This window comes from Bos indicus, chromosome 6, assembly GCF_029378745.1.
Source record: "Bos indicus isolate NIAB-ARS_2022 breed Sahiwal x Tharparkar chromosome 6, NIAB-ARS_B.indTharparkar_mat_pri_1.0, whole genome shotgun sequence".
Classification (NCBI taxonomy): Eukaryota; Metazoa; Chordata; class Mammalia; order Artiodactyla; family Bovidae; genus Bos; species Bos indicus.
In genome coordinates this window covers 20,975,111-21,047,199 of record NC_091765.1, presented here as the reverse complement: position 1 = coordinate 21,047,199, position 72,089 = coordinate 20,975,111, and the positions used below count along the sequence as shown (strand labels likewise).

The 72,089-nt window shown below is 39.5% G+C and overlaps 1 long non-coding RNA gene across 1 annotated transcript; it reads left to right on the top strand.

Annotated features, from left to right (window-relative positions):
• The first annotated feature begins 12,331 nt into the window (after positions 1-12,331).
• LOC139183596 (uncharacterized) lies at positions 12,332-71,313 on the top strand. The gene is made up of 3 exons (XR_011567093.1): positions 12,332-12,439; positions 61,766-61,902; positions 69,945-71,313. It is a non-coding gene; the product is annotated as an uncharacterized lncRNA (long non-coding RNA).
• The last annotated feature ends 776 nt before the right edge of the window (positions 71,314-72,089 follow it).

Genomic DNA, 72,089 nt, shown 5'->3' with positions numbered 1-72,089 from the left:
TCAGATATTCCACTAGTGTCATCCTTCTTAAAATTCAAATTAAATAACCAATTTCCAAAGCATAAAATTCCAAACGCACCTTCTTTCCCTTCAAAAGCATCTTTCTTCTTCAGATGTCATTAATTCTGCTAAAGACATGAGCATTCTCATTTCCCCTCTATGTTTGAAGACTCAGTTCTTCCACTTGCGCTGTCCATCCATCCACTTGCACTGTCCATCCACATATGGACAATTCCATCATTTTTCCAACCTTCCTGGGCCTATATTGCACCTTTCACACTCCCTAAATCACCTTATAAGGCTTCCCTGGTGGCTCAGTTGGTTAAGAATCCACCTGTAATGCAGGAGACGTGGGTTCAGTCCCCGGGTGGTGAAGATCTCCTGGAGAAGGGAATGGCAACCCACTCCAGTATTCTTGCCTGGAGAATCCCACGAACAGAGGTGCCTGATGGGCTATGGTCCTTGAGTCACAAAAGAGTCAGACATGACTTAGCAACTAAACTACAACAAAAATCACCTTACAAAGTCTCTTTGCATATTATAATTCTGAAGGAAAATTTGGTTGTTACATTTTGATAAATGTTCTTTTAGAGTTTACTTATTGACTACCAAATACAGTTCAGAGTCAATCTTGGTCTCTGTGTCAGGGCCACCTCTCTAGGTGTGTGGGGTGCTGGGCAAATAGTTTTTTGCAGAGCCCCTATCTGTATAAATGATTTTTATTAAAAATGCACTAAGAATCTATATACCTGTGTGCAGTACAGTGATTTATGGATGAAAATTTTAAATCATAAATAGAGAAGATGGGTTTACATATTTATTTATTAACCACTCTGCAGAGGTAAAGATTCTTCAGGGTCTATCTTTTTTAGTTTAGATTCTGGTAATCATCTTGTCATTATCCTCTGGTGGTGGCACAAACTTCTCGTAAGCCTGTTAATCCTAACAGGATTAAGTCTCCATTTCTTATTTTCACTCCTTACATTACAGAAATTGTTGCCAGTTCCTGACCTAATCTGAGTTCAAAAATAATTATGCCTTTTGTATTTTTTCCCACTGAGAGGAAAAAAAAGCAGCATCGCTGTTAAGACAATGCCAAGGCTCTTGGGCCTTGTTTGTATTGATACAATATAGATCATCTCACCTCTAAATCATCTACAGACTGCTGGTTACATCACCAACAATGCTTCCTCAGCCTCTGAGCTGCCCATGAATACGGCTTTCCAGTGACTGTCTCAAAGGTGGTTACTGTGCTCTGTGAGGATGGTCACAATGCAACTCTTACCAAGAGTTTGCAAGAAAATGTGAACTGCAATTCATTTTCTGGTCATGTTAAATTTGCTGTTTGGAGTTTTATCACATCAATGTAGAATGACAAGTCTTTCATCCATTTCTAAAATTCTTGAGGTTATTTCTAGCATGTGTTCTTTTCAATGCTGACCGCATCTCTGCTGCCTGTACACCACCACCATGAAGGAAAACAGGAGAGGGGCTTATGAGCAAAGTGAAAAGAATGTCCCTTTTATGTAAGGAAAGTGCATCCTTGGCCTAGCGTGGCTGTGACCAGCCTCAGAGAGCGTGATGTCAGCTCACTAACTGGAGACAAGTAAGGATGTGATTCAGAAAGTCTTAACAGCCTTGATTGACATTCACATTCTTAGAAACAGAACTTTAGATCTTCATCCTGCAATTAGGACAAACTAATCCCCAAAGAAAATATCTTGCTGAATACCTGTAGATTATCTAAATAAATGAAATTTAAAGGATAAGATGGAATTTGGTCTTTCATTCTTAGCTTCCATAATTCATCAAAGAACTATTTAGCCTGCTGTTATTTTCCCAAAGAGATGAACCAACAGATACGGTAGTGACAAATTATAGTGAAATTCCTTTTACCCATCTCTTTGAAGTAGATATACACTGACTTCTATAGTTGTCTATTACCCACGACTACATAGACGTCCACTTAAATGAAAACCAAAACAGTCATCTGGTTTCACCTTCCAGACTGCGAGACTCATTAGCGATTGGGAAGGCAGCTGCTGATGTTCTCTGTCAAGCTGACCTGTTTAACGACCTAAAATCTATTAGGATAATCTTATCTACCAGGATTACATGTGACATAGTATGGTTATGGAAGGTGTCTGGAAAGATGTCAGATGGAGCCTGCATTTAAAGAAAGCTGATTGTTTTCCCTCGGTCCTTAACACCCATTCTGAACTATGTGAGGAGGAATACTGTATATTTAAACGCATCTGTTGTACAACTGCTGAGTTCAGAGCACTCTCGCAAGGGGTGGGTAATCACACAGATGGTGTGCTTCATGACCAGAACCACTTGCTGTTAGATGCCACATTCACAGAGAACATGTAAATACTTGGCACCAATCTGGGAGTTTTCAGAGGTGTTATATTCATTTAGAGAGTTACAGCTTTGGTGGTGACAGCTTCTCATTTTGGGCTAGCAGGATTAATTCTTCCCTTTTTACTCGACAGTCCAAAAGTTGCCATAATTTCCTGATCTAACTTGAGTTGGAAAAGAGTCGTGTATTCTTATTTTCCTATTTCCCCCCTTATTTAAAGAGTATTACTCTACCAATAAGAATGTGATGCACAGGGGCCAGATGAAGGGAGAATACTGGCCTGGGGTGTCACAGTGAAGCTTTCACATCTATATTTGTTTTCCTTCCCACATTTAAGTAAATACCACTAGCAGTCAATGGTATTGTTTATTTTCCCTTACTCCAAACTTATTATAAACAGCACCAGGTTTTTCAATGTATATTTTCTACAAACATTCACTTGCCCAAACACCCATCTATGAAACACATTATTGATTGACGGCTCACTGAGTGTAAAATATAATTGTTCCCTAGGTTATTCTCCTGAGATCTAGGTCTTGTTTTCAAAGTAAGAAAGTTCGGGGGGGCATACAGACAAGAAGGGCTAGAAAAGACAAGGGGTGAGGGCTCTGCAAGGAGGGGAGGAAGGTAAAAAGGAGCACGGTCAGTGCATTGATCAGAACAATTGGTCAGAACTGTCAGAACAGTCAGGATAAGATGTGACAAGATAGAGGGCATGTTCAGGCATTCTGCACAGAAGCATGTACCTGAGCATGCAATTCATGTGGCCAGACCATACTGCAGATCTAAGCATGGCTACTGAAAAGAGTAACATAGGGCTAGACACTAGGGGAAATGCGATGACACAGTAGCTCCCCTAAAGGAGTCCACCATCCAGACGAGAATATACACCAATTAACAGAAAAAACTGTCAACATGAAAACAACTGTTAAATAAATGAATGACTATAACATAAGACTCCAACTTCAAAGACATACTTTATACTTGCAACATCATACTAAAAACTCCGTTAAAATAGAATATGTCTAGAAAGACAATGTTTTTAAAACAAACAAAAAGCAATAATATGCTAAAGAAAATTAATAAGAGGCTAGCTTAGAAAACCAAAGGGAATATAAAGAGAAAAATAGTGGAAGCCAGGAAAAAAGTTTGCATTAGAAACAAAATTATTTTGTTTTTTTCCAAGAGTCATTTAAATTTTTTTCTGTTTATATATTTTCTGTAGAAAAGTTAGAAAATTAAAGCAAAACAAAACATACTGCTAATCACTGCAGATGGTGACTGCAACCATGAAATTAAAAGATGCTTGATCTTTGAAAGAAAAGCTATGATCAACATAGACAGCATATTAAAAAGCAGAGACATTACTTTGCTGACAAAGGTCCATCTAGTCAAGGCTATGGTTTTTCCAGTAGTTATGTACGGATGTGAGAGGTGGACTCTAAAGAAAGCTGAGTGCTGAGGAATTGATGCTTTTGAACTGTGGTGTTGGAGAAGACTCTTGAGAGTCCATTGGACTGCAAGGAGATCCAACCAGTCAATCTTAAAGAAAATCAATCCTGAATATTCATTGTAAGGACTGATGCTGAAGCTGAAACTCCAATACTTTGGCCATCTGATGCAAAGAACTAACTCATTGGAAAAGACCCTGATGCTTGGAAAGATTGAAGGCAGAAGGAGAAGGGGATGACAGAGGATGAGATGGTTAGATGGCATAATCAACTCAATGGATGTGAGTTTGAGCAAGCTCTGGGAGTTGGTGATATACAGGGAAGCCTGGTGTGCTACAGTCCACGGGGTTGCAAAGTTGGACACGACTGAGTGACTGAACTGAAACTGAATTCTGACATCTAGCGAGAAACAATTACCCATGCACAAGGACTATGATCCCCTTGTACACATCTTAAGACATTTATGCCTTTAAATAAAAATGAGTGACTATGCTTCAGTAATATATTTTCTTTCCTAATTAGCATATTATAGAGAAGGAAATTATCAAGAAAATGAAATGTATTGAAAAGTATTAGAAGTAACTCTTATCTGATTTAATACAACTTTCTGAAATATCTAAGGAAATAGGGAACTTCCAGAAATAACTCATTCCTTGTTACTTCTCATAAAAAATTTTGAGACACATTTTTTATTCAATTAACAGTGACTTCAAGCAATAAAGTTGGACTTAGTGGCTGAACAACACCAACAAAGCAGTAAAAACATTCAGTGAACTCTTGAGGAGGCTGGGGGTCGGCAGCCCAGCACATGTGCAGTAGCTCAGTGGCATCATCAGAGGTCCTGGCTCTCTTTCTCTGGCCCCCACACCCGGCCTCAATATGTTGATCTGCTCCTTCCAAGCCCCAGAATGACTGTCACAACTTCTCTTGGTGTTCCCATGTGTGCATGCTAAGCCATTTCAGTCATTTCTGACTCTGCAACCCTGCGGACTGTGGCCTGCCAGGCTCCTCTGTCCAGGAGATTCTCCAGGCAAGAATACTGGAGTGGGTTGCCATGCCCTCCTCCAGGGGATCTTCCCGACCCAGGAATCGAACTCATGTCTGTTTTGTCTCATGTATTGGCAGATGGGTTCTCTACCACTAGTACCATCTGGGAAGCCTGGTGTTCCTATGGTGAAAGGAAAAAAGGGTGTGCAGCACTAGCTTTGTCTGTCCCTTGGATGAGAAAAGCAAAGGTTTTTGAAAAGTCCCTCCCCACTTCACTCAACAGGAATCCCCTGCATCTCATTGATCAGAACTGGGCCAAATGTCTGGGAAATTAAAGAATATTATTATTAAGGTTGAATTGAATCACTAATGAGTCAATGCTTAGAGCTGAATGAGTGGAGATGCCAAACAAATTTGAGGTTCTGTTAGCAAAGAAGGAAGGAACAAAGGAAATCACCCAACCAACTTGCCAGCTATCCATCATAATAAGAACCATGGAACTGATTCATGAAACCCACCTAACAACTTCCCAGGCATCCATCAAATACTTCCCATCAAATAGGAAAGGTCACGCTCCACCTCTCGCCCAACTAAAGCACACACTAGTATCTCTGCTCCCTGATACTTCACTTTGTGGTCCTCACAGGCAGGAACGCACAGCAACACACAGCCCTGCTTCTAGCCACACCATCACTATTTGCTGCTCCATATGGTTCTCTTTGTTGTCATTGTATAGCTACTAAGTCATGTCCGAATCTTTGTGACCCCATGAACTGTAGCCTGCCAGGCTCCTCTGTCCACGGGATTTCTCAGGCAAGAATACTGGAGCAGGTTGCCATTTCCTTCTCCAGGGGATCTTCCCGACCCAGGGATCTAATTCACATCTCCTGCACTTCAGGCAGTTTCTTTATCCCTGAACCACAAGGGAAACCCTATACAATTCCATTAGGGCTTCTTTTATCCTTCAGAGCAGGCAGCCCATGAGCCAAATCTTGCCTGCTGTGCATTTTTGTCAAGCTTCATTAGAACATAGACATGCTTATTTATTTATATATTGTCTATAGCTGCTTTCACATCTGTAGGACAGAGACTATATGTCCTTTATTGCCAAAAATAATTTTACTGTTTGGCCCTTTAAAAAGAAAAGTTTGTCAACCCCTGGTCCACACATCTGTAAATTTCTCAATGGCAAAATTATACCCTGCATTTCTCTTATAACTGCATGAGCACAACCCTGGAGAGATAGGAAGTCTCCAAGAAATACCTTCTGATTGATGGAAATGAAAATCAAAGGATTGATAGCTAAGAAATTCTGGCATAGTAAATGACATGTAGTTAGTACTTTATTTTTACTGAACAAATCCAGGAACTAAGTAATTGATTAATTAAAGCAAAATTAAAGCAAAAATTAAAGATTAATTAAAGCAAAATTGTGTGGCCTCCGGATCCTGATCATCTGTATTCAAATGCTGTATGTCCTAGACAATAAACAACCCTCTCTGTGCCTCAGTTTCCCCTTGCATAAAATAGAAAAACAGGACTTAATAAACTGTAAAGTGCTCAGAACGATACCTGGTACATGATACACACTGAAAAACTATTAGCTATTAGTAACTGAGAAAAAATCCTTTTAAACATTGTGTATTTTTTTTTCCTTTCTTAGCTACTTATCTTTAAACTTATTCTGTAAAAAGACACAACTGCATCAAGAGAAATTTCCACCTTTTCCTGGTTATACTAACCCACCTCTGAACCAAGAGGAGATTGCAGAGAAATCCCAGGAAGTAATTGCCAGTAGCAGGGTCAGAGAAGAAAGTAGCACGCACTGTGGGGGAGGGGAGCGGTCAAAAAATCAAGCGTGTCGACACAACACGATTGAACTCTGTTTTCACTGATTAGAAGCATCAGCGCCATGGACATGAGGTGAATGGCCGGAGAGGGCTTGCATCGAACTGTCAGCTAATGAAGTGGTGAGAAATTAGCAAGCCTTGTGATTTACACACTAATTCTCCCTAATGCCACCTGGGGGCTTCCTGCAGGCAGTCGGGGGCGGGGGCGCGGGGTGGAGTGGAAAATGGTGCAGCCATGCCGCCCGCAGCCAGCCTGCACCACTATTCTCTCTTTGCCAGGCAACACAGCAGCCCAGCTTGCTCCCATTCACTGTGCAGCAAGCACTTGGCCGACTTCCCTCACAGCCTGGGCAAGCCTCAGCTATAGCAGCAAAATGAAGACAATGAAAGGAATTTTAAAAGGCTTCCACCTTTTTGCACTTTCTGTATGCTCCCTCTCTAACAATCGGCTGGCTCAGCGGGCAACCTTCTACCTTTTCTGCAACCCTACCGGCTCCCTCTCACAAGAATGAGCCAGTGGAAATGGGCATCGTAATCAGAGCTCTCTGTGAAACACAACTGAGAAATAAGATTGGTGAGACGGTGCACTCAGGAGCTGTTATCACTGCACTTATCATCATTACTTAAAAGAGCTTTTCTGGTAAATCTTCAGTCTGTATTTCTCTAACAAGAATGCAGTTCTGTCCAGTAGCCTGCTCCCTGGACTCTGTTATGAAAGAAGTAACAGTTCTCACCCCAAAAACACATGCGGGGGGAAGCAGGGAAGGACCATCTCAGTCTGCTGGCATCTTTCAGGCAAGAGGCCAAGTCGGAACTAAGGAAACAGTGTATGATTGTGTATAGCACTGCCTCCCATGTTATCATCATATATTTCCTTGGATGGCCTCTGGACTGTCAAATGAAGAACGCTGAGTTTCAGCTCCCCCCTGGTAAGGCAGGGCTGGCTTTAAGACCATTAGGAAGGCGGAGAATGCTACAGTCTTCTCTGTTTCTCTAGGGTCACAGTGTAATTGTGTGGTGGGAGGAACGGGGCCCTGGAGATGGCGGAACAGTCACTTCTCATTACCTCCCACTTGGTTCGTTACATCTGTAGACAGCGATTGCCCATGTGTGGATACTTCCATTACACAGAAAGAGGTAATGTGCTGTAGACCTCGAACAGCTTTCAAAGAGGGAGAAAGAGGTTTGTTCCAGGCACAAACCTATCTTGTTTCCAGGGGCCAGGCCAAAGGAATGGAAAGCGGCATAAGGAATAGATGAGTGGTGATCAATACAGGAGAACCAGGCCCCACACATACTTAAACCCAGTGAGATGTTTATATGTGTGCCTGCCACTGGTATATAACCCATCACACAAGGGACAGCACCCTCACTTACTAACCTATTAAATTGGACCTTAACAAGCAGATCCACTCATTCAGGAGTACTGTATGTAGGCTATTCTGTGTGTCCTCTCTGAACTAGCACTTATCCTATGCGCCCTCTCACTCACGTGCACACACACACACAAATACAAAACACCTCTTCCATTTGCAAGGGTGAGTCCTGAGAACCATGAAATCCAGATATACTATTGCATGCTTTTTTCTCAAGGGATTAAAAACATTTACATTATAAACCAAGGGGACTTAACCAGAAAGAAAACAGAATTATAGAGAATTACAGACTCTTAGAACCAAAAGTGAATTTTAGATATTATTCCAAACAGTAATGCACAGACTTTTTATTTAAAGAAAAACCTCTCCCCTAAGATTCAATAAGAGGTGCTTAAAAAGAAATGCCCATGATGGAGTCAAACTGTATACTACATACCATATCCTACCATTGGCAATTTTCAGTGATGTCAGCTTATTAAACATTCTGAGAATTCCTGTTACCAAAAATAATCCATTTTATTTAATGTTACCCTAATTTATTAATTCAAGGAATGCTTTTTTTTTAACTGAAATGTTTTCAACATCTTATAGAACAATTACACTACAGTGGAGGAAATCCCTTTATACTACAGTTTGATCATTTTCCATAAATTTCTGTATATTTGCAATTTTCAAAGTGTAGCATGCATTCAAATCACCTGGGGATCTGACCCATGGCGATTTTTCAGTACCCAGATAAGGCTCAGGAACCTGAATAGATACCAAGCAACCCTAATACAGAGGGCCTCATACCACACTTTGAGAAATTCCAGTCATACATGTGCTTTCTGCCTGAGTTTACCAGGGATTAAACTACACATTGTTAACAAAAAAGGCTTGACAGTCATTAGGTTGGATGTCTGTGCTTTGATTCTGAAAGTTGCAAAAGCTTTCTGAATGTGAAAGTGAGTGTTTGTTTCTCTAAATTCATCACAGTTGATGGTCCAGTCACCTCTACACTTGGCTGTAATGCTTTGTCATATTCACTCTTTTTCAACTCCTTGCCCACTCATTTGCTTCACTATTCGGTTCTATTCATTTATTCACTCAACACTTTTTTTTTTTACAAAGCATCCTGTGTGTTGGGGTGCTGGATGAAACACTAGGGATATCAGTGAACAAAAGAGACGAAAACCCTTACCCTTGTTGGCAGACCTGGACATCCTAGCAAGAGGAAGACCGATAATAAAACAACCTAACATAGTAAATGACATAGTCGATAAGAGTTAACAGCTAAGTAGGGTTATGAAAGAAACAGAGCAGACTAAGGGAAGATCAAGAGTATGTGTGGGCAGGGGGCCGGGGAAAGGGCTGCAAGTTTTTAAAAGGGCAGTGGGAACGACTTTATGAAAAGTGACATTTGGGGAAAATCTTGAAATAAAAGAGGTGGCCTTGTACATACGTAGAATGAGAGTCCAAGCCTGGAGAACAGCCAGTGCAAAGCGAGCTGTCCCCTGTAAGAGAAGGTGTAAAAGGAGGGGTTCTGGAAGAGGCAGCAAAGAAGAGGGAATGGGTAACACAGCCAGAGAGGCAGCCAAGGCCAGACCGTCCAGGTCAGGGCTTTGACTTTCCCTCGGAGGAAATGGGAAGCCATGGCATAATGCATTTTGAGCACAGAAATGAGATTATCTGACTTATGTTTTTAAAGATTCTGAATTTGACAAAATGCATTCACCACTGATTAGGTTCCTACTTGACATGCCAGGCACTTGAGCTGGGGCCCAGCATGTAAAAATGAACAGACAGTCCTCAGAACACTCAGAGTCACTGGGCTTCTGGTACAGCTTGCTGTAGGTCATTTTGAATGTACTTAAAAGCCATTCTCCTTGCCCCTTGCTTAACCAAGTCCCTGCCCAGCTGTTACATCGTGACCCCAGCACCTGCATGCTCCCCTGCTGTGGGGCTGGAATGGGGAGACCTTGGTCAGAACAGTCAGGAGCTTCTGGTGTCCAGTTCAGCCCTGAACACACTGTGTGGGCTCTGGCAAGACATGAATCCCTTTTTTCCTGGCTTTTCCATCTGTTTATACGATTTTCTGCAGAAGTATATTTGTGAGGCCTGATGGGATAACCGGCTCTGAGAGCTTTCGGGTGTAATGGAAAACTGACAATTTTAATTTTCCCTCAAATTATCATACTCTAAAATAAATAGAGAGTCGAGTAGATTCTCCAGCTATTCATCCTGGCAGCTATGCCTCAGCTGAAGACAGTCTACAAGTTGGCAGACCAGAGCGAACAGAAATTTATCTTGGTTCCTGGAGAAAAAAACCTGCTAGTTTCAACAACTGAAATTCTGAGAGAGGGTTTTCTGGAGAGGAGCCATTTGCAGCAACAATATATTTGAGAATATTAACTTATTCGTCTCTTGCTGACTTTCCTGTTGAGGAAGGATGCAAAAGGTGGTTGCATTGAACTTCAGCCTCAAATGCGATTCTAGACGATCAGACCTGGCTTGCTCACCTCACTTGTCCATCATCAAAAGATACGTCAGAGACAAAACCTCCATTCTGAGCAAATGGAGAACAAACTGACAGATTTCAAGGACACTGGTGCAACAAACCACAAAAATGATGATCATGGCTATGTTTGCCTTCAGGATGCATATGCAGCCTTCATGAACAGCAACGCCTTTTTATCAAATGCTTATGATGCAGTGGCACCCAAATCAGGGAAATTCAGGGATTTGGCAGGCGGGAAAAGAGAAATGCAATACAATGCCACTTCAGACTGCAGTCTGCTGGAGCTAGGCTACTCCAGGCATTTTCCTTTTGTCCTCATTTAATGGTTCCTCTAAATACAATGTCTCAGTATCAGCCAAGGCAGCAAAATTTACAACATACTAATTAATAGCAAGATGCTTAGGTCAGCAATCCTGTCTCTGAGTATGTAATTATGTGTTTGGAGCTTTGTTTTTTTTCTCTTGCCTTCCTCTGTCAGATTTTACTAGTGGAGTCAGGGAGTATTAAGAACACATAAAATTTTAGGTGGCTGGAGCATGATTAATTTTACTTAAACAATGAGGGATGAGCTATGCCACTTACCTTCCACCACATGACTAGACAGTTCTATCCGCTGTCAGCTCAAAACAAATCATACCGGGATTGAGGATTACAACTCACAACGAGTAACTATAGTCGTAAACCTGCTTCTCGCCCTTCCTGACTGACTGATTTTTGTGACAGTAAAAGTAGTCCTTTTTCTCTAACCAGAGAGTCTTGAACTTCAGATTATAAGCAAAACACGTTGCTGCACCTGCTCTGCCAATCCCCAGCCCTGGGTCACTTCTACCACTAACTCTCCACTCCCGCTTCCAGACAGCTGGGCAGGGAAAGAAAAATCCCATAATTCTATTTACTGGCACAGCAACAAATCTATGATCCCCAGCAGTGGCTGGGCCCCCAGTGCTACTGGCAGTCCTGGTATTTGTCCCGAGTCAGCTCCGTTTCAGATTTCCCTACAGCTGTTCTAACCTTTCAACACGCTCAGAGATCCCCTCATTCTAAGTAGATGCCCTTGTCCATGCATCAAAAACAAAGCAGAAGCCCTCTCTTTCCCCTCTGCCTGCAGCCTGCCTGACATCCACAGGGGTGCCCATCTTTTCCCTCCCTTCCTCCTAAATCAGAGAAGAGTCATCTTTCCTCATCCTCCAAGTTAGCACTTCTATAAGACATTGGACACATCTCAGCCATCTTGTGGGGACCTCATAACATCAGTCATTTCCCCTCACATGTTGGTGTCTTTGATCCATCGCTCCGTGTTCTCTGGCTTCTACCCTTCGGTCTACAAATTTGCTCAACTTCTTTCCTTATCACCATGCATAAGCTTGCATGCATGCAAACACACCTACAATTCTTTAATCATTTCAGCCTCTTACTCGTGCTGCAAATTGCCTTGTACGGCAATTAGTTGTTTACATGACAGTTTTCAACTGGTCCAGCAGTTTTTAATTGTTACTGTGTCAGATCCCTTCAAGAATCTGATTAAAGCAATGGGTCTCTTCCCTGATGACATGCATAAAACTAAATACACACGCACACACACACACAAACTTCTACATAAAATTCCATCTTGTTCAGGGACCTCTTAGAGGAGATAGTTCTATGCTCATCAACACTCCCAGTTCCACTCCTCTTCTGGGGACGCTGGAGAATTACACTTCTTTGTGATTTGAGGTTAGTGTCTTTGACCAATGAAATGAGAGTGGAAGTGATGTGTGTGGAAGCCTTAAGAGCCTATACTCGATGTGCAATGCTTTCTCTTTTGACTCTGCCACTGTAAGTGCTGCGCTCCAGATAGTGACTGCTCTGTCAGCTTGGGTCTTGGAGGGAGAAGGAGGCAGACCAGCGCTCTGGCCAACCTGCAGCGGGCAGACTGAGTGAGTGAGAAATCCATCTGGTTAATTAGAGTGGCTGACAGAGGGGATGGTTAGTTACTTGGCATAACCTAGACTCTCCTGCTTGATCTCAGGGAATTCTCCATTAGATACAAGATCATCTAAGTCAGATCCTTTCTAGGGGACTTTTAGCTACCCTCCTTCCTGCATAGTTCTAGGCTTTCAGTTCTCTCTCCCTAGAAGGCTCTTTTCCTAGTCCTTCCTATGACTTCTCATCCTTCAGACCACAGTATACATGTTACCTTCTGAGGGAGATTCTTCTTGGCCCTTCTTCTCCCCTCTGCCTCCTGTTACTGTCTCCACGTTACCCATTTCTGTCTTTCACAGAGTGTGTCACAGCCCATAATAATTTATTTCCTGTCTCTCAAGTTCTGAATTCACAGTATTTGTATTCTTGCTATCAACAGCAGTTCATAAATAACTGATATCATACTTCAACCCCATGTGAACTTAAGAAAAAGAAGTACCTTCTAAAAAATGAGCTGCTTTCATTTCTTTAATATGATAAAAATAGAACCATGAGTGGTCTATAAAAGGCGCTCTTATGTTTTTCTAAACTATGTTAATAGAAGAAGAGAGCTCTAACTAAAAATGTCGGTCAGACATCCAAACGCTTGGATGTGCACCCAGAACAAACCACTGACCCTTGGTATTCACCCAGTCATGAGAGAGAGGTCAGCCTGACATTTTGGGGTTTTTTTCAGATAGTTATGGGTCAACAGCACTAACAACCTTTGATCCCAACCCAGTTAAATAGTAGATTTTGTTATTCAGTGACATACTTTTTGTTTTGTTTTTCTTTTGCTGTGTATATGCAACAAATGGTCTTACTTCAGACGAACATTAAGAATTAGTCCTGAAATGCCAGAAAATGTTAAGCAGCTAACCCTTTGTTATGCATCTAGGAATATAAGTATAATAACTTGTCACAAAGTAAATAATTCATACTTGTTCAATGAATGAATGTATACAATTAGTAGTATAAAATAACCAAATATTTCACTTTTACTGTATATAACTCATACTGCAAAAGACAACTATTCTAATTTTAAAAACCAAAGTTTCAGCCTTACTGTTTCATCTCCACACAAAACATGTTTATTGTTCAAATATTTTAGGAATATATAGCTTAAAATGTGAAATTTCCTGTTTTCACTGGCTTTATAAGTTGTATTAAACACTCCTGACACTTGACAAGAGATTCAGAAGCCGTGATGCCAGCATATAATACAGCAGACTCTGAAAACATTCTCTAAAATTTAGACCTCTTCAGATACTCAATTTCATAAGTACAAAAGTTTTGGGAACATCTGAATTAATTGTTAGACCAGCATACATTTTAGTCTTGATGAGAACAACCAAGAAAAATGTTGGTTTGGAAACAAAAATAATCTTGGTTTAGTTTTTTCATAAACTGTTTCAGGTTTGTTTGGGGAGGGAGGGGTTCTTTAGATTTCCTATGTGGCAGTTTGAGTTTCAAAATACTATCTCTTAAAATGCGAAGTATACCCTGCTACCCTAACTCTTATGTAGCATGTATAATAGTTATCTGACAGCTACATTTTTCTACTAATATTTTACCAAGATCCACATGTGCAATTTAAAAATAATATGGATTTTTCAAGATGTGACCGCATATTTCTTTTTCCTTTTTAAATTGTTTCCTCTCAATTAACACATTTTAAAATGAGATTATCATCTGCCATTCTGTTTTAAGAGCATGTGGGTAATCTGATGAGACTTAATGTCTTTAAAATGGGGCATGCATCACCCATGTAGGTGCACACATTTGTACACATATAAAGAGATATATTTTTAGTGTTTCATATAAGACAGGCCATTTCTTCATTCCTCATCATTACAACACAACCTTCAGAAAAAGCATAAATACTTCTTTTCTATACTACTAAGGCATTTCAACCAAACACCTAAGTTGCACAGAAATAGTTGCTATAGAAAAGCAAAGGAGATAAATAATACTCAATTATGCTATCAAAAACTGCAACTGAAGTAAGGCAGTATCAAGGTTTATGTTTAAGAATGCTGACTGTATTTATTCTTGACTTTATGTATACTCCAAATTGAATGTGCTGAGTCCCAAATTGGAAGGTTCTTTACTGCTAAAAATAGTACATCTTAATGAAAATATTTTAGCTGGCATTCCAGATTAGGAAATCAGTACAAGCCAAGAAAGTTTCCTTTGTACAAAATAGTAAAATTTAATGAATAATGGATTCAAGTGATGCCAATTACTTGCCTTCATTTCACACAAAATTTCTTTATGAAATGAAAGAAAGTGAGATTTACCTACACAAGACTTGCAGACACCTTGGCTCTCAAGAATAAATGCTTCTTCAGGTTTCTACATGTCTTTCATTTATTTTGCTAAGGAGCTTATTTTGAATAGTGCTCTATGACAGCATTTAGGAGTTTCTATTAAGTTTATTAAAGAAAAAAATTATATTAACTATCTCCTAAAAAACATTTGGCTCCATTTTTGGCTTGTTTAGAGATTACACTTTAAATACAAAATTACTAACAAGGCATCTGGTAAATGTGAAGGTGGCTATTAAACTTTTGTAGCCTTTGATCTTGCTAATTAAGTTTTATAAAGACTTTAGAGAGAGAACAGTTTGTCAGTCAACTTACTTAGATATTATAGCTTTAGGAAAAAGTTATTTTAGCATATTGGTACACCCTATGTTCTAAAACTGAAAAAAAAAACACTATTTTTAAAAATATGACACTGATATACCCATATTATACAATTTAACTCCAGTTGACTATATAATCAACTTAAGAGAAATAAGAGGGAGGGAAAGGGAGAAACCCTCTCTTGGGAATTATAAGAATTAGTAACCTCCCTACACATTCCTCTCTGAAAATACATATTGATCCTTATGATTTCTAGAGACCTTCTACTTTATCATGCTTTAAAAATTATATCTGAATCAGCATCTTAATGAGATGCCCTTTTCTGGTTCATTTTGGAAGAGTGAAGGAGTGTGGGCTGTGGTACCGGGTAGGCAAAAACAAAGCCAAGCTCCAACAGGTACTGTGGACTTTGGTCATGATCTAACATCTTCAGTCTGCATTTTCATCCATAAAATCATAAGACACTTATCCTAAAATGGTATGAATTTTACATCAATTCTCCTTTCAAATTATCTTCATGAAGTTCACCAATACGCTTAGCTTTAAAAGTTAATATTTAGCTCTTATCATATTTAATACCTTTGTAGTATTTGACTCTTAACCATTTCATCACTCTTCCCAGAAACCAAATGAGAAAACAGTTTGATCTATCCCTTTCTGCCATTTTCTCCCTTCCTTATTGTTCATTATCACTCTTGTCTGATAGACTATTCTCTCTATATTGTTAATTAAATGACTTCTGTGCTCTTCTCCCGCTGAACTATCTTCCCAACAAATTCTATCCACCATTACTCTTTCCCCTGTGCCTCATTTTCAGACCTCTGTCCCAAGCTCTTTGTCCCCAGATTGCTTCTGCCTGTCAGACAACTTCACTGGATTGTCCTAGGAGTACCATCCAAACTTCCATCCACTTCAAGCCAAGATAAGAAGCTAGACCTCTCTTTCCCCTTTATTCTGCTCTCACAGTCCCCTGGTCTAAAAAGCATTGATTCTACCATTAAACTATGCTACTACTACTACTAAGTCACTTCAGTCGTGTCCGACTCTGTGCGACCCCAGAGATGGGAGCCCACTAGGCTCCGCCGTCCCTGGGATTCTCCAGGCAAGAACACTGGAGTGGGTTACCATTTCCTTCTCCAATGCATGAAAGTGAAAAGTGAAAGTGAAGTCGCTCAGTCGTGTCTGACTCCTAGCGACCCCATGGACTGCAGCGCACCAGGCTCCTCCGTCCATGGGATTTTCCAGGTAAGAGTACTGGAGTGGGGTGCCATTGCCTTCTCCGATTAAACTATACTACTGCTTCTTATTCTTTCTGTCACCACTATAGTAATCAAGGCCACAAGTTTAGATTAATAGAATGGCCTCTGCATTATTCACAGTAGTCTAAACATTGCAACAAAGAATATTTGTAATAAAGAATATTTGTAACAAGTATTATAACAAAAGTCTCAGTGGTTTAGCACAGTACAGAACTTTTTCTTTCTTTCTCATGTTACAATCCAGTGCAAATGGCTGGACAGGATCTGGTCCATTCAGGTGACTAGGTTTCTTCCATCTAGCAGCCACACCACCTCCTAGAGGAATTCCCCACCAGACCACCCCCACCCCGCCCCGACCCCCCTGTAATTGGCAAATAACTGAGAGAAGAGAAGGTAGAATTCAGTTATGGGATTAGCCTAAATACAGTGGTGGAGCACAGATGTAAAAAATACAGTTAAAACTCCCATTTCAAAATGGGTAGGTAATACTAGGAGATGCATAGTGTTCATTAGCACATGACAATTCTGAAACCCTACTTGGCAGGCCTTATGAAGTCTCCTACCATGGAGAGAGAGTGAGTTACTTGATTAAACTTTAATTCTGCTCTCTGAAAATAATTTCTTCATTGGTCCTTAGCTTTTCAATTCAGTTCAGTTCAATCACTCAGTCGTGTCCGACTCTTTGCGACCCCATGAATTGCAGCATGCCAGGCCTCCCTGTCCATCACCAACTCCCGGAGTTCACCCAAACTCACATCCATCAAATTGGTGATGCCATCCAGCCATCTCATCCTCTGTCGTCCCCTTCTCCTCCTGCCCCCAATCCCTCCCAGCATCAGAGTCTTTTCCAATGAGTCAACTCTTTGCATGAGGTGGCCAAAATAATGGAGTTTCAGCTTTAGCATCAGTCCTTCCAAGGAACACCCAGGACTGATCTCCTTTAGAATGGACTGGTTGGATCTCTTTGCAGTCCAAGGGACTCTCAAGAGTCTTCTCCAACACCACAGTTCAAAAGCATCAATTCTTTGGCACTCAGCTTTCTTCACAGTCCAACTCTCACATCCATACATGACCACTGGAAAAACCATAGCCTTGACTAGACGGACCTTTGTTGGCAAAGTAATGTCTCTGCTTTTGAACATGCTATCTAGGTTGGTCATAACTTTCCTTCCAAGGAGTAAGCGTCTTTTAATTTCATGGCTGCAATCACCATCTGCAGTGATTTTGGAGCCCCCCAAAATAAAGTTTGACACTGTTTCCAGTGTTTCCCCATCTATTTCCCATGAAGTGATGGGATCAGATGCCATGATCTTCGTCTTCTGAATGTTGAGCTTTAAGCCAACTTTTTCACTCTCCTCTTTCACTTTCATCAAGAGGCTTTTTAGTTCCTCTTTACTTTCTGCCATAAGGGTGGTGTCATCTGCATATCTGAAGTTATTGATATTTCTCCCAGCAATCTTGATTGCAGCTTGTGCTTCTTCCAGCCCAGCGTTTCTCATGATGTACTCTGCATATAAGTTAAATAAGCAGGGTGACAATATATATATATATATATATATATATATATATATATATATACAGCCTTGATGTACTCCTTTTCCTTAGCTTTTAGGAGTTCTTATTGTCTATTTCTTCCCTTTGGACACAACTGAAAAGAATGTTCTCAAAGTTTGAAAGCCAAAAGGTGATTTTACAGCTCCAAGAGTTTTTAGTCTGATATTCAACACTTCTTGACAATACAAGTTCTTCAAAATCTTGATAGGTTTCTGTTGTATTTGCTTCCATCTATATACTCAGGTTTAATTCTCTTCTCTCGCCCTCTGTCCTTAACTGCAGCTATTTTGACTATTTCTTCCTGCAAGGACACACCCTTATTCTAACCTCTTCCATGGAAGTAAATCATGTTGTCCAACTAAGTAGTTCTACTGGCCTTTTGTGGCTCCATTTGGGATCTGGAAGCAATTGACTTATCAACCATTTTTCACTGCAAGTCTTTGGACTCCGTCATTTTCTGTTCAGCTTGATAACTGGCCAGTTCTTTCTGGGTTCATGCCTTTTATGAAACACCTTACCAAAGGCAGCCAATAATAGCTATCATACACTAACACAGAGTGTTTCTTTAAAGCACATCTCCTAAAGCAGAGGTTTCAAAGTGTGCTCTGCCCAACCCTAAGAATGCCAGAGACCCCTTTTAGTGGATCCACTGTCAAAAATATTTTAATAATACTAAGAGGTTATTTTCTTTTTTCACTGTGTTGACATTCCCACAGATACTACCAAAGCAACCACATGTAAAGCTGTTGATATTTAACACAAATCAAAACAATGTCATCAAACTGTATCATTGTATTATATCATTGATTGAACATTGTATCTTATCTTTTCCTATGTACTCAGTTGACTTTTTAAAAAGCCAGTTTCACTTAAAAATGCACTTGAAACAGTAAAAATTATTCACTTTATTAAATCTCAATCCTGGAGAACAAGTCCTAAATATTCTGTGAGACCAGAAGGAAAACACACACACACACACACACACACACACACACGACTTCTGCTGCATACCTGAATTCAATGGTTGTCTTGAGGAAAAGCAGTGTGCGATTGTTTGAGTTGCAAACTGAACTATCTCTTTTTTTGTGGAACACTATTTTCACTTGAGAGAACAAGTGGTAAACAAACTATGGTTATTCAGACTCGGGTATTTGACAGTCATTTTCTTGAAAATAAATGAAGTGAGCCTGTCACTTCACTTGGAGGCAAACAAGCTGACAATATTTCTTGACAATGATAAAACTTCAGTTTTCAAGCGAAAATTAGAATTTTGGAAAACTCGTACCATCACCATGAGCTTGACAACTTCCGAGTTCTTAAAGACTTTTCTGATATTAGCAAATATGATTTTTAAAATACGATATAATGAAGTATACCAGTGATGTAACTCAAGGAAACAATGTTTTCTAAGTAACCAATGTAAGATATTTTTAAAACATATGTAGGTAAATGACTCCTTTAAAGTGCAATCAAACCAAGCAATTTTAATGTTATAAGCATGTGAAAAGTTCATTGATATGATTTCAAGATTCCACCTTGCAATCAACTTTTAACAAATTATCACCTATTGAATTACTAGGTGGTATCCAAGAATATCTACAACTATCTGAAAAGGTTATTAAAATATTCCTTTAAAAGAAGGAGGTTGGTCTTCTAACAAGAAATAGATATATATCTCTGTGAGGTCAGGTTTTCTTTATATACTTCAGTTAAAATGACGTATTACAATAGAGTGAAGAAACAAATGAGAATCTAGCTGTCTTCTGTTAAGCTAGACAGTACAGAGTTTTGTGAAAAAGAAAATGCCATTCTTTTTGATAAATTTTTTGGAAGCACAGTTATCATAAAAATATTGCTTATATTAACATAATGGGTTTATGACTGTTTTTGATTCATTAGTGTTTTTTAACTTCAGTTTTAAGATGGTAATTCTTGCTATATATAACCCACAAGCAAAAGTTTTGGGGATCCTCAAAAGTTTTTTAAAGGGTGAAGAAGTGTTGAGAAGAAAACGTTTGAGAATCTTGGTCCTAGAGAAGGGATCATACAGCCCACAGGTCAAATCCAGCTACTTGCCTGTTATGTAAATAAAGTTTTATTGGCACACAGCCACACCCATGTACTTCCATGTTGTCATGGCTGCTTTTACGCTATAATTGCAGAGTTGAATATTTATGAGAGAGATGATATTGCTCCCCAAATCCCAAAACATTTACTAGTTTGCGTTCATGGAAAAAGTGTGCTGACCCCTGTTCCAGAGGTTTGGTTCTCAAGCCTGGGTGCACATTAGAATCACCCGGAAAACAGTTAAAATAATACCAGTATCCTTTTCCTTCCCCCAACATATACACATTGAGCAATTAAATCAGAACCTCTGGGAGCAGGTCCAAGCATGGATATTTTTATTAAATCCTCCAACTGACTCTACTATATAGGCAAGGGTAAGAATCACTATCCTAAAGTTTTATGATTTTTAGGCATAAATCTTGCCTTTCAAGTTATTCCAAACATCAGATTATCCCAGATGTTTCCCCTTCAGAACATGAGTTACTATATTTCAAGCCCCTATTACTAGGGCCCTCGCTGACCAAGCACGGAGTCAGTGCCACGTTTGAAGCCGTCACAGGTTTGAAGCCGTCACAGAAGCACCCCATTGTTACAAATTTGAAATGGTGCACATTTCAGTATTAGTCAGGATAGGCTACCTTAGCAACCACTTCTCACTTTCAGAGGCTAATATAACAGAGGTTTTCTTTATCATGCAAATCATGGTGCAAGGTGTCTGACGGGGAGGCTCTCTGCTCTACAAAGGAACCCAACTGCTTCTAGCTAGACATTCTACCACCCCTCGGGGCCTCAGAGAGCAGACTGGATCCCTCTTCATCCAGCCAACAGACAAGAGAAAAGAAACAGCATGGAGGATTGAGTAGGAGGTGTTTTATGATCAGGCCTGGAGGAGGTCGACATAACTCCATTGGTCAGAACTTAATCATTTTTAAGTGCAAAAGAAGGTGCTAAATGTAGCCTACCTTTCTGCCAAAGAGGAAAAGTGAAATAGCTTAGTGAACTATCTTTATCCCTGTCACAACCTTCCTCCTAACTGGTATCCTGTATCAAGCCCTGTACCATGAAGGGCCTTAATGCCCCTTGTCATAGGCAGAATAACAGCTTCCCAGGTACGTCCACATCCTCGTCTCCAGAACCTGTGAATGTGTCACGTTACACGGCAACAGGGACTTCTGCAAATGTGATTAAGGCTAAGGATCTTGACATGGGAGTCTCTTGGATTATCCAAAGCGGGTTCAATATAATCACATGGACCCTTAAAAATGGAGAACCTTTCTGAATGGAAGTCAGACAGATAGGAAGGTGGAGGAAGGGTCCAAGAAAGGCAATGTGTTTGAAGGAAGGGGGCCATGAGCCAAGAATGCAGGCAGCTTCTAGAAGCTGAAAGAGCAAGGAAATGGATTCTCCTCCAGAAAGGAACACAGCCCTGCCAAACCCTTGATACTAGCCAAGTGAGACAGGTGTCAGACCTCTGACCCAAAGAACTGTAAAATAATACATTTGTGTAGTTTTAAGCCACTAAGTTTGCAGTAATATTTTACAGTAGTAATAGAAAATAAATGCACACTTCACTTCTACGTTCTTACTGCTATCGGTGACAGCCCCAACATTTAAATCTTAATTGTTGCTCCTTTTCTTTAAAATCTTTACTGGCTCCTCATTCATTCACTTAATACACACGAAACAATTACAATGTGTCAGGCACCCTCCCCGTCACCAAGACTGCTGCCCTGAATAAGACAGACGCACTTCCTGCTTTGATGCTTAGCAGTACAGGGACTATGACATGACTCTCCCATGTCATTCAATGTCTGCACAGTCTAATGCTAAACAGCCTACATACCATCTCTTGACATTTCTCTCTGCCAGAAAGAGAAAAAAAAAAGGCTTTGGAAAAAAAAACGTTAGTTGCCCAGTCGTGTCCAACTCTTTACGACCCCATGGGCCACAGCTCGCCAGGCTCCTCTGTCCAGGGGATTTTCCAGGCAAGAACACTGGAGTCGGTTGCCATTTCCTTCTCCAGGGGATCTTCCCAACCTAGGGATCAAACCCAGGTCTTTCACGTTGTAGGGAGACTCTTTACAGTCTGAGCCACCAGGGAAGCTCATCTCTTGACATTTCTCTCTGCCATAAAAAAAAAAAAAGCGGGGGGGGGGGGGGGGGGGGGGGCCTTAGGAGTGCTGATAAAATGTCATCAGATTTCTAAGATGCCTGTTTTAAGAACATCACTGGCCACAGTAGAAAACTGTTCTGCCCTCCCTATTCTTTGTTCATCTGGAAAACTCCCACTTCTCCCCTAAAAGTGATCTCAAATATTATTCCAGAAAATAAGGTCACTCCCAGGCTCCCTCCTCTTTTTACTGTGGAGTATATATATCCAAACTAGTAGTTGTTACAATGAATTGCAACTGTCCCTTCTCTGCCCCAATTATGGCTTTCAACAAATTCAAAGCGAAGTTCCTAGTAAACTTGCTTTTAAATAAATGCTGAGAATTCTCTTTCATGCATTCATTCATTCATTCTCTCAAAATAAATTCATCAAAACACACTTCACCAGAATTTGAATTAAGTTTTCTGCAGGAAAATTGACAGCACAATAAAAATCCCAAAATAAGAAAAACAGACCAGCCTCTAAACTGTTTGCCATATCTTTTCCAGCATAGACCTCTTATTCTTTCCAAAGAGCATCCTTGTTGGAGTAACAAAATGGACAGCAACTCTGAGAAGCCCGCATAATGACATACTTGAATATGGCTACCACAAAACTAGGATTCTGCATGTACCTCTGTTAGTAAATTTCTGCAATTTGCTAAACATGCGTGAAGGTATACAGTACCCATAAACTTCAACATATACCTACAACACATAACACACAGTGTATTAAATTATATGAATAATTTTATTTGGATGGATTTATTTCACCTGCCTACAAGAACTAGAGAAAAAAGATCAGTCTTTTTATAAGCATTTCAAATGTTTATAAAATACGTGTTAAATATACATTGTGAAACTATTTTTTTGTAATTTATTGTTACATTTTTCTTGAAAAAGAGAGCCACTAGTCTGTTTCACGCACTGACACATTTTCCTGGTATAGTCAAGCACTCCATGCAAGATTCATATTCTAATTAACTAAGTAGACAAGAATTTTTCTTATCAATTACTAATTTCCCTGCATCTGGATATTTTATGTTCACAACAGTGAACATTAACATATTTTACTTGGTAATATATCTGTAATATATAAATGGTGATCTGCTAAATAATTTACTAGTTATAGAGAATATTTTGATAAATTATTACTGTCACTATTATGGAACCATCATGCAAAGGCACATGTTAATACATTTTCAAGCAATTCTTGAACAACTATTTTGTACCTACTATGCACAGGGTGCAGAGATCAGTCAGAAACATGTGTAGAATAATTATCAGTTGTTGGCTAGAGTAAAATTTATTCCAACCATAGGAACATAATTTTCAAGAGACAAATCGTAGCTGTCAGCACATGAAGTTTTCCTGAACATTTCCACTTTTATTAAGAACTCTCACCTAGCATCCAGCAGACATTGGATTCCTACTAGCATGGTGGTTTAGCTTTCCTGCTCACAGAATATTAATGGTCATAAACTCTTTCTTATTCCCACCTCCCAATACATTAGCAATTTTCCAATGGGCATTGATTCTGTGCGATGGAGTCTAATGTGATAACCACAGTGGTAGAGTAGCCAGGGAATTATCCCCCTAGGAGGATAGGAGTTTTTTCTACCTCTAAGTCAATGATCATTAAAACCAACCAACACGTTAAGTTTAACAAATCACAAAGGCTATGGGGAGCTACAAATTGCAATAGTGAAGTTACAATTATCCAGCAATTAGGTTTACATTTACATTCACCCTTTCAATAATCAAGTCTACAAACGCACCCACTTCTTCCTGCTGAACTTGATCTGGAAGGTTTCTACAGCTTTCATTTTTATGCAGGTTTCTCAAACCAAGAAAACAATTGCATCTGAATGAAGTAATAATGACAAACCTTATGAAGCAGAAAGAACAATAATTTATTCACCTAACGTAAGCCTAATTTAAAAAACATGGTCGGGGGCGGGAGGGGTGGGGCGCAGATTGCCAAGCTCTATTTCCAAATGGAATGTGCTCTGAGCCAACATAAATATTTGGCTACTAGAAGAGTGTGTAGTTCAGTAAATAACAAACATGAATACCTAATGTTTTAGGAATGCTTTCAGCTACAGGTAACAAACAGTCTAACTAGGGCTTTTTTTTAATTGGGGAATTTTTTTTTTTCCCCATAGTGAGAAATCCAGAATTACCAATGCTGGACTAATTCAGTAGATCAATGGTGGAAAAGACCCTGAGATTTCCTTGTAATTATTCATAATTACAAAAAGGTTGTTGCAGCTTCAACAATCATATCCCTCTTCTCCCATGAAAAAGGAAGATGGAACAGTGAGAAGGGGCGGTGCCAGCATCTAAAGTAAACACTGCATGAGGAAGCTCCCAGAACATGTTTGTTTTTCATTGGCCAGAATTTTGTCCCAGAGTCATTGCTGGCCTACAGGTGAGGAAAAGAGAGAAAGGGGACAGAGAGAACAAGAACAGTGTCTTCTGACACCCAGAAATCAACCTAACATTCGCAGCTGAGCCTTAACATTGTGAAGAGCCATTGCACCACTCACACTAGGCCTTGGTATTCTCCTGTTGACCGCACACCAGCTTCGAAATCAGCAGCTATCAAGATGAAGTGAGAAAAACAAGACGAGTCCATAATCTTCTAAGCACAGAAACAAGGTCATTGTACAAACCACAAAAATTCCAAACATCTCTGCACCCTAATCTGAAGCCCCATCACTCCTTTCCCAACCATAGCTTTAGCTCACTTTATTTTGTCCATCTTATAAGATTTTTAAAATATCTAATTATTGGCTTACCCTCAATTCCCAAAGGCATGTAATCCATAATAAAGCCATTTTTTAAAACCCTCCCCCAAAGTTCCCTAATGTGTGTCCCCCTCCCATGAGAATCCTTTCAAATACCTTTTACTGAAATGCCTGACATTTCCCATGGTTTGTGGGCTTCTTCCTTTCATATGTTAATAAATCCAATTTGTTCAATCACAGGTATGTTTCTGGTGGTCTTTGGATGGAAGGTCAACCAAAAAAGTATTTGCCACAACTTTGTTCCATTCTAGTCTAATTAAAATGGTGCACCCTAACAGGTCAGACTTCAAAATCCTTAACTGGAAAAAGAGTCAGGATATAGTGAACAGAGCGTATGAAGAAGAACCAAGGGACTAAAGCTCTAATCTGCTCTTTCCAGTTTATCAGTTACGTGGCCTCAGGCAAGACACTGAAGGACAGGAAAGGAACTGACCTTACAATCGTCTAAGTGAATCAGCTAACTTTAACTGTGTTTGAGATGGCAAAACTATAAGCTCCAAGAGTCTGAGGGTATTTTCCTTCTCTTTACATTTGAAAAGTTGCAGGATCAGGGTTTGAATCCAAGCACCTAACTCTAAAAAGTAAAAGTGTTAGTCACTCAATCATGTCCAACTCTTTTTGACCCCTATGGACTGTATCCCACCAGGCTCCTCTGTCCATGGAATTCTCCAAGCAAGCGTACTGGAGTGGGTAGCCATTCCCTTCTCCAGGGGATCTTCCCGACCCAGGGATTGAACCTGGGTCTCCTGCATTGCAGTCAGATTCTTCACCATCTGAGCCATCAGGGAAGCCCCTAACTCTAAGTCTAACCCCCAACTCTAACCCTGAAGCCTAACTGTTTTCCATTATACCCAGTTTGAATTTCTTCCTCTGTGAACTAACTAGGTCGTGAACTTCAGAACTTTAAAGGCCCTTTCTGCTCACCATTTCAGGGCTCTGAATGATGAATCACATTATTTATATTTATGCTTTTTAAACCTACCTGGTCTGTAGATGAAAGGTACAGGAACAATGTGAGGTGATGTATGTTTATGGAGTTGGAATTAGACCAAGACATTTCTTTACTAGCTTAAATCATGAATTTGAGCTACCATTCAAACTTCCAGGTAAAATTAATTTTCAGTTCCTTGTAATTTAAAATACAATTTGCATTTCTTTAATAATTAGTGATGCTGAGCATCTTTTCATACACTGGCCCTCTGTCTTCTTTGGAGAGATGTCTATTAAGGTCTTCTGCCCATTTTGTAATTGAATATTTTTGTTGTTAAATTGTATGAGCTGTTTGTATATTTTGGAGATTAAGTTCTTGTCTGTTGCATAATTTGCAAATATTTTCTCCCAGTCCCTAGGTTTTGTTTGTTTGTTTCATTTGCTGTGCAAAAGCTTAGAAGTTTGATTAGGTCCCATTTGTTTTCTTTTGCTACTACCTTGGGAGACCGACCCAAGAAAACATTGGTATGATTTATGTCAGAGAATGTTTTGCCTATACTCTCTTCTAGGAATTTCATGGTGTCATATCTTATGTTTAAGTCTTTAGTCATGTTGAGCTTATTTTTGTGCATGGTGTGAGGGTGCATTCTAATTTCATTGATTCACCTGTAGCCGTCCAACTTTCCAAGAACCACTTGCTGAACAGACTATCTTTTATCCATTTTATATTCTTGCCTCCTTTGTTGAAGATTGTCTATAGATGTGTGGGTTTATTTCTGGTCTCTCTACTTCACTTCATTAATTCATGTGCCTGTTTTTGTACTGATACCACATTGTTTTGATTACTCTGCTGCTGCTGCTGCTGCTGAGTCGCTTCAGTCGTGTCCAACTCTGTGAGACCCCATAGACAGCAGCCACCAGGCTCCCCCATCCCTGGGATTCTCCAGACAAGAACACTGGAGTGGGTTGCCATTGCCTTCTCCATTTGATTACTCTAGCTTTGTAGTATTGTCTGAAGTCTGGAAGAGTTATGCCTTGTGCTTTGTTTTTTTCCCTTCAGAATTGCTGTGGCAATTCTGGATCTTCTATGGCCCCACATAAAATTTTGGTGTGTTCATTCACCTAGAGCCAGACATCCTGGAATGCAGTCAAGTGGGCCTTAGGAAGCATTACTACAAACAAAAACTAGTGAAGGTGATGGAATTCCAGCTGAGCTATTTCAAATCCTAAAAAATGATGCTATTAAAGTGCTGCAGTCAATATGCCAGCAAATCTAGAAAACTCAGCCGTGGCCACAGGACTGGAAAAGGTCAGTTTTAACTTCAACCCCAAAGAAGGGCAATGCCAAAGAATGTTCCAACTACTCCACAATTGTGCTCATTTCATATGCTAGCAATGTAATGCTCAAAATCCTTCAAGCTATCCTCCAACAGTATGTGAATCAAGAACTTCCAGATGTATGAGCTGGATTTAGAAAAGGCACAGGAACCAGAGATCAAATGCCAACATTCACTGGATCATAGAAGAAGCAAGAGAATTCCAGAAAAACATCTACTTCTGCTTCATTGACTATGTAAAAGTTTTTCACTGTGTGGATCACAACAAACTGTAGAAAATTCTTCTAGAGATGGGAATTCCAGACTACCTCATCTATCTCCTGACAAACCTGTATGCAGGTCGAGAAGCAACAGTTAGAAATGGACAATGAAAAACAGACTGGTTCAAAATTGGGAAAGGAGTATGTCAAGGCTGTATATTGTCACCCTGTTTCTTTAACTTATATGCAGAGTACATCATGAGAAATGCCATACTGGATGAAGCACAAGCTGGGATCAAGATTGCTAGGAGAAATATCAATAACTTCAAATATGCATATGATACTAATCTAAAATCAGAAAGAAGAGACGAACTAAAGAACTCCTGATGAAAGTGAAAGAGGAGAGTGATAAAGCTGGCTTAAAACTCAACATTCAAAAAACAAAGATCATGGAATCTGGTCCCATCACTTCATGGCAAACAGATGGGGAAAAAGTGGAAACAGTGACAGACTTTATTTTCTTGAACTCCAAAATCATTGCAGACAGTGACTGCAACCACTAAATTAAAAGACACTTGCTCCTTGGAAGAAAAGCCGGGACAAACCTACAAAGGTATTAAAAAGCAGAGCCATCACTTTGCCAACAAAAGTCTGTATAGTTAAAGCTATGGCTTTTCCAATAGTCATGTATGGATGAGGGAGTTGAATCATAAAGAAGGCTGAGTGCCAAAGAATTGATGCTTTTGAATTGTGGTGTTAGAGAAGACTCTTGAGAATCCTTTGGACAGCAAAGGAGATCAAACCAGTCAGTCCTAAAAGAAATCAACCCTGACTATTCATTGGAAGGACTGATGCTGAAACTCTAATACTTTGGCCCACCTTATGCAAAGACCCAACTCATTCCCTGATGCTGGGAAAGATTGAGGGCAGGAAGAGAAGTGGGCAACAAGATGCCCACTTCTTAAGTGGGCATAAGATGGTTGGATGGTAACACCAACTCAATGGACATGAGTTTGAGCAAACTCTGTGAGATAGTGAAGGACAGGGAAGCCTGGAGTGCTGCAGTCCACGCAGTCACAAAGAGTCAGACACAACTTAGTGACTGAACACCAACATAAATTTTTGCATTATTTGTTCTAGTTCTGTGAAAAACATCATAGGTAATTTGATAGGGATCACATTCAATCTGTAGATTGCTCTGGGGAGTATGGCTATTTTAATAATAGTAATACTTCCAGTTCAAGAGTATGGGATATTTTTGTGTGTCTTTGAATCCTCTTTATTTTATTAATGTTTTATATTTCTCAGTATATGTCTTTCACTTTCTTGGTCAGGTTATTCCTTGGTATTTTTTGGTGCAATTTTAAAAGATTTTTTTTTTTTTTAACATTCCCTTTCAGTTATTTCATTGTTAGTGTAAAGAAATGCAACCAATTTCTGAATGTTAATCTTGTATCCTGTTACTTTGCTGAATCCATTCACTAGATAATTTTCTGTCGAGTCTTTATGGCTTTATATATATAGTACCATGTTATCTGCATATAGTAACATTTTACCTTTTTCCCTTCCAATTCGGATACCTTTTATTTCTTTCTCTTGTCTTCCGTGGCTAGGATTTCCTGTATTATGTTGAATAGAAGTGATGAGGAAGGGTATCCACTTGATGCCATTCAGAATGGTCATCATTAAGAAATCTACAAATAAGTGCTAGAGAGGATGTGGAGCAAATGGAACCCTCCTACACTGCTGATGGGAATGCAAATTGGTGCAGCTACTATGGAGATCAGTATGGAGGTTCCTTATAAAACTAATTATGTTGCCACCATATGATACAGCCATCCCACTCCTGGGCATACACCCAGACAAAACTATAATCAAAAAGATGCCTGCATCCCTATGTCCACAGCACCACTATTCACAATAGCAAAGCCATGGAAGCAAGCTAACTGTCCACTGACAGATGAATGGACAAAGAAGATGTGATACAAATACAAAATGGAATACTACTCAGCCATAAAGTAGGACAAAATAATGCCATTGGCAGCAATATGGATGCAACTTGAGATTATCATACTAAGTGAAGTAAATCCAAAGAAGACATATACCATATGATATTACTTGTATGTGAAGACTCTAATACATCACAAATGAATCTATCTTCAAAACAGAAACAGACTCACAGACATAGAGAACAGATATACGGTTGCCAAGGTAGGGAGATGGAGGAGGAAGGATAGACCAGGGGCTTGGGGTTGGTAGATGCCAACTATTATTGCATTTAATGAGGTTAAACAACAAGGTCCTACTGGGTAGCATAGCAAACTATATCCAATCTCCTGGGATAAACAATAATGAAAAAGGATATAAAAAAAGAATGTTTGTGTAAAACTAAGTCACTTTGTTATACAGCACAAAGTTGTAAATCAACCATACTTGAATAGAAGATAAATCAATTAAGTTAAATATGACTACTTAAGGAATTGAGTGAGATCCTATACAAAAGGGGCTGAGAAAAGTAAAGACTTGACAATAAATATAGGAAAGCAAGTCAGCATATTTCTTTTTTATATTCAGCATTCAGCATGAACAATTTAACATTCATTTGCACATTCAGGTAGAAACCTTTACAAGCTAGCAATAGACAAATATAAAAAAATATAATCATAGGTAAATAAGGACAAATGTAAAAATATACGCATTTTAGTCATCAATTTAGACAAATTTTTTAAGAGAAGTAATCAGCAGTGTTGAAGACTTAGGAAAATATGCACTGAAGGACCAGAGGAAGGAATGTTATTTTGTAACTTTCTTCTGAAGGGTAATATGCAATATATATCAAACATTTCTAATATTTTTGCCTATTGCCTTTGAACCATAATTTCCTTCTATACAAAATCACAGATGTGTGCAAAGAGCCACAGAAATGTAGAAATACTATTTATAACTGATGAAATTTTTTAAAAAGTTAAAAGGTTAATGATAGAAGATTGGTTAAATAAATTGCAGCTTACTCATATAAATGAAATCTATGGTTGTTAAAAAGGAAATGAAACATTAAGTACTATGGGCAAATGTTTAAAATACATCCCTATGTTGAAAACGTAAATTTTTCAATGTATGACTGTGTTTTTGCTTTAAACTTGTATGTAAAGGTGTTGCTATGGATTGAGTGTGTGTGGACCACAAAAATCCATTTGTTGAAATCTAAGCCCCAATGTGATGGTATTTGAGAGGTAATTAAATCATGAGGGTAGAGTATTCACATGGGATTAAGGCCCTTATAAGAGCCCAGAGAGCTAGTTCCCTCTCTTTCCATGTAAAGATACAGCAACAAGTCACCAGACTGCAACCTGGATGAGAAAGTGAAAGTCGCTCAGTTGTGTCCGACTCTTTGTGACCCCATGGACTGTGTCCATGGAATTATCCAGGCCAGAATACTGGAGTGGGTAGCCGTTCCATTCTCCAGGGGATCTTCCCATCCCTGGGATCGAACCCAGGTCTTCCACATTGCAGGCAGATTCTTTACCAGCTGAGCCACAAAGGAAGCCAAAGAATACTGGAGTGGGTAGCCTATCCTTCAGAGAAGGCAATGGCACCCCACTCCAGTACTCTTGCCTGGAAAATCCCATGGATGGAGGAGCCTGGTAGGCTGTAGTCCATGGGGTCGCTAAGAGTCGGACACGACTGAGCGACTTCCCTTTCACTTTTCACTTTCATGCATTGGAGAAGGAAATGGCAACCCATTCCAGTGTTTTTGCCTGGAGAATCCCAGGGACGGCGGAGCCTGGTGGGCTGCCGTCTCTGGGGTCGCACAGAGTCGGACATGACTGAGCGACTTAGCAGCAGCCTATCCTTTCTCCAGCAGATCTTCCTGACCCAGGGATTGAATTGGGGTCTCCTGCATTGCAGGAGAATTATTTACCAACTGAGCTATCAGGGAAGCAACCTGGAAGAGGGTCTTCACCATATCTGGACCACGATGGCACTCTGATCTCAAATTTCTAGCCTCTAGAACTATGAGATAATAAACTTCTATTGTTTATAAGTGACCTGGTCAATAGTGATTTGTCAGAACAGCCCAAACTAAGACAGATATAAACACATTTTTTTAAGACTCAGATATCCAGCAACTATGTCTAACTGATGGAATTGTAGTTGGTTTTATTTTCTTCTATTTATCTATATTTTCAAGATTTTCTACCAGGACTAAACTTTTATAATAATTTTAAATTAAGTGAGGTTTTGAAACAAATATTAACATATCTAAATCAATAAAAAATACCTCATGAGTACTTCAAATGCTAAATGCAACTGTCCTTTTTAAAAAAGTCTTATGGACTCTGTGGGAGAGGGAGAGGGTGGGAAGATTTGGGAGAATGGCATTGAAACATGTAAAATATCATGTAAGAAACGAGTTGCCAGTCCAGGTTCGATGCACGATACTGGATGCTTGGGGCTAGTGCACTGGGACGACCCAGAGGGATGGTATGGGGAGGGAGGAGGGAGGAGGGTTCAGGATGGGGAACACATGTATACCTGTGGCGGATTCATTTTGATATTTGGCAAAACTAATACAATTATGTAAAGTTTAAAAATAAAATAAAATTAGAAAAAAAATAAATAAATAATGAGTAGCCAGAGGGAAAAAAAAAAAAAAAAAGACAGACCCTAGATAAAAGATAAGTCCTCTCCATGTCATGAGATAGCTCACAGATCCCAAGCCATCTGTGAGACCCACAAACACCTTTTCCTCAAGAGATTTGTTTTCCAAATAATTGTTTTAATCCTTTGCTTTCAAATTTGTAAATCTAGCTTAAAGTAATGCTGTATGTATAATGAAATTTTTAAGAAGCAAAATTATGTAACTGTTAATTATCTTGTAAAACTTTTCATTGTAGTATTATCTATATGGACTTCTGAGAATTAAAAAAGCAATTTCTTTACTTAGAATATTTGCTTTAACATGCTGCATTTCTATTTAACTTTTTAAAGTTAATGCAATGTTGCAAACCAACAATTTTGCAATAATATTTAGAGAGAGATGCTATCACAGGAGGAGTTTGTTTCAGTTCTTCTTTTTTCTTTCAGTGATTTTTTTTTAATACAGGAAGGACTTATAAATATCATTTTAAAAAATGTGTGCCTTACTAACCACTACATTAAGGTATAAATTTAAATCCTGCTGAAATAAGAAGTTGAAGAATTAATTTTCCCATTACAATAGCTACCTCATATTGGCTGCCTATTGTTATTTAGGTTCTTTAACAAACACTATCTTATTTCATCCTTACAACCACCCAGCAAAGCAAAGGAGGTATTATTAACCCCATTTTACAGATTAAAAAATTGAACAATTTAATCATTCAAACTCATGATTTTGAAAAGCCTTTAATGACTTGGGAGATACAAAATAAAGTTTTTCATGTGACCAGTGAGTGTGAATAGATAACTGGTATTATCTTCCTCAGCTAAGATACAAACAAGGTGACTCTGTATTAAAATTTCTAAGTTTAACTCCAAGTTGCCCAGTCTATATGTGCAATTATTCCCATGGTACTTATTCTGCCCAAAGAATCAAACTTGCTTGTTATAGTCTTGCCCAAAGACCCAAAACAAAATATTTCTTCTTAAGCTAGAGGTCCACCTAATGACTGCTGTCTCAGTGTTGTTTGTTCCAGAACCTTCTTCTGTACTGCTGTTCTGTGATCAATGCTGGACACTTGGTAGCCATGCCTGATGCCTCCTGAGTGGACCATGCCCTGGGTGTCCCTGCTCAACACCATGGCGAACAGTGAGCCAGGGTCAACCACAGAGTGGGTGTGCACCAAGACATCTACTTTTTTAAAAAACATTTTATATTGGAGTATAGCCAATTAACAACGTTGTGGTAGTTTCACCTAAACAGCAGAGGAACTCAACCATATATACACATGTATCCACTCTCCCCCAAACTCCCCTCCCATCCAGGCTGCCACATAACATTGAGCAGAGTTCCCTGTGCTACACAGTAGGATCCAGACATACTACTCTAATCTTTGCCAGAAGTTCCAGCTCAGAGTTTGACCCAGGAAAAGAAGTTCTAAACAATGCAGGACTATACCCTGTGTCAAATCCAGCTCCATGGCCAAGATGCAACTCTTTGGGTTCACACACACACCCACTTTCATTTCCAAGTGGTAGGGTTTCAAAAGACTGAGTCAAGCTCCTTGTAGACCCAGAATCAACCTTCCCTCAATGCATTTTCCTACCTGCTAGTTTAACCTAGCCACACCTTCTCGATCCATTCTTGTTACACATCACCATTTCTTTACACTTCATTGATATTTGAACTTGGTTAGCACCACCTTGGTCTATCCTACAGGTTTTAATAAATTTTAAACCAAAAAGGAAAATATCTTGAGGCTCTAGTTTCCTCCTATTAAGTCCCTCTGTTCCTATATACTTCTATGCAAAAAGGCTGCCAAATGTTCTTGTGGCAGAACCTATGCTCTCTCTGCGTTCCAAGAGACATGCCAGGGAGGGCCATCTGACTGCTACTGTCTTGGGTGCCTGTACCTAGGGCACTTGTATAAAAATGTCCTATTCTACATACGTGTGTGTGTATTCATGTATATGTATATATGTGGATATATATGAATATGGAAAGATTGAGGGCAGGAGGAGAAGGGGACAACAGAGGATGAGATGGTTGGATGGCATCACCGACTCAATGGACATGAGTATGAGTAAACTCTGGGAGTTGGTGATAGACAGGGAGGCCTGGCGTGCTGCGGTCCATAGAGTCGCAAAGAGTCGGACACGACTGAGCAAATGAAGTGAACTGAACTGATTCAAAACTGTGCGGAGAAAACTATTATTTAACTTTAGTCCATTTAAGTAGCGTTCAGAGCCATAACAGCTGTACACAGCACAACTCCAAGAGGAGCCAGTTACATGGATTCCACTAAGAAAAGCACCCCCTGTTAACTGCCCACCCAGTGACTCTGATGGTTCTTATCTCTCAGTAGGATGAATGATACTTGGTAATTTTTATTTGCTTAGATAGAAGGGCTGCTACATGAATGATCCCATGTTTTGCCTTTTCTGTTCAAATATAAGAATGTTTTCATCCTGCTGACTCCTGGGAGCAAATACCAGAGAGTCATCTATGGAGGATGAGTCACCTGAGGAAAAATGTACTTTGAAGGCTCTAAGGAAAGATCATTTGATGGCTAGATGGATTTCTCAGGGTTAGAAAGATGGACATGGCTGTAGGCCATCCTGGACATGGCAACTCAATCTTATCCCAGGACTTTTGGGGACTAAAGTCCTTTCAAAGAAGATTGGCATGGGGGAGTCAAGTCACTGGCTGCTGAGAACTGCAAACCCTGGACTCCAAGAAGAGGCAACCTGGATTGAAATTAAACTGAAATACCTCATAGGTCCAAACTGGGGGCAAGAGCAAGACTCTCCTGCAGTGGCAAAAAAGAATGGTTGTCCTAAGAGAGGTAATCACTTTTCAGAGCCACAAGGGTACAGCCAGAAATAATGGCAGCAAGAGTAACCACAGATGGATTCAACACTGGCTCTGCCTTCTTGGTCTGAAAATCTAATGGGCCACTAGGAGAGAGAACCCCCGAAAGAGAGAGAAGCAGATCAGCATGGGGACACTTCGTCCTCTCTTCATTTAATCTGAAGAAGTGAAAGGTATATAACTATGCACGGCCATCACTTCTTCATGCCTCTCATTTTATATGTTATCTGCAATGGGCATGTGTTGATTTTTTAAGATTATAGCTTAAAACTATTAATATGAAAAATGACAATACTTAGATATTAACTTACATTTGTCAGTTAGTAATGAAAAGACTTACTGTTGGTTTAAAGAGAAGAAATAGTTAATCCACTCAGGCCACAAAGATGTCATACAGAAAATTTTAATTCAGAGTGCTACAAGAGCTGAGATGTTACTAGAATCTACAGAGGAAAGACAAACAAAAACACCTCAAAATAAAGATTGCTTGAGGATACATTGACCCTTTGAATACATCCCCACAACATCTGTAGAAAAGGTTTAAGCAGGGAGGGCTTCCCTGGTGGCTCAGACAGTAAAGAATCTGCCTGAAATGCAGGAGACCTGGGTCCAATCCCTGGGTCGGGAAGAACCCCTGGAGAAGGGAATGGCTACTCACTCCGGTATTCTTGCCTAGAGAATCCCGTGGACAGAGAAGCCTTGTGGGCCACAGCCCACGGGATCGCAAAGAGTTAAACACGACTGAGCGACTAACACACACAAGCAGGGAGAATACAATTAGTTTCTATTTATTAAATGACTGGTCCTGTTTACAATATTTCTGAAGATTTCTTCCTGAGAACATTTATAACAATCACCACCACCACCTCCATCTTTCCTTGGGTCACTTTGGAAATATATCTCATTTATATTTATCTCAAAAAGAGATTCTCTGTTTTTAATTAAAAAAAGAAATATTCTTCAACTTTATGTTACATACTTTTATCTAAGTTGGTCATGTCAGAACCCAGGAGAAATCCATATGGGTTTTTAATTTCTCTCTACTTTTGTTCCTAGTACAAAAGCTATGTTTCACTCAAATATTTTATTGCCAAAGACACTGATTACTCTTACATGAAATAATCAATGGGAAATTTAAACACATACAGAGTTTACACGTAGACTGTTTCAAATAGTACATTCAATTTTATTTTGACTTCCTTAAAGCCATCTAGTGATTAACCTTAGCCTCTTTTATGCAGAAGACATTCTAGTGACCAAGTGCATAAATTACTCCAGAGAATGAAAACATAATGTTATTATGGTTAAACAAAAATCTTATATCTGGAATGAAACATGATTAAAATTTACCACTATTTCTTTAGTTGTGTTTGGCTAAAACTTTATGTTTATAAATTAACACACTGGGAGGAAACAGGAGTGGAATAGCCTAACCTTTATTCTTACACTGCATGTTTGTTAAGGCCTAGAGTAGTACACTGTTAGTCAGTAGCTGAATCTACTGGCTAAATAATATATAAAGAAATACAAAACAAAACACTTCTAGACAGATAGACTGGAATCAGAATTACCTGAAGGACTCTCTTTTATTTTTATTTTATTTTTCAGATTTAAGCTCTTCTACCTATTTACCATCCACTTCCGTCATCGTGGTAGAAAACAATAGAACTGCAATTTAAAGTCAAAAATTAATGTATTACAACAGATCTGAAAGCCAAGCTTTGAAACTAGTCAGACAACTTTCTGTGTTGGAAACCCACAACTAAGAAAAATTAAACTTCCTATAATTTTATAAATTACAGCAGAAATACCTGTAATTACCCACGTAAATGATGACAAAAAAATTTGCCCTTCAGGGGTTGGATTACATTTGAAGGAAGCTGCCTTATTTTCTATGCTCAAGAAAAAAGGCGTGTTGACACACAAGCGAATAATAGCTAATGCATTTTGGATAGCACTGAGAAAAAGGATTTTAAAAAAACCTGATAAACAGGACGTGGCTGTTTTTTATAAGGAGAGGCAACAAATCCAACAAAACAAGAAGCCACCTGTGAGAGTCAAAACTACCCCCCACACACAATACATACACACATGCACTCACCACCCCTCTCAACTAGCTGCTCAAACGAAACATTAGCAGGCAGATAGTAATCTAGAATGAACTAGATCTGGTGTTTGTTTTTCCTCTTGTACCTGGTTGCTGCTGTAAATCAAGCCAGACTCCTCTGAGATAGCAGAGTTCTGTGGGCTTTGAAAGCCACAGAAGTCCTGCCTTTAGATACCTGGCGGAACCTCCAAATGTTAAACACACACACACACACACACACACACACACACACGAATTCAGTCCAGCTAAATTAGGCATAGATGATGATGGAGATGTTATGCATTAGTCCTGTAACCAATCATCTAATATAAACAAGCTCAGGACCAATGCAGGGGGCCAGGTTCAATCCCTGATCAGGGAATTAGACCGCATATGCTGTGGCTAAGACCTGGCACAGTCAAATAAGTAAATATTTCTTAAAAAATAAAACAAGCAGCTTTATTTATATATCAGTTCAGTTGCTCACTCATTTCTGACCCTTTGCAACCCCACAGACTGCAGCATGCCAGGCTTCCCTGCCCATCACCAACTCCAGAATTTACTCAAACTCATGTCCATAGAGTCGGTGATGCAATCCAACCATCTCATCCTCTGTCGTCCCCTTCTCCTCCTGCCTTCAATCTTTCACAGCATCAGGGTCTTTTTCAGTGAGTCAGTTCTTTGTATCAGGTGGCCAAAGTACTGGAGTTTCAGCTTCAGCATCAGTCCTCCCAATGAATATTCAGGACTGATTTCCCTTAGGATGGACTGGTTGGATCTCCTTGCATTCCAAGGGACCCTCAAGAGTCTTCTCCAACACCACAGTTCAAAAGCATCAATTCTTTGGCACTCAGCTTTTCTTATAGTCAAACTCTCACATCCATACATGACTACCAGAAAAACCATAGCCTTGACTAGATGGACCTTTGTTGGCAAAGTAATGTCTCAGCTTTTTAATATGCTGTCTAGGTTGGTCACAGCTTTTCTTCCTAGGAACAAGCATCTTTTAATTTCATGGCTGCAGTCACCATCTGCAGTGATTTTGAAGCCCAAGAAAACAAAGTCTCTCAGTGTTTCCGAATCTATTTGCCGTGAAGTGATGGGACCAGATGCCATGATCTTAGTTTTCTGAATGTTGAATTTTAAGCCAACTTTTTCACTCTCCTCTTTCACTTTCATCAAGAGGCTCTTTAGTTCTTCTTCGCTTTTTCCCGATAGTGCTATCTGCATATCTGAGGTTATTGATATTTCTTCTGGCAATCTGGATTCCAGCTTGTGCTTCATCCAGCCCAGCATTTCTCATGATGTACTCTGCATATCAGTTAAATAAGCAGGGTGACAATATACAGCCTTGACGTACTCCTTTTCCTATTTGGAACCAGTCTGTTGTTCCATATCCAGTTCTAACTGTTGCTTCTTGACCTGCATACAGATTTCTCAAGAGGCAGCTCAGGTGGTCTTGTATTCCCATCTCTTTCAGAATTTTCCACAGTTTGTTGGGATCCACACAGTCAAAAGCTTTGGTGTAGTCAATAAAGCAGATGTAGATGTTTTTCTGGAACTCTCTTGCTTTTTATGTGATCCTATGGATGTTGACAATTTGATCTATGGTTTCTCTGCATTTTTTAAATCCAGCTTGAATATCTGGAAGTTCATGATTCACGTACTGTTGAAGCCTTGCTTGGAGAATTTTGAGCATTACATTGCTAGTGTGTGAGATGAGTGCAAACTGTGCACAAGTTTGAGCATTCTTTGGCATTGCCTTTCTTTGTGATTAGAATGAAAACTGACCTTTTCCAGTCCTGTGGCCAGTGCTGAGTTTTCCAAATTTGCTGGCATATTGAGTGTAGCACTTTTACAGCATCATCTTCTAGGATTTGAAATAGCTCAACTGGAATTCCATCACCTCCACTAGCTTTGTTCATAGTGATGCTTCCTAAGGCCCACCTCACTTTGCATTCCAGGATGTCTGGTTCTAGGTAAGTGGTCACACCATCATGGTTATCTGGGTCATGAAGATCTTTTTCATATAGTTCTTCTGTGTATTCTTGCCACCTCTTAATATCTTCTGCTTCTGTTAGGTCCATATCATTTCTCTTCTTTATTGTGCCCATCTTTGCATGAAATGTTCCCTTGATATCTTTAATTTTCTTGAAGAGATCTCTAGTCTTTCTCATTCTATTGTTTTCTTCTATTTCTTTGCATTGATCACTGAGGAAGGTTTTCTTATCTCTCCTTGCTATTCTTTGGAACTCTGCATTCAAATGGGTATATCTTTCCTTTCTCCTTTGCCTTAGTGTCTTTTTTTTTTTTCTCAGCTATTTGTGAGGCCTCCTCAGACAACCATTTTGTCTTTTTGCATTTCTTTTTCTTGGGGATGGTTTTGATCACTGCCTCCTGTACAATGTCACAAACTTCCATCCATAGTTCTTCAGGAACTCTATCAGATCTAATCCCTTGAATCTATTTGTCATTTCCACTGTGTAATCATAAGGGATTTGGTTTAGGTCATACCTGAATGGTCTAGTGGTTTTCCCCACTTTCTTTAAAGTCTGAATTTGGCAATAAGGAGTTCATGATCTGAGCCACAGTCAACTCCTAGTCTTGTTTTTGCTGCCTGTATAGAGCTTCTCCATCTATCTATATATATATATATTTATATTTATATATAGTATTGCCTTTAAGATATATTTGAAAGCAGATAGGCTTAAAGTATAAGGTAGAAAATGTCATGTCAAGCAACTTAGAGAATTCCATAACTGATGTTATTTTCACCCTGAATGTACAGTTCACACTCATAGTTCCAGATTGGAATTCATCAGTGTCCTCCTAGCACATTATGAAATCCTTCCACCAGTAATTGAAAGCAATTTATTTCTCCTTCTTTGCTTTTTACCATACATGGACTCCAGAGAGCAGTTTCCCTGTAACACATGATTCATAAGAAGGCTTTCCTACCAACCCTTCCCATAAAGTAAGCATTAATTCTTCTGTAAGCTTTTGGCATTTACCTACTTGAATACAAAGGTGATTTGGAAATTCCCACCCTGTTTGCTATATAGTTCTAATGGGCCAACACCCTTCACAAGCAATCCAGTGCTCTTCAGAACAGAAGCAGCTTATTCCACCACACTGGAAATATCATGGTGTCTTTTTAGTGGAAAGTCTCATCGAATGGAGCTATTGTCTGGGTAAATGCGTGTGTGTGTATGTGCTCAGTCAGTCATTTCCGACTCTTTGAGACCCCATGAACTGTAGCCCTCCAGACTCCTCTGTCCATGAGATTTCCTAGGCAAGAATACTGGAGTGGATTGACATTTCCTATTCCAGGGGAGTAGGGGAATATCCCGATTCAGGGATCGAACTCACGTCTCCTGCATTGACAAGCAAGTTTTACCACTCAGTGACTTTACCATTGAGCCACCTAGGAAACCCCAGATCCATTAAAGCCAGAAATAGGATAAAGCAAAATTCACTCAGTCATGGCTAACTGTTTTGACCCCATGGACTAATGCAGTCCATGGAATTTTCCAGGCCAGAATACTGGAGTTCCCTTCTCCAAGGGTTCTTCCCAACCCAGGGATTGAACCCAGGTCTCCCGCATTGCAGGCAGATTCTTTACCAGCTGAGCCACAAGGGAAGCCCAAGAATACTGGAATGGGTAGCCTATCCCTTCTCCAGTGGATTATCCCGACCCAGAAATTAAACTGGGGTATCCTGCATTGCAGGCAGATTCTTTGCCAACTGAGCTATCAGGGAAGCCCACAGGATAAAGAACGTGTGTAAATATTCTTTCATAGACTAATATTAATGCCCTAGATTACATTCTGAGATTCAACTGAATACTTTATGAAACTACATATGCCAGAAAAACAATGCTGTACCCAAAAGAATGCTGTATTAAAAAGTACACTGAGTCAAAAGAGGGAAGACCTGACCAGTATTTCTAACTCTGCAGCTATGAGCCACTCAATGTTCAGTTTTCTTTTTTGTCAATTATTTTCTAGGCATTATAGGCATTGAAATATTTCCTTCAGGAGAAATTCAAGCTATCTAGGAAGCCAGGAAGGACAGAGGGAAGGAGGAACCCTCTTCCTCTTGTGTCCTGCTCCACAATGCCAAAGGAACACTCACAGATCTTATATCCTCTGACAACCCAACTATAGCCATCATTACAGTTGACCCTTAAACAATGAGGGTTTGAATTATCCAGGTCCACTTATATGCAGATATTTTAAAAAAAATACTCCATTGCTACAGAGTCCATGATTGGTTGAATCTGCAGATACAGAATCATGCATATAGAGGGCCAGCTCTAAGTTATATGCAGATTAACCTTCAAAGTTCACCTGTATTTACAGAACATATCTGTGTTGAAAATGTTAAATAATCCACTGAAAACTGAAGCAAATCTGCACACTACAGATACAAAAGATAAAAAGTAATAACATTATTATAAAGAAAAATCCCAATGTAAGAAATAAAGTTATGCTTGCAACTTCAAGATACAGAAGTTGAGATAACCTTCAGAATTCATCTAGATCCATCATCTTTATAGGTAGACTCTTGCATAATTGCTCTGAAAATGTACATTCTAGACCCAGGCTGCATCAGCTAGCCCCTATTACTAAAGTCCCTAATTTCCAGTGGATTTAGCAGAATAGCAGTCCATGAAATGGTAGCATAGCCTATATGACAATGATGATACAATAAGCCTTAAAAAAATGCTTTTAGATGGTCTTTTAGATCAGCTAAAAATTATTAGATTTTTTTAATTACAATGTCACCAGTACTTATATCTCTGTTTATCTGTGATTGCCTCAAGCCTTGGTTCTTGCTGATTAAATCTGTCTTAGCAACAGTTATATAATTTTGCTCCTAGATGTGAGATGGCCACAGGGACTCTACTTCCTGGTTAACGTGTCTTAATGAACCACCACATTTTCATATTTTCCCACAGGAAAGGAACATTGTATGACAGAAGCAAGTTAATGCATCATGATATTCCCCTCTTTCCTGAAGAAGTCTTAATCTTCCTTTTATATATCCTCTCATTTGAAATAAGAAAACCACTAAGGATTTTAGCTTTTAAAAAATCATCCCAATACTAATCCCATTTCTCACAAAGATCTAGAACTTACTAAAAACTCTTTAAAATCAACAACGGAAAAGGAAACAAAACTCCAAAAGGTCAAAGATTTAGCTAATTTACATAATCACTAAAAATTACGACCAAGTAATACCAAAAAAGATAGATGCCACTCACCACCACATCTTAAGTGCCATATCATACATTCATACACCAAGGACACACATATTCACCAGGTGGGAAAATAGCTGGTTAAATTCTCAGAGATTTCCTTTGTAACAGTTTCCTTAAAAGGAGCCTGGTGGGCTGCAGTCTATGGGGTCGAGAAGAGTCGGACGTGACTGAGCGACTTCACTTTCACTTTTCACATTCATGCATTGGAGAAGGAAATGGCAACCCACTCCAGCGTTCTTGCCTGGAGAATCCCATGGACGGCGGAGCCTGGTGGGCTGCTGTCTATGGGGTCGCACAGAGTCAGATACGACTGAAGCAACTTAGCAGTAGCAGAAGAAGCAGTATTTGCCATATTAGGTCAAAGATTATCGGTATTTTAATAGTAAGTTAAATTTATGTTGAGAGTTAATTAAATGAACACTTTTAGCAAAACACGGTGACACATAGGCAAGTTCTGTGTATACAGATGGCATTTCCAAAACATTCCATTGTTACTTTCATGTCACATTAAGACATGAGGCACTGAGTATGTATGTGTTGACTGAGTATTCGCAAATTCTCTTACAGGCAGTCAGTGCATTAGTTGGAGGGAAAACAGCCTGCCAGTCACTTGGAACTGCCAGGTTGTAGGAACACTTGCATCTCTCTCCCTCAAATCTTCAGGGAATTCTGAAGCTACATAGGCTGCTCCAGGGTAAAGCTTGTCTTGTGGTGGATGAATAATAGGTCCATATTTTCTTACATTTTCCTAAATAGGCTATTTTTTAGGCTATTTTGCCAAATAGGTTGCAAAAGTTTCCCTCTGTAAAACCTATTGGGCAAGAATTTTTTCTAAGACATAAAGTTAGAATACCAAGAAAATGTTCATGATCACAATGCAACCTAAAACCCTAGAAGTATTCCAGTAGTTTATACAATCAAACACCCAATCCATTAACCAGAGACTCTTATCAAATACTAATCTTTGTTGATAAAGCCTTAAACTCCTAAATCTGCCTGAAAGGACCCCTGGATTTTGCAACCAACTTGATTTTCTTCCACTTCTATGGAATAGTTTTAAGTTCTCTGCAAGCAGTCTGTCTGACCTGTTTCTGTGCTCAGAACTCTAGTATGGATGGGTTCATTTCCAGGGCGTGGATTATGATCATTTTAAGTCAATATTTAAAATGCTTCCACCCTCCTTTGCAACTAGGAGTGACCATATTTCCTGATAAAAAGGGATAGGCTTTGCTGAAAGTTCCTTTCCCCTCTTCTTTCTGCATGGATAGGATACCTGGTATTATGGTAGTGATATTAAAAACCATGGGGGCCTCAAGCAGAAGAGGGAAAACCCAGTAAATGAAGGAAGACAGAATTGAAAGCTGGACTGAGCCTATATTCTTGATAGCATTGTGAGCAATGTAAATATTGTCAATAACCACCTATCTGCTTGCTTCCTGCTATGTGAGAAAAAATGAAACCCTATTTATGTAAGCCTCCACTACTTGCAACTTTTGATACTTGCAGCCAAAGCAGCCTGTCTGGTCAGTTCTGCTTCATGTGGTGCAGTCCCACTGGATAATTAATCCTTGCCCAAACATCACACACTTTCTTACCATCATATCTTTTCTTCACTTAGCTTTGCATATGGCAAGCGTTCAATAAGTTTTATAAAATATATGATGTGATCTGGTTGATAAAATTTGAAGTTTAAATAAATGGTCAATGACTAGACCAATCAATCAAAAATTATTTGCTAACTATGAGACATAAGGTATGGTGCTACAGCTAACTTAAGTTTTGAGCTTTCTAATCAGAATCATTCTATACTTTCCCAATGACAATTTCTTGTGCTTTGTTTTACAAACAAACAAAAGCCCTCAATAAAAGTTTTATATACAGAGTGGTTTTCCAGAGGACAGGAACAAGCTCTCCTGTGTTTTATAGAAAGTCTAGATCACTGCTGGCACTCAATGAATATTAAATTATAATAATACTGCTATGGATATTATTCGGATTCTCTGACATGGTTGCAACTTTATGTTTTTGAAGTGCATGAGATCCTATAATAAAAATGTTTTATGGACGTGAATGCATGTTACATACAGTTTGTCAGTCAGCTTAGCCAGGTCATATTAGGAATGTATTGGGCTCAAATAATGTTTTTCAATGTCTACATTGGTGTGATTCAACTGCAGAGTGTCAGTTTCCTAACTTATCATAATAAATTACTTCTCAAAAACATTATCAAGCTGCAATGATTTTCAATTCTAGGGGAGAAAAATTATTCTTTCCTACAAGAAATTCAAAATGGGGCAAAAAAGATTTTTCGAATAAAAGAGAAAGCTTAGAACTTTCCTGGTGGTGTGGTGGATAAGAATCTGCCTGCTAATGCAGGGGACACAGGTTCCATCCCTGGTCCAGGAAGATTTCACTTACTTTGGAGCTGCCGAGCCTTTGTGCCACATCAACGGAGCCCGTCCTCTAGAGCGAGCCCACACACCCCAACTACTGATGTCTGCGTGCTCTAGGACCCCTGAGCCACAACCAATGAACCCTTGTGGACGACTGCTGAAGCTCCAACACTCTAGAGCCAGCAAGCTATAACTACTGAAGCTCATGCACCTAGAGCCTGTGCTCCACAACAAGAGAAGCCACCACAATGAGAAGCAGAACTTAGCAATTTCTGCTACTGCTACTGCTAAGTCGCTTCAGTCATGTCCGACTCTGTGCGACCCCATAGACGGCAGCCCACCAGGCTCCCCCGTCCCTGGGATGCTCCCCCATCCCTGGGATACTCCAGGCAAGAACACTGGAGTGGGTTGCCATTTCCTCCTCCAATGTATGAAAGTGAAAAGTGAAAGGGAAGTCACTCAGTTGTGTCCGACTCTTCATGACCCCATGGACTGCAGCCCACCAGGCTCCTCCACCCATGGGATTTTCCAGGCAAGAGTACTGGAGTGGGGTGCCATCGCCTTCTCCGAAAGCTTAAGTCCTACCTCTACTTAAAAGCATTCCTGGGAGATTTTATTTTAGTCATTTTTGAAACCATTACATTTATAAGGAGCATATAATTATTAAAGAAAAAGTTTAAACTCATTCATATAATTTTCACTTTAAACGGTATAGTCAAAAGTCCTGAGATGGTCACACAGCCTTTGTTGTATCTCAGAACTTCCTAAGAAGTCTTTTGGCTTTATGGAATTTTGCTCGAAGTTGCCTTAGCTTATCATCCTAAGGAATCAGTGGAGCACAGTGATTTCCCATTGTCTTTTTACTTGTTTGTACATCCATTCTATTTCTGTGAGTATACCAAACACTTTCTGTTTGCCTGCTTAACTCTTGTTTTCATCAGCAGCCCTTTAGCTGAGAACAAGAGAACACCCTTGGAAAACTCTTTTTAAAAAGTGTGGGGACGTAAAAACTGGAAATAGAACTGCCTTATGATCCAGCAATCCCACTGCTGGGCATACACACTGAGGAAACCAGAAGGGAAAGAGACACGTGTACCCCAATGTTCATCGCAGCACTGTTTATAATAGCCAGGACATGGAAGCAACCTAGATGTCCATCAGCAGATGAATGCAGAAGAAAGCTGTGGTACATATACACAATGGAGTATTACTCAGCCATTAAAAAGAATACATTTGAATCAGTTCTAATGAGGTGGATGAAACTGGAGCCTATTATACAGAGTGAAGTAAGCCAGAAGGAAAAACATAAATACAGTATACTAACGCATATATATGGAATTTAGAAAGATGGTAACGATAACCCTGTATACGAGACAGCAAAAGAGACACTGATGTATAGAACAGTCTTATGGACTCTGTGGGAGAGGGAGAGGGTGGGAAGATTTGGGAGAATGGCATTGAAACATGTGAAATGTCATGTATGAAACGAGATGCCAGTCCAGGTTCAGTGCACGATGCTGGATGCTTGGGGCTGGTGCGCTGGGACAGCCCAGGGGGATGGTATGGGGAGGGGGGAGGGGGGAGAGTTCAGGATGGGGAGCATGTGTATACCTGAAATTTAAAAATGTTAAAAATTATTTAAAAAAATAAATAAATAAATATGAAAATATAAAATAAATAAATAAATAAATAAAAAATAAAATAAAAAGTGTGGGGACGTTCTTTAGGATAAAATAGTCTTACCTTTAAAAGCACTTTTATTTTACTTTTGCAAGTTTACCCTCAGAGAAATGAAATCCCAGGTTTTGGTATACACAAAAACCTATATACTAAGGTTTCTAACAACTTTATATCTAATACCCAAAACTGGCAACAACACAGATGTCCTTCAACAGGAAAATGGTTGTGCAAGCTGCAATACATCTATACCGTGAAATACTACTCAAAAACAAAAAGCAATATTAATATACACAAAAATCCTAAATCAATCCCCAGAAAATTATGTTAAGTGAAAAAAACTAATCACTTTAGGTTTAGGTTACAAGCTGTATGATTCCATTCATACAACATTCTTGTAAGGATGAAATTATAGAAATGGAGAACAGATTAGTGGTTTAGGATGGGAAAAAGGCAGAGGGGAAGTGGGTGTGGCTATAAAAGAGCAACAGGAAGAATCCTTGCGGTGATAGAAACCTTCTGGTATTTGACTCCATTAACAACAATAGCTTGGAGAAGGCAATGGCATCCCACTCCAGTACTCTTGCCTGGAAAATCCCATGGATGGAGGAGCCTGGTGGGCTGCAGTCCATGGGGTCGCTAAGAGTTGGACACGGCTGAGCGACTTCCCTTTCACTTTTCACTTTCATGCGTTGGAGAAGGAAATGGCAACCCACTCCAGTGTTCTTGCCTGGAGAATCCCAGGGACAGGGGAGGCTTGGTGGGCTGCCGTCTATGGAGTCGCACAGAGTCGGACACGACTGAAGTGACTTAGCAGCGGCAGCAGCAGTCCCTACTTTCAGTCCACGTGGTTCATATGATCTAATTTATGGGTAGACATGAGACTCAGACCTGATCAGCCTACTCCATCTCTTGAATCCTAGTGACATGTTCCAGAATGGTCACATGATTCAAGTTGGTACAATGGTACTCAACTGAACTGTGCAGGAAGAAAAACTCCTTTTACAAAGGTTGCTTAGTTTTGTAAGATGAAATTCTTAAACAGGGCCCACCACATTGAGCCAATCAGGGACTGGACTCAGTGCAAAGGAACAAAGTTTGTGGTCCTAAACTCAGCCATGCCTGAAGGTAGTTCACTCTCTGGACTTTTCAGCTGTGACCCAATCGCTATTCATTTTTGCTTAACTTTTTTTTTTTTCCTTAAGTTTAATTTTAAAAGACCTTCACCTTTGGTGAAGACTAGAATCACATTCAGTATATAATACAAGTATTTATATAAGAATGTAATAAAATTTGAAATAGTTACACCATAACAAAAACATTTTACTATTCCACTAACTAGTGAGAATTTTTTTTTTTTTACTTCTACCTCTTAAGTTTAATGTCAGTTCTCCTCCTCTTCTGATCTTCATCTCCCACTGATTTTATTGCACAACCAAAACATTTCTTGGGTAGGCTGTATCTTTTTAATTTTTCCCATTTGTTCTGTTGGGGGTTATATTCTTATTAATTTGCAAGATATTTTTGTAAGTTAGGACTTCTCTTGTGGCTCAGCTGGTAAAGAATCTGCCTGCAATGCAGGAGAACTGGGTTTGATCCCTGGGTTGGGAAAGGCTACCCACTCCAGTATTCTGGCCTAGAGAATTCCATGGACTGTAGAGTCCATGGGGTCACAAAGAGTCGAACACGACTGAGTGACTTTTGTTGCACGTCACTTTGTAGGTTAAGGACAGTAGACCTCTGGCCATCATGCATGTGAAAAATACTTTCTCCTCCTGGCCATTGTTCTTTCAATCTCATGGGCAATATTCATTCCATTTATAAAATTTAACTTTTTATAGTTAAATAGAGCTTCCCAGGTGGCACTAGTGGTAAATAACCCCTCTGCCAATGCAGGTAATGTAAGAGATTCAGGTTTGATCCCTGGATTGGGAAGATTCCCTGGAGAAGGGTACGGCAACCTACTCCAGTATTCTTGCCTGGAGGATCCCATGGACAGAGGAGGCTGGCAGGCTACAGTCCATGAGGTCACATAGAATCAGACATGACTGAAGTGACTGAGCACATAGTTAAATTTATCAATCTGCTTTTTTATCATTTCTGGCTTTCACATCATACTGAAGAAAACCATCCTTATCCACCCCAATATTCTCCTTAAAATTTGCCCATATTTTTTGTTTGTTACTTTTGTCTTTTTTTTTTTTTAAGCAAGTATCAAGAATGTAAAGAGCACTGTAAACTGACACTCTTCCCCAACTGGTTGCATACTGGACAAATATTTTATTCATGAATATATATTTTCCTTACTGATTTAAGAGTCTAACCTTCTCAAATGCTAAATCCCTATACATATTTGAGGCTGAGGATAAACACTCACATTGTTTTAATTTCACCTATTTTATGATATAATTTAACATCTGTTCAGGCAATATTCCTTCTCAGTATTTTTGTTTTTCAGAATTCTTCCATCTCTACATGTATGTTTGTTCTTCAAAGTGAGTTTAGAATCATTTTGCCAAGTTCCTCACCAACCTCTCCACAATAAATATGGATTTTAATTGATACTATACTGCATACAGAATAAACTTAAACCAAATTGACCTCTTTACAAAAATTAAGCCTACCTTTCCAAAGTATGTCCCTCTATTCAAATCTTTTGTTGTGTTTTCAAAACTTTTCATTATGCTATTACATAGAATGTTATAATTTTATTCATTCAGTTCCTGCATATTTCTTAAGACTATCCTAAATATTATATGCATTTATTTGTAAATATAAATGGGATATTTTCCCTTTATGTTTTCCTTATAAGAAGGTACAATATCAGAAAGCTACTGATTTTATTTTGTAACTATCTATCATAATGAATATCCTTATTTTCTTAAAACTTTAATAAGTCTGCAAGATAAATATTTTCAAAGGTCAGTTAGTTTAAAATAGTTTAGAAAATAATTGAGTGATCAGTATAATTTAAAATTTAAAAAGTGTCTGCTGATTTAAAACACACACACATATACATAAAAATCCTCTGGGTTGGGATATGCTTTCTTCTAGAATTTAAATATTAGCAAAACCAAGGAATCTAGTAGCTTTAAAAAGCACAAAATTTCCAGAGCTCTTCCTCTGGTTCCACCATTTTGTTTCTCCAACAAAAGAATGCACATCCCTTACAGCAACTGCTCCAAGAAACCATTTTCTTTCCAGTGATTCTTAAAAAAATCTAATATTGCAATTTAAAAATCAAAAAAGGAAAAACGTGTCATCTGACACTTCTGTTGCATTTTCTTTTACCGGGTTCACAACATATGATTAACAATGCACATAAACTTGGCTCTGTGATTTTGTGTTTAGATAATGATGGAAATCCATTAAACTATCCTTTTATGGTTGATGATCTGTCAGCTGAACATCCAGCAGTTTCTTTTTATAGAAATATGATTTGATCTGCAATGTCCTAGAACATGTTTTTCCAGCTATTTGGCTTCAAGCTTATGCTAATTATCAGGCATTATCTCACAACTTCTGTGGCACACAGGAACATAAAAATTGCCTCCCCCAGAAGCTTTCTTTGAAGATGAACTAAGTGGGATTTCGATAGCATTCACTGCAGGTATCACTCAAGTGATAGTGCTAAAACAAAGGGCTTTTTTAAAAAAATAAAAACTAAATTTTATTTTTCATATGTCTTAAGAGTATCCTAGGTTTTTAGTAGAATGCTATATTTTCTCAAACACCCTGAGTTATAGTAGGGCTTGGCTGAAAATATAAAAGATTCATTTGTCCTTTCAATAACCTCAGATATGCAGATGACACCACCCTTATGGCAGAAAGTGAAGAGGAACTCAAAAGCCTCTTGATGAAAGTGAAAGTGGAGAGTGAAAAAGTTGGTTTGAACCTCAACATTTAGAAAACAAAGATCATGGCATCTGGTCCCATCACTTCATGGGAAATAGATGGGGAAAGAGTGGAAACAGTGTCAGACTTTATTTTTTGGGGCTCCAAAATCACTGCAGATGGTGACTGCAGCCATGAAATTAAAAGACGCTTACTCCTTGGAAGGAAAGTTATGACCAACCTAGATAGCATATTCAAAAGCAGAGACATTACTTTGCCAACAAAGGTCCATCTAGTCAAGGCTATGGTTTTTCCTGTGGTCATGTATGGATGTGAGAGTTGGACTGTGAAGAAGGCTGAGCACTGAAGAATTGATGCTTTTGAACTGTGGTGTTGGAGAAGACTCTTGAGAGTCCCTTGGACTGCAAGGAGATCCAACCAGTCCATTCTGAAGGAGATCAGTTCTGGGATTTCTTTGGAAGGAATGATGCTAAAGCTGAAACTCCAGTACTTTGGCCACCTCATGTGAAGAGTTGACTCACTGGAAAAGACTCTGATGCTGGGAGGGATTGGGGGCAGGAGGAGAAGGGGACGACAGAGGACGAGATGGCTAGATAGCATCACTGACTCGATGGACGTGAGTCTCAGTGAACTCCGGGAGTTGGTGATGGACAGGGAGGCCTGGCGTGCTGTGGTTCATGGGGTCGCAAAGAGTCGGACACGACTGAGCGACTGATCTGATCTGATCTGATAGCTCTTTTAACCAATTATCTAATAACATTGGTTAACTTCTATTTTTTTCTCATTGATTCTGCTAATGAGATATAGACTAGTTTGTATCTGAATCCAAAAGTGTAGATCAAACCCCTGCATGTGTACATTAAATGAGATTAGCAATAACAACCACTTATTAGGTGATTATTATGTGTCAGGTACTAAGCTAAGTATTCTACATGTGTAATTTCATTTAATTATCGTGACAACCCATGAGGTTGATACTATTATTATCCTCATTTTAATAATGAGAAAGCTAAGGCTTAGAGGAGTAAAGTCAAATAGAAGGCAAAGCCTGAACTTTCATCATCACAACCACAATGAAGAACCTAAGAACTGAGTACCCAATAGTGGCATGAGTTAATCATCTACCTACCTAGTAAAGTCCACCAGAAATCAGGGGATGTCTGTGGAACAGCTATTGTGACTAGACACAGAAGCCACAGATGGTGAGAATGAGCTCTCTCTGAAAATAATCAAAAACAGTATCTCACTGAAACCCCACCACTGTCTTGTCAAATCATCCTTGTTCCCGTTTACGATAAGAAATACAAAAAGTCACATAGCTAGGAGGCACCAGAGACAGATGCACAGCCAGATCCTGTAGATCCAAGTCTAACACCCCACCATGTAACTAAGGTTCATACATGGTGGCAGAGATGGCATGTCCTTCATGGTGTCACACCCATGGCATCCTCAAGTTCATATCACCTTCAGTGTCCTCACTGCAAACACTGCGGCTGTCCCAAACACGGGCTAACCATGATAACTGCTGGTGTCTCTCTTCAGGTAAAAGGAAACACCTCTTATTTGCTTATTTCCTGTTTTTATTCTTCCTGGATATGAACAAAATGCCAATCAAAGAAGTTCAGTTCAGTTCAGTTCAGTGGCTCAGTTGTGTCCGACTCTTTGCGACCCCATGAATTACAGCACGCCAGGCCTCCCTGTCCATCACCAACTCCTGGAGTTCACCCAAACTCTGTCCATTGTGTCGGTGATGCCATCCAGCCATCTCATCCTCTGTCATCCCCTTCTCCTCCTGCCCCCAATCCCTCCCAGCATCAGAGTCTTTTCCAATGAGTCAACTCTTCACAACAGGTGGCCAAAGTACTGGAGTTTCAGCTTTAGCATCATTCCTTCCAAAGAAATCCCAGAACTGATCTCCTTTAGAATGGAACGGTTGGATCTCCTTGCAGTCAAAGGGACTCTCAAGAGTCTTCTCCAACGCCACAGTTCAAAAGCATCAATTCTTCGGTGCTCAGCTTTCTTCACAGTTCAACTCTCACATCCATACATGACCACAGGAAAAACCATAGCCTTGACTAGATGGACCTTTGTTGGCAAAGTAATGTCTCTGCTTTTGAATATGCTATCTAGGTTGGTCATAACTTTCCTTCCAAGGAGTAAGCGTCTTTTAATTTCATGGCTGCAATCACCATCCGCAGTGATTTTGGAGCCAAAAAAAATTAAGTCTGACACTGTTTCCACTCTTTCCCCATCTATTTCCCATGAAGTGATGGGACCAGACGCCATGATCTTAGTTTTCTGAATGTTGAGCTTTAAGCCAACTTTTTCTCTCTCCTCTTTCACTTTCATCAAGAGGTTTTTTAGTTCCTCTTCACTTTCTGGAATAAGAGTGGTGTCATCTGCATATCTGAGGTTATCGATATATCTCCCAGAAATCTTGATTCCAGCTTGTGCTTCTTTCAGCCCAGCGTTTCTCATGATGTACTCTGCATAGAAGTTAAATAAGCAGGGTGACAATATACAGCCTTGACGTACTCCTTTTCCTATTTGGAACCAGTCTGTTGTTCCATGTCCAGTTCTAAAGCAGTTAAATGAGGCAAATAATTCTTAATTCATTTGATGTTCTATATGATTGGACCTACATTTAAAAATATTAATTAGCTGCTTGAAAGTTATGCACATATATAAGCTGTTTCATCTCTGTTATTCTGTACAATCCCAATATGCCACTTATCACAGACTATTTTTATACCTCTTCAAATGCTTTGCATGCTCTCCTACATACTCCACAAGTCCAGATTGGTCGGGCCATGTCTCCTTAAGGCACAGAGTCTTGCTCCCTTCCATTCCTCAGCCTCCCAGGCAGTTAGACTGGGGACCTGAGGCCAGCTTGGGCTACATGTGCTCTGGCTTTTGGGGGCCTCGCAGACCCAGGGAGAGATGCCTCTCCCAGACCTGGGGAGAAATGCCCCCTGCATGGCTAGCCAATTAAAGATAATAAAAGGCTCGACTAGACTCACATCTCTCATATACTAGCCAGGCAATTCTGAGTCCCCAGACACCTCTTTATACCTAATTCTTGCACACCAAGCCAGTATTTCCCCTGCACTAAATCACCTAGAACCAGGCAACAAGAAATCACTCCTTTAGCATGAAACCCACAAGAATTATTCAAATCTGTCCATCCTAAAATGTTTACCCTGCCTGCCTTACCTTTCCCAAGGAAATCCCAATAACATCATGGCTCAGCACGCCCCCCATGGCCCTGGGAGGTGTTCAGTAGCCCCTCTCTGCAACCGTGGGCATTATCGACATCCTCAAAGCCTCCCTCCTTTGGTTGCACCAGCTTTACCAGTGCATATCCAACATGGACATTCTCGGGACACTAGATGTCATTTCTAACCTCATGTTTTTCATCAGAGACTGGAGTGCAAAAGTAAAAAGCCAAAAGATGCATGGAGTAACAGGTAAGTTTGGCCTTGGTGTACAAAATGAAGCAGGGCACAGGCTAATGGAGCTTTGCCAAGAGAATGCACTGGTCACAGGAAACACCCTCTTCCAACAATACAAGAGATGACTCTACACATGGACATCATCAGATGGTCAATACTGAAATCAGACTGATTCTATTCTTTGCAGCTGCAAACGGATAAGCTCTGAACAGTCAGCAAAAAAGATGGGAGCTGACTGTGGCTCAGATCATGAACTCCTTATTTCCAAATTCAGACTTAAATTGAAGAATGTAGGGAAAGCAACAAGGTCATTCAGGTTTGATATAAATCAAATCCCTCATGATTATACAGTGGAAGTGACACATAAATTCAAGGGATTAGATCTGATACAGGGCCAGAAAAACTATGGATGGGGTTCATTACATTGTACAGGAGGTGGTGATCAAAACCATCTCCAAGAAAAACAAAGGTAAAATGGTTGTCTGAGGAGACTTTACAAATAACTGAGAAAAGAAGAGAAGAGAAAGGCAAAGGAGAAAAAGAAAGATATACCCATCTGAATAGAGTTCCAAAGAATAGCAAAGAGAGATAAGAAAGCCTTTTTGAGTGATCAATGCAAAGAAATAGAGGAAAACAATAGAATGGGAAAGACTAGAGATCTCTTCAAGAAAATCAGAGATACCAAGGAAACATTTCATGCAAAGATGAGCTCGATAAAGGACAGAAACGATATGGATCTAACAAAAGCAGAAGATATTAAGAAGAGGTGGCAAGAATACACAGAAGAACTATACAAAAAAGATCTTCATGACCCAGATAACCACGATGATGTGATCACTCACCTAGAGCCAGACATCCTAGAATTTGAAATCAAGTGGGTCTTAGGAAGTAACACTATGAACAAAGCTAGTGGAGGTGATGGAATTCCAGCTGAGCTGTTTCAAGTCCTAAAAGATGATGCTGTGAAAGTGCTGCACTCAATATGCCAGCAAATTCGGAAAACTCAGCAGTGGTCACAGGACTGGAAAAGGTCAGTTTTCATTCCAATCCCAAAGAAAGACAATGCTGAAGAAGGTTCAAACAACCACACAACTGCACTCATCTCACACACTAGCAAAGTAATGCTCAAAATTCTCCAAGTGAGGCTTCAACAGTACATGAACCAAGAACTTCCAGATGTACAAGCTGGATTCAGAAAAGGCAGAGGAACCAGAGATCAAATTTCCAACATCAACTGGATCATTGAAAAAGCAAGAGAATTCCAGAAAAACATCTACTTCTGCTCCATTGATTATGCTAAAGCCTTTGACTGTGTGGATCACAACAAACTGTGGAAAGTTTTGAAAGAGATGGGAATACCAGACCACCTGAGCTGCCTCTTGAGAAATCTGTATGCAGGTCAAGAAGCAACAGTTAGAATTGAACATGGAACAGACTGGCTTCAAATCAGGAAAGGAGTATGTCAAGGCTATATATTGTCACCCTGCTTATTTAACTTACATGCAGAGTACATCATGTGAAATGCCAGGCTGGATGAAGCACAAGTTGGAATCAAGATTGCCTGGAGAAATATCAATAACCTCAGATATGCAGATGACACCACCCTTATGGCAGAAAATGAAGAAGAACTAAAGAGCCTCTTGATAAAAGTGAAAGAGAGAGTGAAACATTGGCTTAAAACTCAGCATTCAGAAAAGTAAGATCATGGCATCTGGTCCCATTACTTCATGGCAAATAGATGGGGAAACAATGCAAAGAGTGACTTTATTTTTTAGGTTCCCAAAATCACTGCAGATGGTGACTGCAGCCATAAAATTAAAGGACACTTGCTCCTTGGAAGAAAAACTATGACCAACCTAGACAGCATATTAAAAATCAGAGACCTTAGTTTACTGACAAAGGTCCATATAGTCAAAGGTATGCTTTTTCCAGTAGTCATGTACAGATGTGAGAGTTGGACTATAAAGAAGGCTGAGTGCCAAAGAACTGATGTTGAAGAAGACTCTTGTGAGTCCCTTGGGATGCAAGGAGATCAAACCAGTCAATCCTAAAGGAAATCAACCCTGATTATTCATTGGAAGGACTGATGCTGAAGCTCTAATATTTTGGCTACCTGATGCTGGGAAAGATAGAAGGCAGGAAGAGAAGGGGCTGACGGAGGATGAGATAGTTGGATGGTATCACCAATTCAATGGACATGAGCTTGAGCAAGCTCTGGGAGGTGGTGAAGGACAATGGGGCCTGATGTGCTGCAGTCCATGGGGTCACAAAGAGTCGGACATGACTGAGCGGCTGAACAACAAAAACCTTATGTTAGAGAGGATGAAACTGAGGCACAGAGTGTTTAAACAACTTCCTGAGATAACACGATGATCCAGAATTCTCAGCCAGGCAGGCGGGCTCCAGATGGCACTAAACCAAGGCTTTGTCATCTTCTTTGCTCCCCTCTCTCCACTCTGCTGTCCCTGGAATTGCGCCTGGCTTCGTAGTTTTTCTTTGCATTCAGTTGATGTGATATGAGGCCACTTGTGTATTTTTACAGTACTCTCAAAAAGCAACTGCCATAGATGTCGTGCTTGAATTGGCAGTCTGTTCTATCACAAATTCTAGTTTTATTTTAAATTTCACTCAGTTTTGTTTTATTTCGTCTTTAGATTTCTAGATATTCTTTTACTGAGTACTCTTTCCCAGCTCTGACACAAAACTAGTTTCATTGTTTCTGATGTCTACATACAGAGGAAGGGTGACAGGATTGGGGACACTGTCCATGAGATTTTTCACAACTACAGGTAAAGTGTCATTTGGGAGGATGAGAGCTGCCCTTTTTCCTAGGCCACACTGTATTCATGTCATCTCTACATCAAGGCATCAGTATTTCCAAAGCTCCCAGGATTTCTGTTACCCCCAAGTAAGCTAATCTAGCATGATCTGATATATTATAAAAGCAGATGTTATAGTCACAAGCTTTGGTAAAGAAGTCAGGCCAAAAGTGATGAACAAATGTATTAAGTAAGCTCCCCCAGCAAAACAGACCTCAGTATGATCTGAAGACTTCTGATTAACCAACCCCTTGACCTCCATGAACAAATTTTATATTAATTCATTTTCCCCAAGGACCCTGGGGAAAAAGACATGAACACTTTCATGGAATTCTTAGACAAGATTCACGTGTTTGCCCTAAGTTAAGACCAAGAGTAATGGGGGAAGGTTTCAAGCTGATAAATATACAATTGTTTACCTGTTTTGCCACATGTATAGAGTTAATATGAAAAGGTATATTCCTAATAAATATTTGCCACCACAAGTAGAAAGATAAGAAAGCCTCTTAGGAAAAATTGCCAGTGCCCTAGTCTCATGTTTCGGGAAAAGGACTTCTAGGATAACACTCTCTCCAGCCTCTACACACTCCCCTCCCTGTTTTGCAAACACACACAACAGATGACCGAGGAGATCAGAATGATACGAATGTGGCTCAGCCCTTCTACCCTCACTCAAGTCTACAAAGACAGAGGGCTTTCATTATGGCAAGAGAGCTGGTTCAGGCCCTGGTGAACAGTATTTGAAGGGCCTCCAGAGAAGGGTAAACTATAGTAACAAATTCCTCAGAGGGCTTTGTATTCAGACCCATACTTCTTCCAGATCACCAGCCCCAGTTATTTGTACTGGCTCCCCCCACCTTGCATTACCTCTGGCCTTCTCCTCCAGATCCTCCACTCCATGTGGTCAAGACGCATGGATCAGGGCCCAATATTCCTCCTCAGAGCACAATCTCCTTCTGCATCAGATACTGGAGTTCAGCAGAGGCAAGGCAGTAATTCTGAGTATGTTTTCTCTACATAGTTCTGGTGGATTATTCCAAAGGTTACACTTAGAGGAAAACAAATAATCTAATTCTCCACTACTAAGGGAACATCAGGCTTTCCAGGTGCTAAAGAATATTTCTGCCAATGCAGGAGATGTGGGTTCAATCCCCAGGTCAGGAAGATCCCCTGGAGAAAGGAATAGCAAACCACCGCAGTATTCTTGCCTTGGAAATCCCATGGACAGAGGAGCCTGGCAAGCCACAGTCCATGGGTCACAAAAGAGTTGGACACGACTGAGCGACTAAACAGCAAAGGGAACATCTAAGCTCCATACCGGAATTCAGCCCTAACAGCCATTTGATTCTGATCTATCTGGCTGTGCCCATTTCTCAATTAGTTCCAAACTCAGAAAACTTGTAGGGTAGAAGTAACGATCCTCCATCTCTTCAAACTTCAAAAGGTTCAGTCAAAGGTAATCTTGATACAAAGCTTTTATAGGTAAAAGCTAAAAAATGTTTAACATCTTGTGTTTTTTTTTTAATCAAGTTTCCCGAGGTTTCCCTGAGTCCAAAGTTCATTTCCTGACGACATCAGGTACAATTATATATCTCCATTCTTTTACTTCATTATTGAACTCACAGAATCTCAGAACTGAAAACAATTGTAAGGAATACTGAGTAAGTACCTTATCCAAGGTCACAAAGCTAGATGTTGACAGAGCTAAAGCTGAGTCCAAGTCTTCCCATTCCCAGTGGGGTTGGTTCCCTTTCCGTGATACTAGACTTCCTTCTGGAGGAGGCAATGGCACCCCACTCCAGTACTCTTGCCTGGAAAATCCCATAGACGGAGGAGCCTGGTGGGCTGCAGTCCATGGGGTCTCTAAGAGTCGGACACAACTGAGTGACTTCACTTTCACTTTTCACTTTCATGCATTGGAGAAGGAAATGGCAACCCACTCCAGTATTCTTGCCTGGAGAATCCCAGGGATGGAGGAGCCTGGTGGGCTGCCATCTATGGGGTCGCACAGAGTCGGACACGACTGAAGTGACTTAGCAGTAGCAGCAGCAGCAGACTTCCTTCTAGTGCTTTTTCAGTGAACTGAACATACATGTGTCTTCACTCCTTTGTTAATACAGGAACAATGTTTGGTGATAGCAAATTGATAATATGTTAACTATAAAACATCAGAATTTGGAGCAAAATTAGAGAAAACAAGCAGCTCTTTTTTCATTTCCACCGATGAGGCCATTGAGGGCCAGCTAGATGGCACAACCCAGCCAGACTTCACTGCTCCTGCATCTACAATCAGTTCTCTTTCCTCCTTGGAAATGCCCCTTCTAACCACTGAAAACCAAAACTTAAGTGTTATTTCTTCCTGCTTGACCAGAAAGCAGAGAAAATAGTAGATATTTAACCCCCTAAATAACAGTATAAGCAGTACATTATTATAAGTATCACATAATTCTCTTACCAGGACCAGTCTATTGATTGATTTAAATTAGTTCTCTCCTAAAACTTACTACCTTTTTGGTAATGAGATTTCCCCAGCCTAGCATAGATAATATTTAGAATACCAACCCTGTTTCTTGGGTAGGAAATGATTCAGTGATGAATGCTGATGAAAACCATTAGTCGTGCAAAACCATATTAAGTTGTTCAGTAACGAGACAGGGGTTGTTTAATGAAGCATGTCTTCACCATAAATAACAACAACAGTAAAGACAAATTTACTGCTTTTGTATCCCATGGACATTTGTCACACATTTCAGAGCACTGGAAATGAAAATTGGATATATTTAATTAAGTTAGTATATAAGTAAAAAGGTAAAAAATGTTTAAGAGAAGTCAATTTACATTTGGGTCATCATTTTTGAGAATAGGCTCATCTCTAATGCAAATATATGAGCTGAATAAGTGTCATATTTATTATATATGCCTTCATTGTCTCTGCTGAACAATTACATGAATATTGAAATTCCAACAGTTGTTTTATATATGTGTAGGTATAACTGAATCACTTTGCTGTACAACAGAAATTAACACAATATTGTAAAACAACTATACTTCACTAAGAAAAATTTTTAAAGAAAATTAATGGACAGCGGTTTGTTATTTTCAAAGAAAACACGGGCATTAATGAAGTACTGACCCAAGATGTGCCACGGTATGTGCTTCCCAAGCTTGGGGGCCCTGTCCTTAGAAGGACAGACCAAAAGAACTCAAAATCTACATGCAGTGAGCGCACCACAGAGAAACACAAGCCAGTGCCTGAAGGATGAATCTCAGGTGGAACCAGTCAACCCTCCGTTTCCCCCTCCTACAGTGGGGTAGCCCAGCTATACCGGAAGCTCCTTGGGAGCTGGGATGGCACGCTCCTCATCACTGTGCTCCTAACACAACCCGGATGCAGCTGTCCCTTGCCCACCACAGTTCTGAAGCATCCCATCTCCTCCCCTCTGACCTCGTCCTTTTCTGAGTAGCTTTCTTAACAACTCTTTCCTTTTCTACCTTTTCTGTTTTCTAGCTTTTCCAAATGTTGTCCTCAACACCAGCTCTGTGCTGGTCTTGTTCTTTGTGGTATCCAGAGTACCCACCACTAAGAAAGCCTGTAACATCATTGACAAGTGGGTTTGTGTCTACTTGAACATTGTTAGGCAGCAAGTTATTTGAGATGGTTTCACCCATTCATTTTTTAGCAGTTCTAACTGTTAAACTCTTCTTCAGGAAACCCAGACGGATGGGTGTTTTATGGGTGGGGGTGGGAGGAAGGCAAAATTCGGCTTCCTAGATGCATATTTTCTTCTTATCACTATATCGGAGCAAAAATACGCCTCATCATCTTTCTTCCCTTTGGAACTCTACAAGAATGATTATGAGCCTTGTCCTCAATAGATATTCAGTTAATTGAAGATAAGATGTCTCCCACTCAAAACAATTCAGCTTGATCATGGTCAATACTTCTCATTGCCCTTGACATTAACTTCTACCTATCCTCCCCACCACACTTCCCTTTTCCTTTAATGTATAATCTGCTGGTATTTCTAAATAAGAAAAATAATTTGGAAAGTATCAACTTGCAAACTCTTTGAGGAGCTCCTTAGAAGAAATCAGCACTGGTGAATAAAGTCCTGCCAGACTATTCTAAGGAGAAGGCAATGGCACCCCACTCCAATACTCTCACCTGGAAAATCCCATGGGCAGAGGAGCCTGGTAGGCTGCAGTCCATGGGGTCCGGAAGAGTAGGACACGACTGAGTGACTTCCCTTTCACTTTTCACTTTCATGCATTGGAGAAGGAAATGGCAACCCACTCCAGTGTTCTTGCCTGGAGAATCCCAGGGACGGGGGAGCCTGGTGGGCTGCCGTCTATGGGGTCACACAGAGTCGGACACGACTGAAGCAACTTAGCAGCGAAGGCAACAGCAGCAGACTATTCTAATTTTCTCTGACAAAGTAAAAGATCAGATAAAATTTATGATGAGCTTGCATTTAAAATTCTGGTCATGGAGCATACTGAGCCATGTGTCAGAAAGTAAAATCTACCTGTCAAGCAATAATTATGGAGATGTAAGCCTGACTGGAAAGCAACACCAACAGTGTGGTTGATTCTATATAAACTGAGGAACACGCACCATAATCCACAGACTCCAATCACGCAGGAATGAGGACGGTCCCCAGTGACGGTGCGTGATTTTATCTATGTGAGTCTTGCATATGAACTGTCTGAGCTATATCCAACTGCCCGCTTCCACTTTACAGTCAATGAGGAAAGTAGATAAAACAAGCATACATCTACACACAGATGTACCCAGCTAAATGTATGGCATCTTTCCAAGCCTCCAAAACATGTTTTTAAAGGGCACAAAAAGTTTAACTAAGGGCATATAATATAAAGTTCTTTTGTTTTACCCACATAACAAGTAAATCAAAAGTCAAAACCTTCCCTTTCTAAAACCAGAGCAATACTCTTAGCTACCAAGGACTTACTTTGTCATTCTCTAGCCACAGATCTATTGCCATTAAGGTGGCGAGTAATTACTGTTTGTCAGAACTATTCTTGCCTTCCGTGTTGCTGTTTTTTTATGCATGGTGGGGAGAGAAGGGGAAAATAGAGAGATGCATCAGCAAAGCTCTTGGTCTTGTAGCTTTAAAGGGGGTTCAGAGACAAGGAAAGCCCATACTGCTGTCAAATCTACCAGGAATTTGTACACCAAAACCACCTCAGCAAAAAGATACTGCATCATAAATATTAAATTAGAAGTTATTCACCACAACACTGTTCCCCACCTCATTTACGTTCTATACAGAAAAAGTTTCCATCGCTCCTGTGAGTTGAAGTAAATGAGAGAACAGACTTGGACTCAAAATAAGAACAAGTTTTCATAAATGAAACAAGATGTATAAAAGAGGAGCTTTCATAAACGAAACAAGATGTATAGAAGAGGTGAGTAACATAACTACAGAGAGTATATAAACTGTTACCAATCACTCAAAGAGGTCAGAAATGGAAAGTTCTGCCTGAAAAGTTCTGCATGTCCCATCACTGAATGAGCTCGAGTTGTTTCCCCTAAGAGTGGTGGCAGAGGGAATCCCCATATCGGATGTTTTGATAAGATTTCAAAAGGCCCTTCTGATATCAAAGAAGTGATCATACTAGATCGTAAATTACTACTCCAAACCTTTCCTCTATCTTTAAAATCATGGATGCATTGTGTGGCTTATTCTAATCATGTTCTAAATTAATTCCAAAAAGCCATTTCTAATGAGAACTTGAAGTCATATTTATTTTGTTCTCTACACAACTATAAAATTATTTATCTATGGAACAAAGAGTACTTTTTTTAATCCATGTTAGTATAAGGAAAGGTGTACAAGAATTATAAGGAGCGAGGCCAGCATTTCTTAGCTATATGCCTTTAGGGCAGGATACTTCTCAAAGGCTTAGTTTCATCATCAGCTAAGCAAGGACCACATGGGTTAATATGCCAAATTCCTGGGACTCAGTGGCTGCCCAATAAATGGCATCCACGGTTACTGCAGCTGTTCTTATAAACAGAGATAAAATAAAAGGTCTTGTGATGTTGACTTGTTTTTATATTGAGGAAATATTGAACACCTGGAAAAGAAGAATTATAATCCTGGACTTGGGATATGATCATTTTTCTTCCAGAATGTTTCTCATTAAAAATTTTCCTTGGAAATGGAGGATGTGATATAAGAGGATAAATCCTTTTTTTTTTTTTCCAGTTAGAAAGTCAGACAGTGTTACTTATTCTCGAAATGAACCTTTTTGAGTACATTCCTGGAAAAATGATGTGTAGTCTGAATTCAACACAAGAATAGCTTGTGGTAAAGAGGTCTGTTAGTAATGACCACTTTAAAACTCCTGAAATCTTTAGGTTCCTGAAAATAAGGATTTATCATGAATGATCTTATGTCAAGATTGACAATATAGGGAAAAATTGAGTGACACATTAAAATCTCATAATTCTTACCTATCAGATAGATGTATAAGTAGAACAACTGACCAAGTTTTCCCTAAGAAAATGGAGACCTAAAAACTTTTCCCATCTCACACACACACACACACACTCACTCACTCCAATAATACATAATCAGAGTGCTTTTCATCTTCCTGGAAAACTCTGTATACAGTATATTAGCACTGTCTGGAGAGGCAACCATCAGAAATACAATGCTATGAGTCAACACTGCCAGTAAGAGGAGGAGCAGAAGTTTTAGGTGTTAAAATGTGAAGTTTGCCTGAGGCAGAAGAATACACAGCCAGATCTCAGCTTGAAATGTCCAGCTGATTGTATGCATATTTTTTCCAAGCCACTCTGTGAATGCCTATTAGCTAAGTTTAATGTCCTTGCTTTGGTAAAAACAAGCACCCTGCCTTCACTTTTCAAAACATCTTTTTACCCTCTTCTAGTCTGAACTCCTCCAGATACTCACCACTTCCTATTCAAACCAGGAACTGATAACTAGTCATTTTTGTCCTCTCACTATCCCGAATGCTGTAAGCCGTTGGAGTAAACCTAACCATCTGCCTCTCAAATGAACCTTGAATCAGCTCCATACTTGCTCCCGGTGTATCTGGCAGCAGGTCCAGAGGAAGTGGAGGAGAATGCTGGGAAACTCGAATAAAACTTCAAAAAAGGCCTTCTTCACCTTCATGAGCTGGAAGGAAACGAGAGGTGTTCTGGTTCCACCCTTTGTGGTGCTGTTGGGTGAACTGAGTTGTACCCCATCACCCAGCTTGCAAAGGCAGAGCTGAAAATAAAACCTGGCACCCAAGCCCTAGTTCAGTTTTTACTAACACACACACACCTTGATTTCACTTGAATTTCTCCGTCTCGTTTGATAAAGAGTGAAACCACTAAAAATTATTGTGAGAAAAAAAAAAAAAAAAACTGGTTTCACAGTTGACAGATTTAATTCCAGGGGGAAAAGGGAAAGATGTCTCAAAGGCATGGGATGACTGGACTAAGCCCCAGTCAGGCACATTCACGGGGGATGTGGGAGTATAGGCGATCCCTGAGGGAGAAAGAAGGTGGGGGGCAATAAACAAACATCCTGTGATTTAATCATGGGAAAAGCCTCTATTTATGGAGCGGGAGCAGGCTAAACATTAATTGCCACTTCAGGCTTCTTCCTCTAAGTATGCTAGGACTGGTTTTTCAAGTGCAAAGGAAGAGCCCAGACACGTTACAAGAGCACACAGCACGTTCTCACCACAGCCTCCTCTCACAGCTCTGTCTCACTCCCTTCTCACCCTAGACCAGCTCCTGGTCCCCAGTCCCCATGTGGGGAGAACAGACCAGGGTAGGGCGTCAGCAGCAGAGGAAGATGTAGTGGCAGCGTCAGAAGACAGCAGGGGCCACGAGACTATAGATCTGGTGTTCATCCATAGATTGACCAACTTTTGGAGGAATCTGTCTGCCTAGATGGCAGTTGAGAACAATCTCAAGAACAAACATATTCACTCATGTCATCCCTTTGGTTTTGATTCTAGTTTTTCCCCTTTAACATTCAAAAGTGTAGCCCAGGGACTTCCCTGGTGGCTGAGTAGCTAAAACACAGCACTCCCAATGCAGGGGACCCAGGTTTGATCTTTGGTCAGGGAACTAGACCCCACATGCTGCGTGCCACGACTAGAAGACTGAAGAGCCCACGGGCCACACCTAAGGCCTGGTGATCTCAGTCACTCAGTCATGTCCAACCCTTTGCGACTCCATGGACCACAGCCTGCCAAGCTCCTCTGTCCATGGGATCCTCCAGGCAAGAATACTGGAGTGGGTTACCATGACCTCCTCCAGGGGATCTTCCCCACCCAGGGACTGAGCCTGCATCTCTTAGGTCTCCTGTGTTGGCAGGCAGGTTCTTTACCACCAGCACCACTTGGGAAGACCCTAAGGCCTGATACTGACAAATAAATACTAATTTTTAAAAAAAGAGTAGCCCATAACTGAAACTGACCTAACAGAACTCACTCTCACCATTCAACAAAATCTTACATTTACACATGACTGGTGTTCTTGGTCAAAACCAGTGGCTTTTCTTCCTTTACCTTCCCCCATCTCCCCAGCAGATTTGGTATGGTTGACCTAGTAGAGAATTTTGAAGTTAAATTAGAACTGAAAGGATGGGGGGAAATCTGCTCCACATTATTCCAGGTAGTAAAAATAATATAAATCACTCTTTTTATGGATGTCAGCTGTTCATATATCACCTTCAGTTTTTCCATAGTACCTATTTAATACTTAAACTGATACCTTAAAAAAACTTTGGTATTTACCTTAGTCTCAGTCTAAGCAAGAAAAACCTGTCAAAGAATGAATCTGAAATACATGTCTATTTTTCTAGTTTATGTTAAATTTAAATATGTAACTAAACATTTTGAAGTTTATTCATATACTACCGAAACTTATCTCAAGTTTCATCCTTGGGCAGCATTGACTTCTGGAAACACTGAATCAAATTAAAGCATGCTGTGGATCAGGCATGACAGACTTATCAGAAACAAAGAACAAATGGATATTAAATACTGTGAGGTAGAAAGGCTTGGGCCAAATTATGCAGAACTTGATATGGCCAAAAAAAGAAAATGCAATGAAAGGTTGGGAATGAAATTAAAGTAATGCTTAAAATAAATGCATTTTCTAGGCATAAATAGGATACAGTGGAGGTGGGAAGGCCTAGATTTGAGAAGGCCAGACATCTGATACAAAAAACAGCCATGCCAGATAGTGAGAGCTTGGTCTAAACTGATAGACTCAAGATAGGGGAAAGGATGAAGAGCTCTGCTGTAGTAGGAAAAATGGACAGGAACCTACAGACAGAGGAGAATCAAACTGAATGAGGAGACAAGGTCAAAGATGATGGCAAGTTCTCACACGTGTGACCACTGATGCCACTGGCAGATGACGGGATTCTGAAAGTAGATAGTCACATGAAAATGTCCAATCAGCACTCAGTAATACAGTTCAAAAGCTGGGTGAGAGGATGGACTCTCGTGACCTGGGAGTCATCAGCATAGATTTGAGAGACAAATTCATAGAATGGACATGCACCCCAAAATAGAAAGTAAGAAGAGCCAAGTACAGTTCTATTCAGGAAATCGGGTTGAATAAGCTGAGAAAGAGGTCATTTATTAACAACAACAAAACTCTAGAACAGGTTTTTCAACCTTGGCAGAACATCAGAAAGATTGGGGAACTTTAAAGATTACCAGAGTCTGTGCCCCACCCCAGACCAATCAGATGTGCCCCTCGGGGACCATAACATTCATATCATTACCAAATTCAGACTGAAGTATGGACAACTCTACGCATATAAAAAACTTTAAGCCAGATCTCTTAATCCTGCACTTTAAGAGCCAACCTAATTTTCTAGCATTTATGACATAGAGACAATGATAAATGAATAAAGTACACATATATATTAATAGTGATTTTGTGTAAGATATCTGGTATTTGTTTTCTAAAATCTCCATTTTTATAAACTTTTTTTCCATTTCATTCAGCACTTCAGTTACTTGAGCTTGGAAGTTCTTTCAGGGCATCTTATCTAAACAACCATTTTTAATACGAAAAAAATACGGTATCTATAAACTCTCTTTTTCCCACTTGTGAATGCTTCTAAAATTTCAGTGCCTAGTAAGAGATTCCTTCTCTTTTTTTCCACTTCTTTGTTTTCTTCACACCAGTTTGGATGTTGTCCACACCTTAATCTTAGTATTTATTATTTGCAAAGCTTTTAAAGTCAAATGGAAAAGAAACTACAAGTTTAAACAATCTTTCAGATTTCTTGTTTTTTTTTTCCTTGTTACTTCACATTGGATAGGAAAGGAATATACTTCCAAGAAAATAGGCTCATCCTAAATTCAGCTGTGCCCATAGAGGGGAACAGCTGTGCCTTTGTTCCCCTAGTTGCCCTGAGGAATGACACCAAAATTTCATCTGAGATATTTTTTCAGGTATGAATTTGGATGGATAGATGAAATCATCATGTGTACAGACAAGGCTATGATATTGGAAAACTGACTCAATCATTCACCCACCTTACAGGACAACTTATACCAAATATTATAAAAAACAAGAATGACTAAAATTCAGTAAATCATGTTAATCATTTAGCACTTGATGTTTTTGCTGGACAATAATGTTTATGTCTTTCATTGACACAGGGCTTACTGTGTAATAAGGGGAAAAAAATCTGACTCCAAGAAAACTTAAGTATCGTAAGGTTATATAACTTGTTCTAAAGAACAAATAGCCCATTGTTAAATTCTAAATTAACTGGGAGACAATTCACATCAGTTCACTTCACTCACTCAATCATATCTGACTCCTTGCAACCCCATGGGCTACAGCACGCCAGGCCTCCCTGTCCATCACCAACTCCAAGACCCTACTCAAACCCATGTCCATCACATGGGTGATGCCATCCAACCATCTCATCTTCTGTCGTCCCCTTCTCCTCCTGCCCCTAATCCCTCCCAGCATCAGGGTCTTTTCTAATGAGTCAGTTCTTCGCATGAGGTGGCCAAAGTATTGAAGTTTCAGCTTCAGCATCAGTCCTTCCAATGAATATTCAGGACTGATTTCCTTTAGGATGGACAGGTTGGATCTCCTTACAGTCCAAGGGGCTCTCAAGAGTCTTCTCCAACACCACAGTTCAAAAGCATCAATTCTTTGGTGCTCAGCTTTCTTTATAGTCCAACTCTCACATATCCATACATGACTACTGGAAAAACCATAGCTTTGATTAGACAGACATTCATTGGTAAAGTAATATCTCTGCTTTTTAATATGCTATCTAGGTTGGTCATAGCTTTTCTTCCAAGGAGCAAGAGTCTTTTAATTTCATGGCTGCAGTCACCATCTGCAGTGATTTTAAAGCCCAAGAAAATAAAGTCTCACTCTTTCCATTGTTTCCCCATCTATTTGCCATGAAGTGATGGCACCAGATGCCATGATCTTAGTTTTCTGAATGTTGAGTTTTAAGCCAATGTTACACTCTCTCTTTCACTTTCATCAAGAGGCTCTTTAGTTCTTCACTTTCTGCCTTAGGGTGGTGTCATCTGCGTATCTGAGGTTATTGATATATCTCCCAGCAATCTTGATTCCAGCTTGTGCTTCATCCAACCTGGCATTTCACATGATGTACTCTGCATGTAAGTTAAATAAGCAGGGTGACAATATACAGCCTTGACGGACTCCTTTCCCGATTTGGAACCAGTCTGTTGTTCCATGTCCAGTTCTAACTGTTGCTTCTTGATCTGCATACAGATTTCTCAGGAGGCAGGTCAGGTGGTCTGATATTCCCATCTCTTTAAGAATTTTCCAGTTTGTTGTGATCCACACAGTCAAAGTCTTTGGTGTAGTCATTAGAGCAAATTCACATACATACACCAAAAAAAAATTTTTTTAAGAAAACGAAGATAATGTATAAAAATATTGTAAATCTCAGTATACCAGAAATTTTGGGAGGTAGGGGGTTTTACATCATGCAAGGTTTTTACATCATGAATTTTCTTCTTCATGCCTTTTAAAATATATCCTGTGTGTCCCCAGCTTCTCCCCTGTTAGTGTCTACATATCAAGTTGTGTGCATATTCCACCTAAAAGCCCTTCAAATATTGGGTTGGCCAAAAATCGTAAGCTGTTCCCAAAACTCAAATGATCTTTTTGGCCAACCTAATATTTTAAAACAGTGATTAGGTCCCCTTGGTAATCTGTTTTGCAGTCAAATAGCCCTATTTATTGATCTGCTTTTCATGGCAACCTCTTCTTCCTCCTAGTTATTCTCCCCTGAATCCAGGGGCATCTACATATTTTTCCAAACTCCGTGCTCTACAGAAGTAAACATATTTCAAATGAAATTCAGCCAAAACTGAAGGAGAATGAAATATTGCCTGCTTCATTTTTCATATTCTTTCTCAATGTTTGTTCACTATTGGAACTTACATCCTAATATAAAGCCCAATCCATATTTTTTTGCTGATGTTCTATGAACAGTCTCAAGTCTTTCTCACAGGTACTAAGACCAAGCCATAGCTCACTCTTACTCTCATTAATTGGTTGTTTCTTTTTACAAGGCATCCCATAGCTTTAAATTTCCTTTTAACTCACCAGAGTGGCCTAAATATGACAAGAGAAAAGCACATGAAACCAAACACTACACAAAATTCACTAAAGAAAATATAATATAGTTGTCAAAGATTAAGCCTTGTGTTTAACCTACATGAAAATTTCAGAAAGTTTATGTGATTATTGCAATACCAAATAAATACTTTTTCAAATTATTTTTTTGTCTTCACAGAGGATTTCTAAAGTCATTTCAGATGACTCACTCTTGCAAAATTTATGAAACAGGATTATATTTTCTAGAAATGTGTCCTTTGTTATAAAGGCTAGTTTTCATTTGCTTGGAAGAGGGTAACTGGTATTTTTATCATCTCATCAGGAGGCAAAATTCACACTGCATTTTACTTGTAGACAAGGATTTGGCAGGATAAAGAAATCTGGAAGTTTCTTCTCGAAGGAGCCAAGACTTCATGATCTCAAACATCAGCTCAAACTGTTTAAATGAGTGGGCAGAATGCAGCCTGTGAGATTGTGGTGCTGCAGAGTTGCCTAATGGAGAGAATGAGAATGATCAAAATTGAACTAGAGGCCAAAAAAAAAATAGAAAAGAGAAGTAAAAGTAAGGAGGAGTAGCAGCAAATTGAAATGAGAAAAATAATAGTTGTCAAAACAATAAAGTTACAGAGTCAAGAAGAGATTAGGAAGTAGGAACAATAAAAGGATAATTTACAAAAGAGGTAGAATAATTCACACAAAAACATTGCTTGGAATAAAACAATAAAGGGCACTGTAGCAAAGAATTCCTATTTCCTAGAAGAATTTTTAATACACAGATTATTTTGTCATGTTTAATATCGGCTTAACACAAAAATAAGAAATGCTTTCTTTTCAGGAATCCTGGCTAAGCAAGCTGAAGAAAAGGTCATCTATCAAGAAGACAGCAGGATTTGTCAGTCTTGGCAGCATGTTAGAATCATCTGGAAAGCTTTAAAAATTGTTTAATTTTTTTCATTTGACTTTTTATAGCTTTTTTTTTTTTTTTACTTTGCAATTAGAATTTTTTTTTAAAGAGGAATTCTTTCTTTTCAGTTTAAGGCTATACTGAGTCACTACTAGACCTGTAGAAAATTATCTCTCTGGTTTTATGGAATTTTTCTGGAGTGTCTGAACTTTCAAACAGCTACCTTCCATTGCAACTTGCTTATAATTTTCATTTTGAATTTTTTTGGAGTCACAGTGAAACGCTTCTTCAGTATTTCTATACTGAATCAACACTGATTCCCTATTCAAATGATGTCCTCATTGAGAAAGACACACTAATTTCAAGATTTATACAGCTAAACAAAGTCTCAAGTTCAAGTTTCCCCCACTATCAACAGATTGTGGAAAATAAAAATACTAATTAAAATATAGAAATGAAACTGCTGGTTTCTGGGAAAAAGTATGACTTTCAGAGAAAAATAAGATGCTTTGCATGAAAATATTCTCACTAAAAATACAATTTTTCAGGAAATTATACCTTTGTTGTCATGTGGCTGATGATATTTAAATTTAAGTGGTTTAGGAAGAAACACTTAATATGAATTCTAGATCAAGGTTTTGTGCTTAAAATTCTAAGATGCAAATAAAACTGTTTTTAGAATATTTCTACTTTCAAGAGGAATCAAAACAATGAACATTATATTCTCTTATATCAAACATACATATTTTTTAAATTTTCTTTTTACACTCTTGAAACATTCCCTCCACGTGTGAAACAAAAGGAATTTCTGATTAACTGATACTAAAGGTTAACCTAGAGGTTAAAAATAAGTACATTTCAACACTGTAGTATAGAGAAAAGGGGAACTGTTATAGAATTGGGGTATAAAAATAGCCCAAAATTTCAGCCTAATGAACAAATGTGAAACACATTATTGTTTTCTGAATCACTAAGTTTTGCCACCCAAAACTGTCTACCATTCACTTTATACTACATAACTTGGGAGCTTGTGTAACCCCCATGATCTTTCAGAAAAGGCTGGGTCTGATTAATTTAGTTGAGTTGCGTGTCATGTCTTTTACCCACAAAGGACAAGCTCCCTCATCTCACAGGAACGCTGTCATGATGCGTCTCTCAGCTTTTGTTCATGTTTCTCTATTTGACCCAATTACTCCTTTACTTCCCTGTATCTGTCCTTTCTTTAAGTATCACGTCTTCCATAAGACCTTTCCAACCATCAAGCTCACTTTTCTCAATCTTAGTAGAATCACAAAACCACAGAAGATGAGAAAGTAAAGCGGCAAAGAGGTTCCACTAGTGTGTTAGGAAATATTTGTTCTCTTTAATGTTCACAGTGGCAATCAGATGTAATGACATCATGTTGTCTGATAGCTAGCACCTTGTGAAGAAGGAAAAAGGAATTCATATTTATTGTGATGACCAGGTACAAGTCCTTCCTACATGTCTTATTTAATCCACACAACTGTCCACTTGAAGGATAGCTTTACATTATGCTTTACTGAGCATCCGTTTCCACACCAGGAGGATGCCTTGACCAGCTACAGGAAAGAAAGGGTCAATACACTCTAAATTATCATCATTGTAAACTCTCAAAATTCAACTGCTCACTGTAAAATCATACCAGGTAGCAAACTGGTTATATATCATGACATATATGTAAAATATGAAATGCATATTATGATATAAGCATGTCTTGACAGCAAGATACTTAGAATTAGGCTTCACAATCATCCCATCAAGATTGATTTTATGTCAAAATCCTATTTTAAAATACCTGCTTCAAAATCCAGACCAAAGTAATATCCATCCTACTCCATAGTGGTACCTATCAAAAATCTGAAAGAATTAACAGAAAAAGAACAGTTAATGGACATGTGAACCATTCAATGCCCTGAAAAATGTAAATCCCTGAATACTACACACTAGAAAACAGTATATGTAGTCCTTGGAGCTTCTAACATTAAGTTTCACCGTTCGGTCCTCAACTTTTTTTTTTTTTTTTTGGTCGGGGGGAGGCATTGTGTCTTTTCCCTG